Below are 60,948 nucleotides of genomic sequence, written 5' to 3'. Positions count from 1 at the left end.
TTATAAAGGCTGGTGCATGTCCACTGTCCTTTGAAGAAGTGGCAAACTTATTAATGAGCTTGCACTGTCCAAAGGAATCTTGAGCAGTGTAAGATGGTGTATTTCTAGGGTGTAAGGCTGGGAGCTGGGAGGATTTGCGGGGGCCTCTCTCTGTATGATTCACGAATGGCCCAGGGAGTATTCATGCAATTTTGCTGGGTGTGTGGTTCCACATGTTGATGGCTGAGCGATCACAGCACCTAAAGGAGGGTTGCTGCTTGTCACTAGCATAGGTTTGTGAGAGTTGAGGGGACACAACAGTCCTGCAGTTCCAGGTTGTATCCCAGGGATCCCATCACAACTACCGTAAACAGTTCTTCTCCCTCCATCGGATGGATACCATGGAAGTGCTTATAGTCACTTCCGATGTACATAGGGTGACCAGATAGCAAATGTGAAAAATCGGGATGAGGGGTTGGGGGGTAATAGGCACCTATATAAGACAAAGCCCCAAAAATAGGGACTGTCCCTATAAAATCCGGACATCTGGTCACCCTAGATGTACTAAAGGATTTGTCATTTAGGCAAGCTGTACATGTTGTTTTAATCATTTTTTAATGTGAAAGGTCAAATATAAAGGAGTATACAAAAGATGCAGGACTCCAACATCCTATTTCATTCTGCTTCTGTCTTTTATTAAATGGTTGTTGTTCCTGCTCAGATGCAACAGCAATCATTACTAGTGACTTTGGAGTACATTTCAGCACATCTACTTGTCCATAGATACTATTATCCATCTCTTCTCAGTGGGGAAGTTATGGGATAATGATTTGCAGTATCCTCTAAGAAAAATGATTACTGCTAATCTCTGAAACAAACAAAAAAGCAGTTTAAATAAACAAGCACCAAAACAATAGAACAAATATGTATAGCAAAGTAAGGTAAAGTTGTATTTCCTCCTGTCCTCATCTTTTGTTGTTGTTGTTTTGTTTTTTAAAGCAGACATTAAATGTATTGTCCTCTTTCTTAGCCTCCACACTCTGCCCAAAGTTTCACAAGATAAAAACTAATCTACAGGCCAAGATCTCAAAACTGTTTTTTAGGGGGCCTGTAGCAGGGTGGACTCCTGCTCTGGCCCTGAAGGGGTTAAAAACAGCCCTGGGAAGAGGCCAAGGCTGTAGAAAGCAGCTTTTAGGCTGGGCTGATTGGAAAGTGGCTGCAGCTGGGGCCACGCCCCAAACTGAGCCACAAGGCCTTATAAAAAGGCCAGGGAAGCTAGAGGCAAGACAGTCTTCCTCTGCCTGAAGAGGAAGAAGGGCCTGGCTGCAGGGGCTATAGGCAAGGTACCGAGGGTGAAGCAGGGCTGGGGAAAGGCTGAGGAGCTCCAGCCTAGAAAGCCCCAGGCTGTGGCCTAGCGAAGGGCCAACTGGTACTGGGGGTTGCAGAGGGCAGCCCAGGGTTAGGCCAAGGCAGCAGGTCCAAACCCCTTTGCCTGTGATAAATAGGCTGATACTGCAGTCTGCCCCAGAGTGTGGGGCTAGACAATGACTGGTAGTAGCCAATACTGAGGCAAGGTGGGGATAGAGGGTGAGGGTTCCCTGAGGAGGGGAGACCCTAAGAGAAAGGGGTTACTGCTAGGGGGCAGCACCCCATGTAAAAGGGCACCAGGTCCAGGGAGGGACACGGGGGCCTGAGAACAGGTGGATCACCAGCCTGCAGAGGGTGCTCCAGCGCTGGACGGAGCTAATTCCCAGAGTCACCAGCAGGAGGCACCGCAGGGGTGAGTCTGACCCGTCTACAGGGCCTGAAAAGCTACTCTGTATTAAACAGTATGGTGGTGTAAGGATATTTAGGGAGCCCATCTGACCAGAAGACTTCGGGGAGCCTTACAGTATACCTCCCGCTGGGTCCCCCCTTAAGCCCATCTATCAGAGCTGGAATAAAAGAAGCCACCACATGGATATGAACTCACGACAACACTTTATTTACTAAAGGAGAAGGAAAGAAGGGGTGGGGGGATGGATTAAGGAGACTGGAGATTTGGAATATAAGCACACACACACTCAATAAAGCAAAGATGTTTTTCTACCTCCTCCAGGTACTGCCAGTGGTGAGGCCATAGAATCTGGACCGGTGAGATCAGCGATGGACACCAATGGTGGATCACAGGTGTCGAAGACAGGTAAGTAACCCTATCTCAGACCCACCCTATCCCTTTTTGCATTGTCTATGGGTAAGTGTCAGATCTAACTAACTAGATCTAGTCCAAGAGTGCACGTCTGCTTCCCAAAAGAAGATAACTAATAAACCCTAAAATGACAACTTCATTCAGCGAGTGGCTACTGCAGGCCAGTAACCAATGTGGAAGGTGTATCACACCACAGAGAGAGAGAGCTTTAGACTCTGAGCCCCAGAGATTCCAGCGCTAAGAGCTCCTGGCCCCGCCCTTCATTTGTTTATATAGAAACCAGCTACTTAGCAGCAACTGATTCCCACTTTCACTTTCCCACCTTTTGCCCAGAATAAGGGAACAAGAAACTGTCACAACATGGAGGTCACTTTGTTCTTATCCAGACCAAGATGGCCACCTAATAAACAATGCCCTAAAATCCAACTGGGTGTGTGCCTTCCCCAAGAATTTGGCAAGGCTGTAATTAACAGTGGCAGGGTGAAGGTTAAATAATTAATAATGTAGGTATCAGAGGGGTAGCCTTTTTAGTCTGGATCTGTAAAAAGCAACAAAGAGTCCTGTGGCACCTTAAAGACTAACAGATGTATTGGAGGATGAGGCCCTCTTCTAGCAGTTGAGATGTGAACACCAAGGGAGGATAAACTGCTTTTGTAGTTGGCTAGGCTGTGAATGGCTAGCCAACTACAAAAGCAGTTTCTCCTCCCTTGGTGTTCACAGCTCAACTGCTAGAAGAGGGCCTCACCCTCCCTGATTTGAACTAACCTTGTTATCTCCAGCCTGATTCTTGCCTGCATATTTATACCTTCCTCTGGAAATTTCCATTACATGCGTCTGACGAAGTGGGTATTCACCCACGAAAGCTTATGCTTCAATACATCTGTTAGTCTTTAAGGTGCCACAGGACTCTTTGTTGCTCTTTAATGATGTAGGGTTTCAGCACCTGGGCATCTAACAGTATTTTATTTCTTTCCACAAGAGATTCATAAATGAACAAGGACTGTCAGAGCAATGGATTTAGACAAATCAGACTTAACAAAGAGTTTTCTGGCAGACAGAGAAATCAGCCCCATGATGGCCTGAAGCCATTTAGCATAAAAAACAATCAAGCCGACCCGTTTCAATTTTTTACAGCTCTCCCACCAGTCTCGGATTGTTCAGCTGAGATTTATTTTCACAAATAGCCATCTTTACAGTATTATCCTCATCTAAAAACAAGAGACAATGGTTTCAAGTCAAGATATGGTAATACGCAAATTTGTTGCCCTTAATTCCAGCACTTCCATAGTATGTTATTGGTATCTTCTAGTAGTAGTAATAAAAATAATACTTACTATTTGCATAGTACTTTATATCTTCCAAAAACCAACCAAACAAAACCCAATAGCTTTACAAACATTAACAAGCTATGCCTGCTGAGCTGGATAAATTTTCTCCCTAAATTTATAGATGTATAAACTTGAGACAGAAGATGGTTAAGGGCCAAATTTTTACAAGCAGCCTGTAGTTGTAGTTTTCTCAGTTTTTGCCTGGCAAACCTTAGAAACTTTTAGGGCCTGATTTTTCAGAGGCTCAGAGCACAATTGCCTACGGCTGGCCTTCCCATGAGGGTTTCTACGCAGTCTGGCACTTGAGGCAGCTGCCTCAGTTCGCCTCATGGTCAGCCCTGAACTCATCTAGATATTTGCCTAGTTTTACAACAGGCTACATAAAAAACACTAGCATAGTCTGTACAAACTAAAATTTCATACAGACTATGACTTATTTATACTGCTCTGTATACTGTACACTGAAATGTAAGTACAATATTTATATTCCAATTGATTTATTTTATAATTATATGGTAAAAATAAGAAAGTCAGCAATTTTTCAGTAATTGTTTGCTGTATTTTGTATTTTTAAGTCAGATTTTGTAAGCAAGTAGTTTTTAAGTGAGGTGAGACTTGGGATATGGAAGACAAATCAGACTCCTGAAAGGGATACAGTAGTCTGAAAAGGTTGAAAGCCACTGTACTAGAGCAATGTATAAAACATTTAATTTGTGAATACCTGGAGGATGAAGGGGTAATCACTAGCAGACAGTATAGATTTACTAAGAACAAATCATACCAAACCAGCTTGATTTCCTTCTGTGACAGGCTAACTGATTTGGTGGATAGAGGGAATGCAGTGGACATAATATACCCGGACTTCAGCAAGGCTTTTGACACAGTCTCACATGACATTCTGATAAGTAAGCTGGAGAAATGTGGACTTGATCGAACTACCGTTATTGGTTAAACAACCACAAACAAAGAGTAATTATTAATGGAATGATGTCAGATTGGAGGAAGGTCTCAAGTGGGGTTCCACAGGGATCTGTTCTGGGTCCGGTGTTGTTTAACATCTTAATTAATGCCCTGGATGTAGAAATAGATAGCATACTGATTATGTTTGCAGATGAGACAAAGCTGGGGGTTGCCAATACTTTCGAGGATAGAGCTAAAATTCAGAGGGATCTTGATAAATTGGAGATCTGGGGCTATAGACAACAAAATGAAATTCAACAAAGACAAATTTATGGTGCTACATTAGTGAAGAAAAACCAAATGCACAAATACAGAATGGGGAGAAACTGGCTTGGCAGTAGCATTGCTGAGAAGTATCTGGGAGTCATGGTGGATCACAACCTCAGCATGAGTTAGCAATGTGATGCTGTTGCAAAAAAGCAAATGCAATTTTAGGTTGCATGAACAGAGGCATAGTTGGTAAGTTATGAGAGGTGATAATACCACTCCACTTGTCGCTGGTTAGGCCTCAGCTGCAGTACTTTGTCCAGTTTTGGTCACCAATGTATAGGAAGGATGTAGAGAAACTGGAAAGGATCCAGAGTTGAGTGACAAAGATGATCAAAGGGATGGAATGCAAGCCATATGAGCAAAGGCTGAAGGAACTGGGTATGTTTAGTTTGGGAAAGAGGCGATTTAAGGGGGGATATGATAATTGTCTTTAGATACTTGAAAAGTTGCCATTAAAAAGATGGAGAAAAGTTGTTCTCTCTTGCCACAGAGGGCAGAAGAAGAGACAGTGGATTCAAACTACAGCACAGCAGATTTATATTAAATCTCAAGAAAAACTTCCTAACTGTAAGAACAGTAGGACAATGGAACAGACTTCCTAGGGAGGTTGTGGAAGCTTCTTCACTGGAGGCTTTCAAAAGGAGGCTGGATCACCATATGTCTTGGATGGCTTAGACACAACAAATCCTGCATCTCTGCAAGGCGGTTAGACTAGATGACCCTTGTGGGACTTTCTAACCCTATGGTTCTATGATCCTTGTTCATTGTGCCTTTTCTTTGTGTTCATCATTCTTTCTGTGCACACTCTCTTCCTCGTTTTCCCTCTCATTTCTCCCCTCCCACTACCTCCTACTTACTTCCACAGTCCCTTCCCATAATTCCTTTCATTCGCTTACACCACAACAAGTGTCTCCAAAAAACTCTATAAAGTTAGTTTTTGTCTGGGAAATTTGTTTTATTTAAATTACAAAATGCTTATGTGAAGATGAAGTTAAGGAGGAGAGTACATATCACTCAGTTTTACCTGCTGCTTGTTCTCCATGTTCTCCTGTGTGCAAACACATACATCGGTTTCTCCCTCCCTCCTGTTCCTACATTACCCAGCATATGCACCTGTTTTTCTTGCCCTTCTGAATGGGTATAGAATCCCCTGCACAATCCTTTTCAGTGAATTTTCCCATCCTGCCCTCTCTAATGAGTAGATCTGGTGCAACAGATGTTTTTTAAAAAGAAATGTTTTCGAAAAATGGTCAATTTTTGTTGCTGTTATTCAGAGCTGAAAGTTTCTGTCAGAGGCTGTTTTGGAAAATCTTCCAAGAGAAACTTACGAAGATGGGCTAGCTTTCCAACAGCTGCCACCTCCCATTGCTCTCAATAGGAGTGAAGCCACACTGTTTTCAGAGTAAATGATGGAGAGGAACACTGTGAGGTAATTAATGGAAGCAGTGGCCATCTTTACTAAGGGCAGCTGATTGCTTCATTCCTTTGACATGTCTGCCATTTTGATTATCCTATTTTTCTCCAAATGTTGCCTGTGTATCAGATTTCAGCACTCTTTAGCTATTTGGAAAATTCTAAGAGTCTGTGTCCATTACTGAAACTATTCAGGATGAAAACAAAAAACTGACCCAGGATGCTAAATTTCGTAGACTCATTTTAAAATTAATTGTAATTAATAAATAACCAGTTTACTTGTAAAATCTTAATCATTTAGTGCTCAGAGAGTAAGTGCTCTAATTTTTGGGTAGAGTATGCTGTATTCTTCATATATAGTTCTGAGGTTTTCTGACCACAACTTTCTCTATAAGCTTAATCGGAAATGGAAGATTAGATACTAGGTGATAATTGGATGAATTGTTAAAAGCATTCATCTCAAGACCCTTAAAGGGTGGACCATCAAAACATGTCCCAAAGCCTGATAAGGTAAATGCATCCCCACCTTAAGGACACTGATTGATTCATGACAAAGGCAAAGTTTCTAAGTGCTAAACCTCCTGTCTGAGCCTACACACTAGATCAAGAGTATATACAGCTTTGTGAGCTGAACCATTAACTTCCAGGGGTGGTCCCATGGTTGAAATAAAATCCTGAAATGATTCAGAGGATTTAAAAACAACAGAAACCACTGGTGACAACAATAGTTTAGGACCAAAAGTGAAGAACACCTCCTTCATCTGAAACTCCATTTTGTCTACATAAAATTCACATTCTAATTACCCAAGTGTAATACAAATTGAACACTGAGGACTGGACTGTTTAGAACAGCTTATCTCATTTTACCGTGTCTTAGTATAATGGGGCCTTGCTACTTGAGAGATATTAATAGATTCTACTACAATACAGATAAATAATAATTGAGGCTAACAGTTCTTCCTCTTGTGAAAAGTACCATAAGCTTTTGAACAATCACAGATAGTTAGGATCTTGATTTCACATCCCATTCAAAAGCGGGCACATCCTCTGGCAAGGTATTTTCTTACCCCGTTCTGGGGAATTGGTACTGTACCAACCCAAAGAAAAGTCTACTATCATTAACACCACTTCCTACAACACCTAGATTTTCTTAAAAGGTCTCCTATCCTACTTAACAGACCCTCGAATCATATGAGATATGATGAGATCACAGCCTGAGGTGGCATGGATGGAAAATCAGAACCACTCAATAAAGAAAATGCTGAAATTTCATCCTCTGTAGGATTTCCAGTTTCATTAGCCTGATTGAAAGCAGCATTTCACTACATGTAAAACTGCAGCAAAGCTCAGCACAGATAGTGCATTTAATGTATGCTCTGGGCAATGAAGCTGAAACTATTTTCAAGTAATTTTCTTCAATGTTGGATTCAGCCATCCTATAAGTCTTAATAACATAGGACTTTTCTTTCTTTGAACAGCAACTGATGCCATTGCCAGTGCAGGCCTAAGTCCTCCATCACAAAGTTGTGCCATTATTTCATGTAGCATGATGTTACCTAGCATCATGTAGCAATATAATATCACAGTATGATGCTATCACATCCACCCCAAATATGTTTTTTTCAGTTCTATAGTTGTATGAAAGACTGTCAGTGCCTATCAGCGACTCTTAAGGGTATGCCTACTCTTGGAGCTGGAGCTGGCGGTGTGATTCCCAGCTTGAGGGGATATACTTGCACTAGCTCTGATTTGAGGTAGCATGCTAAAAAATAGAGTATAGCTGCAGCAGCATGGGCTGCTGGATGGGCTAGTTACCCTGAGTATTTACCCATCTGTGACCATTTGGCATTTACTTGGATGGTTAGCTAGTTGTGCCACCGCAGCTGTGCTGTTTTTAGCATGGTAGCCAGGGGTGAAAGTAACTTACAGGACTTACCGGTACTGCCAGAGTCCTGAGGGGGGCATGGCCTCATCCGGAAGAGGTGTGGCCTCTCAAGATTTAAAGGCCCTGGGGAATCAGCTATGGCTGGGAGATCCAGAGCCTTTAAATCAACCAGGGGCTCCCAGCTGCAGAGGTGGCTGGGAGCCCCCTGGGGCTCAGGGGCAAATTAAAGGGCCCGGGGCTCTGGCCACCAGGGGGAACCCCGAGCTTTGCGGGGCTGGTGCAGGGATTTAAAGGGCCCAGAGCTCTATCAATCCCGGCCCCAGCCCGGCCGCCAGAGCCGTGGCCGGGATTCAAAGGGCTCTGGGCTGCCCACAGTGGCGGGGAGCTCTGAGCCCTTTAAATCTCAGCCGCGGGCCGGGATTTAAAGGGCTCTGGGCTGCTATGGGCAGCCCAGAGCCCTTTCAATCCCCACCGTGGAAGTCAATGCGGTCCAGCACGGCGTACTGGCTCTTGCCAGTACACTGTACCGGACCGGCCCGGCTTACTTTCACCTCTGACTGTATGTATGTGTATTAATGTGTCACAAACAATGCAGCTGCAGCCTGCCACCGACCAGCAGCGACCCCAGCAACTGGCCCCTGTGGGCGGCTGCCTGCAGAGAGCCAGCAGGTGCCGCTGGGCTGGGTCTGCCAAGGAGTAAGTAACCAAGGCAAAAACCACAGCCAACCAGTCATGGAGGGAGCGGGGCGGGGAGAGGGGAAGTCAGGGGTGAATGAAGGAGAACTGGAATAGCCTTCATGAAATATACAAGATATTTAGAGAAAGTTTTGTCAATTTCAGCCTCTGCACTCTGCAGGCAGGACAAAACAAAAAGAGATCTGAGATTGCACCCGATGTCCTAAGGACATTTCAGGTGTTTAAATCAATATATAAAGAGGGTGGACTGGAATGAAAACTACTATTTCTTTCAAAGGAGGCACAATAATTTCCCTGAATATTCAGTTTTCCCCTCCAGTCCCTTTGTGGTTTTGTCTATGGAGGCTATTTGCTTTCCCTGTGAATCTTTAGTTGCTTTAGCAAAATTGCTTTGCCCAAAATAAACCCTAATCATCATGACACATCTTTCCACCATGTTCTTTGTGTGTGTGATTTTTTTTTAAACAGTAACATTTCAAAGAGGATCTGCAAGCAGTTTGGACATCACAACCATGATCCTCTGCTGGGGAGGGAATGGGATAGATTTGAACTTGGAAATGGTTCCTGATTTTGCTTGTGTTTAGGAGATCCCCTCATCCCAGGGGCAGAAAAGAACTGCCCCTTCCATAGTCACATACACCCAACAACAACTGGGAGTGAAATTAACAAGGATGCCAGAAATGGCTCCTAATTCTGGGCACTGAACTGCACAGGGAACAGCTGAGTTTAAACTGTTCTTTTGCAGGCAGCAGCAGCAGGCATCTCAGCCAGTCTCCCTACTGCAAGCTAGAGCCTAGAGGAAAACCTCTGCTGGGGTGGGGGGAAGAATGGGGAGGAATGCAGAGCTTTGTCTGCAGCCTGACTGGGGGAGCGAGGAGATGAGAAACCAACGTGACAATGAGTTTTCCCCTTCCACCTGCTTTTATTAGCTCTGGATTTAAGCTGTGCAGCCAAATGCTTGTATTTGTTGTGTATATTAGTATTGGAGAGATCCCCTCATCCTCAGGGGCAGAAAAGGACTGCCCCTGCCATGGTCAAACACACCCTCCCCTCAACCCCCTCCCCCCAGCTACTCTGAGTGAAATTAACAAGAATGCCAGAAACCTAGCCCTGGGGGCTGAACCATCAGGGAACAGCTGAGTTTAAACTATTCTTATGCAGGGAGCAGGCTTCTCTCTCCCTCCCTCAGTCAGTCTCCTTTTCTTACTGGTCCTCTGTACTGGCCCATACCCGCTTACTTTCACCTCTGATGGTAGCTTAATCAGAGCTAGCATGAATGTGTCTCCTTGAGTCCTCCCCACCCCCCACAGATCCAAGAGTAGACATGCAGTATGTCTACACTGCATTCAGAGGTGTGACTACAGCATGTGTAAACATATTCAAACTAGTTTTGATCTGGCTATCTCCAATAACAATAGCAGTGAAGTTGCAGCAGAATGTGAAGTGGCTGGGGCTAGCCATTCAAATACAGACTGGGGGGGCGGGGGGAGCCTGTATAGCCTATGCTGCCGCTCATGTTGCCACAGTTTCATGGCTATTGTTGGCATTAGCTAGATCAAAGATAGTGCATGTATGCCTACAAGTGTTGCAATCATACCTCTCATTGCAGTATAGACATATCCTAATTTTTTATCCATTTTCATCCTAACTATGCTCTAGTTAAGGACAGAATTATATTTAAGGTCAACAAATACAGAAATATTCTGCTCAGAAAGGGGAAGATGTGGGTGTTGTGTCTTTATATGTGGAGACAGACGTATGCAAAAGACAAAAAGTGAAAGTGGGAGATGCTGAAAAGAGCTTTGACAAAATTTTACCTGTTTTTATCTCTAACCGTAGAAGCATGATGCTGTGTTACACTGTGTCATTGACACTGAGCAGCACCTTTTACCTCAGTTTTGGTATGTCAGTGTTTCCAATTTTCTACCCATTTTACATGGTCCCTGTGGTAGTCTGCAGCCAGGCTTAATCACATAATACACTTCACTTTTTGTCTATTTGCCGTCATGATGTGCAGTTGATATTTAAAACCTTAAACACGATGGACCTGATTCTCCACTGCCTAGCATCTTGTATTGTCATTTACACCTGTGCCAGTGGGTGTAAAATGCTGCCATTCTGACTGGGTAGCACTTACATCCATTTTCCACTCACTTTGTGCAGGTGTAACTGATTACACAACGTGCAAGGTAGTGTAAAATCAGGCCTGGTGGGATTAAATTCCCTATGAAAACAAACAAGTTTTGCTCATTGTTGATATGTTATATTTAATGTGAAAACATAAAGGGTGACAAAAACTTTGTGTCATGGAACTTTATTTCCCCAAGTATTTTCTAACACAGGAGTTCTCAGCCTGGGGATTGAAAACCCTCAAGATAGTCATGTCAGGATATTGCAACCACTCTGCCTTTCCCACATTGCTAAATGGGAAGAGGGTCAGGGCAGTGTGGGGTCCCATTATGGAAAGGCTGAACCCCCCTGATCTGTTATATGTGGTTTCCTTTCTAAGATGCAATGGGGCTTTCACATACATTCTGTGGCTAGGAGTAAGAGTCCTAGAAATGAATCTGCTTTTTAGCATTGTAGGTCTTCAAACAGCAAAATTATCACTAGCTTTTCAACTGGTTTGCTGATACAAAGGATATGGTAACCAATGAATTCAATTATACTAGAAGGTCTGGCATAAAAAATATAATCATAAGACCCTTTTGGGAGCCTATCGTCAAACCAGGCATCAGATGATACAAGTGAGCATTGAATAATAACTTCCTTTCTCATAAACTCTGGATACTTATGGTTTACAGAAAATCTGCTCCAAATTAGCAGCCAAACTTTTCCATGTTTACAATGATGGCTAATTTGGGAGGAGTGAAATTCTAACAGGGTGGAATCTGACCCCAGGGATCTCAGAGTGCTAACTAACAGAGAGTAGATCTTTTGGGATGACAGATGTAATCACTGTTTCCATGAGGTTTAATTGTTGAGGAGTGTGGTTGCTCACTGCTGGGGTTGATTTGGATTTGTAAATTATTAAAGCTGTAGATTTAGTGGATGAAACAGAATTTCTCAGATAATTGCTAGAGTTGAGTCAATGCAGTGTCTTGTATAAACTCCATATGGTGGATTATAGATTCTGTTAGCAAGGGATACAAAGCTAAGGTGCTCCTTAAAGTTCAGAACAGGAACTTGGCTTTTGATATAGCGAATAGCACAGCAGATAATTTTTCTTGAGTTCTTGGACCTCTTTGCAGAGAGTAATGTCCCAAGGGAAAGGAACAAAGATCTGGATCCACAATAGGGACTTAGGCATTGTGATGCTGAGCGTTGCAGAACCTAACTTTTAGGCATCTAGAAAATCACAGGAACAACACTGCGATCCACAAAACCTGAGTTAGTAGTCTAAGCCAGGGGTTCTCAACCTTTTTCTTTCTGAGGCTCCTCCAACATGCTACACTAACTCTTCACTTAACGTCGTAGTTATGTTCCTGAAAAATGCGACTTTATGTGAAATGATGTTAAGTGAATCCAATTTCCCTATACAATTAATGTAAATAAATAGGGGGCAGCAAGGTTCCAGGGAATTTTTTTTGCACCAGACAAGACATTTTATATATATATATATATTCAGTATAAGTTATAAACAATTTTAAACAAACAGTTTAATATTATATACAGCAATGAATGATTGTGAGGCTTGGCTGAGGTAGTGGAGTAAGAGGGTGGAATATTTCCCAGGGAATGCCTTGCTGCTAAATGATGAACTAGCACTTGGCTGAGCCCTCAAGGGTTAATGCGTTGTTGTTAATGTAGCCTCACTCTACAAGCAGCATGGACTGAGGCAGGAGGGAAGAAACACAATAGATGCAGGGCAGTAGCTGCAAACACTTCCCTGCAAAAACTGAACATGATGATGAGCCCACGCTATCCAGCTGGGTGCACCACTCCCTCCTCCTGACAATACATGCACGGCTGCACAGGTGCAGACTTTCCAAAGTGCTGGGTGGGGGGGTGCATGCATGAGTGAGAGCAGGGCTGGTGCAACCATTTAGGCGACCTAGGCGGTTGCCTAGGGCACTGAGATTTGGGGGGGCGCCATTTTCTTTGGCAGTGACCGCGGCAGCCGGATCTTCGGGCACCCTAGATGCTGCCGGCATTTAGGCAGAGGGAGCTGGGGCAGGGGAGCGCGGGGAGGGCCGCCTGCAGAAAGTAAGGAGGGGCGGCACGCAGGGGAACTCCCCGCCCCACCTCACTCCTGTCCTGCCTCCTCCCTGAGCATGCCAGGGTCAGGGGTGAGCTGCTTCACTTCTCCCGCCTCCCAGGCTTGCGGCACCAGTCAGCTTAGGCTCCACAAGCCTGGGAGGCGGGAGAAGTGAAGCAGCAATGGCGTGCTCGGGGTGCTCGTGCATGGAGCAGGGGTGAGCTGGGGCAGGAGGGGGGGGCCTCAGGGTGGAGCTGCCACAAGGGGGGGTGCCTCAGGGTGGAGGGGGGGAGCTGCCGTGGGGGGAGTGCTCAGGGTGGGGGTGCAGGGGGGCGCAAGGTGGAAGTTTTGCCTAGGACGCAAAACATCCTTGCACCGGCCCTGAGAGAGAGACGTGCATTGCCCCTGTAAATACGCTGACCGCTCTTCAAGTACGTTGCCCTTTTAAGCAGATCAGCCAGTTCAGACAGGAAGCAACAGCTTCCAGCAAGCTCCCTCCTTTCTGTTCCTGAGCCCTGTCCCCTGCCTCCGCTTTGTGAAGAGGGGGTACAGAGCATGGGGCAGGAGCAGGGGGACATCCTGATATCAGCACCCCTCCCCCAGCAAGCAGGAAGCTCCCAGGAGTGGCTCCAAGGCAGAGGGCAGGGCAGGAGCAGCACGGCAGTGGGGGGAGGGACAGCTGAACTGTGGCTGGGCAGCTGCCGAGCCACATACCTTACAGGGAATTTAAGGGAGCTGATGGAGGTAGGGGGAGGGCTGCTGGCTCCCCCACTCCTAATCCCCACAAGGAGGGGCTGCTCTTCCAGAGAATCTGCAAGCAGTGGACAAAGCAAGCAGCTGCCAAACGATGTTATAAAGGAGCATTGCACAACTTTAAACGAGCTTGTTCCCTAATAGATCAGCAACGTAACAATGAAACAACATTAACCGAGACAACGTTAAGTGAGGAGTTACTGTATTTGTGGGTATACAAATCCCACAGCTCACCTGTGCCACAATAACTCTTTTTCTTTATATCCAGTAGATTAAAAGCCAGGGCCAGTGTTATGGGGTAGCAAATAGTCAGGGCTGGATTAACTCTCCTGTGGGCCCAGGGCTATTAGATTTTGTGGAGCCCCAGTTACAAGTCTTTTTCCTAATTTAAAACAAAATGATCACACTTATGGCATCGAGGCTATTAATGCTGTACTAAACTTGCCTTTTAATGAACATAAAGCCATTCTGCTGTTACATTTCAGTCTTAAAACATGTAGAATGTAGGTAAGTTAATTCAAAACAGCTGAAACAGATTTTATATTAGTTTATTTCTGGGAGCGAGTTTGGGTGCAGGAGGGAGCTCCAGGCTGGAGCAGAGTGTTGGGGTGCAGGAGAGCGTGAGGGGTGCTGGCTCTGGGAGGAAGTTTGGGTGCAGGAAGAGATTCTGACCTGGGGAGGGGGCGAGGTGTAGGCTCTGGTCGGGAGGCACTTACCACAGGTGGCTCCTGACCGGTGGCACAGCAGGGCTCAAGCAGGCGGCCTGGTTGCATGCTGTGGCCCCAGGCCACTCTCGCACTCTCGGAAGCGGCTGGTTGTTGGCACGGCTCTGCGCGCCCCTGTGGGGAGGGAGACAGTGTATCTCCGTGTGCTGCCTGCCCCCGCAGCACTAATGGGAGCTGCGGGGACGGTGCTGGGATGGGAGCAGTGCGCGGAGCTGCCTCCCCCATGCTGCCAGGGGCTGCAGAGACGTGTCAGCAGCTGGCCGCTTCCAGAAGAGGCATGGGGCCATAGCATGCAGGCAGCCTGCCTGAGCCCTGCTGTACTCGGGCCCCCCAAAGCCCAGGGCCCTAGGCTGCATCCCCTAAAGCCCCATGCATTAATCCGGCCCTGCAAGCAGGGCAATTGCTCAGGGCCCAACACCACAAGGGACCCATGAAGCTAAGTTGCTCAGGCTTCAGCTTTCAGCCCCAGGCAGCCTGGCTTGGGCTTGGGCTTTCAGCCCTGGGCAGCAGGACTTGAGCTTTGGCTTTCAGCCCTGGGCCTCAGTAAGTCTAATGCTGGCCCTGCTCTCTGGTTATTTGGGCAGACCACCTGAAACCTGCTTGCGGCCCCCAGAGTGTCCCAGACTCCTGGTTAAGAACTGCTGGCCTAAGCTACTATACGGTGAATGGGGAGAGATAGGCACCGTAGAATGTAGTCAACAAAGCCAGCATGCTAGGTGGAGAGCTGCTTAAGCTAGCCAATGGGAGATGCCAAGAAAAGGGTGTGTCCTAAGCCCTGCCCATCTCATATAGGTGCTTAAGTCTGGGTTGCAGGGAGGCACCTATCTCTGCTAGAGATCAGTCAACTTGGGGGGGAAGATAAGTGCTCCTTTGTCTAAGCTGCAATGGGGCCAAATCTGGTAGGTGTGCTCAGAGGCCATCCAACTCCACATGGATCAATTAGGGGATGGGAAGGAGGCAGCCCTTCTTTGTAACCTTTAGCCCAGTGATTAGAGTACTCATCCAAGAAGTGGGAGATCCCCAGTCCAAGTCCCCCTCTGCCTGATGAGGAGAAGAGATATGAACAGGGGTCTACCACCTTTCAGGTGAGTGCCCCAACCACTGGGCTCTAGAGTCATTCTCACATTTTCTCTGTTGCAATTAATATTTAATTATTCTATTATTTAATTGAAGTGGAAAAACTTCAATAGGAGAGATTGAGGGAGACCCATATCTGAATATCCCAGTAGTAAGAGCACTCACCTGAGAGATGGGAGACCCTGTTCAGAAACTTTTCATCAGGCCTATGGGGGGACATAAACATAGGGTCTTCCCTATCTTGGGTGAATGCTATAAGAGCTAAGGTTATAAGGCTGATTGGCATGCAATAGGTGGCCTCTGAACACCCCTACTGGATTGGGTCCCACATGCAATTTAGGTGTGGGAGTGTGTATTTTCTCCCCTGTTGATGGATTGCTCTTGGGCTTAGGTGGGAGATAGGCATCTGGATGCCTAGAGTGGGGCAGTATTATGTATGCCCACAGACAAAAAACTTAAGGAACTTTTACTGCAAAAATGTAGGTGCTGAGTTACTTTAAGCCCCTCCAGGGTTAGCTAGCAGCTGATTGGGGTTTTTGTGGATCACAGGGGCACTTAAAAATGAGGCTTAGGTGCCTAAGTACCTTTGTGGATCCAGATTAATCTGTTTAGTTCTTAACCTGTTCTATATGTAGATCCTCCTCACTTCTAGCTGGGATCTAGCCAAAAGCCCCTCAATATCTGTAGTCATGACCCTCTGATACCAAGGCTGAGAAATCATGGGTGAAAGAATTACCTTCCGCCTACCCAAATTTCCTTGATGTTTCAGTTGAATTCTTCTTTACTTCCTATCCTAGAAAAATGTAGTGTACTGTTGCTGTTCTCTGTGAAACAGCTGCCACATTCCATGCCAGGTGGGACTGCATTTCAGTGTGGTGAAGCAAGCCTTATAATATTGTTATGACTCTACAGAAAGTGTTTTGAGATCCATGAATGAAAGGCACTATAGAAATGCAAAATGTAAGTATTGTTACTTAAGGCACTTTGAGATCTAAGCACTATATAACAGCTAGATTAAAAACAAAATGAGTGCTCTTTTTAAAATTCTGTCATGTAATACACTTTGACTTGGCTGTGTTTGTCAATAATGGGGGCTGATACATTAATAGAACAAGAATAGAATAGAACAAGTTAAAAACTACTTGGACAAATTAGATGTGTTCAAGTCACCAGGGCCTGATGAAATGCGTCCTAGAGTACTCAAGGAGCTGACTGAGGAGATATCTGAGTCATTAGCAATTATCTTTGAGAAGTCATGGAAGACAGGAGAAATTCCAGAAGACAGAAAAAGGGCAAATATAGTGCCCATCTATAAAAAGGGAAATAAGGACAGCCCAGGAAATTACAGACCAGTTAGCTTAACTTCTGTACCTGGAAAGATAATGGAGCAAATAATTAAGCAATCAATTTGCAAACATCTAGAAGATAATAAGGTGATAAGTAACCATCAGCATGGATTTGTCAAAAATAAATCATGTCAAACCAACCGGATAGCTTGCTTTGACAGGGTAACAAGCCTTGTGGATGTGGGGGAGCAGTAGAGGTGGTATATCTTGACTTTAGTAAAGCTTTTGATATTGTCTTGCATGACCTTCTCATAAACAAACTAGGGAAATGCAACCTAGATTGAGCTATTATAAGGTGAGTGCATAATTGGTTGGAAAACCATTCCAGAGAGTAATCAGTGGTTCACAGTCATGCTGGAATGGCATAATAAGCAGGGTCCCGCAGGGATCAATTCTGGTCCAGTTCTGTTCAAAATCTTCATCAATGATTTAGATAATGGCATACAGAGTACACTTATAAAGCTTGCGGATGATACCGAGATGGGAGGGGTTGCAAGTGCTTTGGAGGATAGGATTAAAATTCAAAATGATCTGGACAAACTGGAGAAATGGTCTGAAGTAAATAGGATGAAATTCAACAATGACAAATGCAAAGTACTCCATTTATGGAGGAACAAGCATTTGCACACATACAAAATGGGAAATGACTGCCTAGAAAGGAGCACTGCGGAAAGGGATCTGGGGGTCATAGTGGACCACAAGCTAAATATGAGTCAACAGTGTAACACTGTTGCAAAAAAAGTGAACATCATTCTGGGATATATTAGCAGGAGTGTTGTAAGCAACAGGGCCAGCTCCAGCTTTTTTGCAGCCCCAAGCGGCAAAGTGGCGGGGGAAGAAAAAAAAAAAGCTGCGATTGGCGGCACTTCGGCAGCAGCTCTACCACACCACTTCATTCTTCGGCAGCAATTCAGAGGGAGTGAGGGACCCACCGCCGAATTGCCTCCGAAGACCCGGATGTGCTGCCCCTTTCCATTGGCCACCCAAGCACCTACTTCTTTTGCTGGTGCCTGGAGCCAGCCCTGGTAAATAAGATATGAGAAGTAATTCTTCTGCTCTACTCCACTCCGATTAGGCCTCAATTGGAGTATTGTGTCCAGTTCTGGGTGCCACATTTCAGGAAGGATGTGGACAAATTGGAGAGTCCAGAGAAGAGCAACAAAAATGATTAAAGGTCTAGAAAACATGACCTATGAGAGAAGATTAAAAAAATTGGGTTTGTTTAGTCTGGAAAAGAGAAGACTGAGAGGGGACATAACAGTTTTCAAGTATGTAAAAGATTGTTACAAGGAGGAGGAAGAAAAATTGTTTTTCTTAACCTCTAATGATAGGACAAGAAGCAATGGGCTTAAATTGCAGCAAGGGAGGTTTAGGTTGGACATTAGGAAAAAGTTCCTAACTGTCAGGGTGGTTAAGAACTGGAATAAATTGCCTAGGGAGGTGGTGGAATCTCCATCATTGGAGATTTTTAAGAGCAGGTTAGACAAACACCTGTCAGGAATGGTCTAGATAATTAGTCCTATCATGAGTGCAGGGAACTGGACTAGAAGACCTCTTGAGGTCCCTTCCAGTTCTATGATTCTATGTTCTTTCTTAGGTATTAGATTTAAATAGTGTTTTCTATCTTTTCCCCATACCTGGAGTTGACTGTAAATTAATACATTTTCTTCTTGTAATTGATGGCATTTTCCATTATTATTGTCTAGTGTCAGAACATGTCTATTATACACCATGATGCTGATAATATTGTGGCACCTTATTCCATTGCTATTTTCAAACAGATACCCCCTGTTTGCTGTGCTAAGAATATAGAAGGACTTTAACTTAGTGTGTCTCATAGGTTAAATGTTGACAAGAATAATTTTATTTCAAAGGCTTTTTTTTTGTTAAGCTTGCTCACATTCTGACTAAAACATTTGTATTGTAAAAAAAATCTGGGGATGATAATTGAGGGAATTCTGTATTAGTATCTTGGCTACATAAAATTATTTCTAGAATGCAGACAAGAAACAGAAAATGAGATTGGTGATGATTTGAAAAAAGATCTTCCCTGGTCTGGAACGTTAGCAGTACTGATTTCTTTGCCTCTATGTGTTGATCCTCTGTCTAAGAGGTCTCCTGTAGTGGAGATGTTACTCAAATGGGCAGTGAGCCTTTCAAGATGCCTGACCATCTCCAAAGATAACAGAGCAGGGCGCAGAGTAGGGGACAGCGCAAATCATAGTACAGTGTGGGTAACTCCAACATATGCAGAGAGTTCGGACAAACATGCAGTAGAAACCTTTTTGGAGCTTATGTGCAGGGAAAGCAACATTTTTTATTTTTGATATTATTGTTTGAATTACCGTAGCGCCCAGAGGTCCCAATATGTTGGATGATGTACAAACACATATTAGAAGATAGTCTCTGCCTCAAAGAGCATACAGGGCCTGCTCCTGCCATCAGCTCCACATAGGCAGACCTCTGTGCCCACGTGGAGCTCGTTGAAGGATCAGGGCCAAAATGAAAAGAGACAGCTGGAGGGTATGAGGAAGGGAGTGTGAAGGTAACAGTGATTGAAACATGGTTACGTATACTGGCTATGGAACAATTAGCTAGTTTCAAGGCAAAATACTTCTTAAAATATAAAGAAATCTGAAGTATTAATAAGAATTAATAATCTCAGTAAGTCCTACTGGCCACTCATCTCAGCATTATCAATTGACTATTTACTGCAGGCATCATGGCACAAGCGCACAAAAACAACCATACCAGCTTAATTGTCCTCATTCGTTTCTTAAGCATCTTGATTTCTTGGGTCTTTAATTTCTTCTGACATCCTGTTTTAGCTGCTCTGTTCTGTGATGTTATGGTTCTGTACTTTTTGCTCTTGCCCTTTTGTTTGGTCTAGCAGTGCTCAGCAAAACCCTCGCCCTTGTGTTACTGTTTATGTTAGACATTGACTTCTAAAAGCCCCATATGTTAAAAACCACTCAGTATATTCCAAATGAGCCCAACTCATTTATAATTTAGAAATCAATTTCCTGATATTACTATGAACATTACAGAAAAATAAGCTATATCTGTAGACTTGATGGATGTCAACATCAATGGGAAATGAATTACTCTTCATAGAATATATGGATGTTGGTAATAATTACAGAGCAAGCCAAACTTAAAACAAGTCATGATCCATCACTCATGACAAAATCATCATATTCAGATGGCACAGCAATGTTCTGAACAGTTGTCTTGGTTTTTTTAAAGATAGAATACAATTTTTTTGTTCTAATTGTATGAACAGGAAAACATCCTCATAAGCATAGTGTTAAATGACCAAATTCTCACTGGATTTAATTCTGCAGTTTGTTATTTTCTGACTGTTTCTTTAAAGGTGAGTGGGGAGACATTTTTCTCCCTCTTCTTGCTCCACAGCCTGCGAAGAGCCAAATACAGTAGAAACATGATATTTCTTCTGTGCAGATGGGACAGGCCACTGAGAATCTGCAAAAGTGAATTTGTAGCAATCCTCATGCCACCGAACTAAGCTCTCTGGTGGTCCATCTGTGGAGATGAGTAATGCAGGAGAGTGAGGTGGGAGTTTATGGGTTAGGTAAGAGAATAGCCAGTAGGTTCATTAACTGTACATTTCCACTGTCCTCAAACACTGTAAATTAGGGTTGGAGTAGAGGGGTATGGCTGCTACTAAAACCTATGGGCTGGGATAGCAGCTGCAGGCTAACTGTGTTGGTGCCTCATGCCTTGTGTATTTGGGTTTTGGGAAGGTTCTCCGACATAGTTCCCCCATGCAAACTATGGGAGTTCTTCATAGGGGCTGAGAACTTCACCCAGGTAAAACTATGTAGCATTCCAGAATGTGGTATAAGTAGAGCTGTCCTGAAAATAGCTGATTACTGTTTTTTTAAAGAAAGGCAGAGTATGCCTCAAAGCTTTAAACTCTTTATTCAGTGTCCTAGTTGATTCTTGCAAACTGAAATCTCTTAAATTTTACCATTTAGGGAATTTATTTGGTTGGTTGCTATTAGATTTCCTTTGCTGAGATGGCTGACATTTATGTACTTCCTGGGTATTAATGCGTAAAATAAATCTAACATCTTTAAACTACCCAGAAGTGAGAGAGGTGGATCCAAAGTTAAGTTAAAAGGAACACACATTCTATCCTCCAAACTATATACAAATTGTTGTATTTCAGCTATGCAGCTTTCTTTTTAGTAAGTATCTCTTTAATTGGATGAACTATTTTGTGCAGGGGAACTCATCTTGCAGAAGACACTGAGACATCAATAATTAACTTTACAAGAATGTTTTCTTGGAGCTTAAAAGCCTTTACAATGTGTCTATGATTGGTACCTGTGCAATGTGTATTTCCAGTGACCGTTGTCTGACAAACTACAAAAACACTAACCCGGAACCTATCCTCGCAACAAAGCCCATTGCTAACTGTCCACATATCTATTCAGGGGACACCATCATAGGACCTAATTACATCAGCCACACCATCAGAGGCTCGTTCACCTGCACATCTACCAATGTGATATATGCCATTATGTGCCAGCAATGCCCCTCTGCCATGTACATTGGCCAAACCGGACAGTCTCTACACAAAAGAATAAATGGACACAAATCAGACATCAAGAATTATAACATTCAGAAACCAGTCGGAGAACACTTCAATCTCCCTGGTCACTCAATTACAGACCTCAAAGTCACAATACTCCAACAAAAAGACTTCAAAAACAGACTCCAATGAGAAACTGCAGAATTGGAATTAATTTGCAAACTGGACACCATTAAATCAGGCTTGAATAAAGACTGGGAGTGGATGGGTCATTACACAAAGTAAAAACTATTTCCTCATGCTAATTTTTCCCCCTACTGTTACTCACCTCTTCTTGTCAACTGTTTGAAATGAGCCATCCTGATTATCACTACAAACATTTTTTTCTCCTTCTGGTAATAGTCCACCTTAATTGATTAGTCTTGTTATAGCTCCTATGGCAACACCCATTTTTTCATGTTCTCTGTGTATATATATCTTCCTACTGTATTTTCCACTGCATGCATCTGATGAAGTGGGTTTTAGCTCACAAAAGCTTATGCTCAAATACATTTGTTAGTCTCTAAGGTGCAACAAGTACTCCTCATTCTTTTTACTATCATTAATGTTCTTCAGAAAAACACTGAGGAAAGTATTTTCCAGTAATCATTCTTGTTTCAGAGTCTAAGAGTAGTTTTATGGAAATGGCTGTTCTGGCTGCTTCTAGCCAATAAATTAAAGTTCCAGAAAAATCCTGGAAAATAGGAACTGCAAGATGGAAGTTGTACTTAGTTATCTTTTCTTGTGACTTCAGGTAATCTGAGTGGATTTCAGTTCATAGGCATATAGGCAATGAGATTAATGAAAGGTCTGTTCTTGGAAGCTGTTATTCATCAATCAATTAGCGCAGGAAATGTTTTACAATTTTAATCTTCCTGTTTCAGCTATATTGAATTAAAATGTGACACTCAAGCAGTTAAAATTTCACCCTGAAATAGATACTATGATATAGTATGTGAACATCCATCTGCTTTCTGAGGTGAGCAGCTGTGGCCACTTTTACTGCAGTGTAAAATAAGGAAACATATTGTACCTTCTTTCTATAGAAAACTGAAATATGCCAGTTATATATGTATTCATTTTTTTAAAGTAGGCTTTAGCACATTTGTCTGAATGAAAAATATCTGAAATAAAGAAGGTGAGAGAGATTTTGTTAAAGTGGGGTAATCTTTATTTTGTAGTTAGTCATACTCTTGGATTTATAGATATTTAATCATTTTTAAATATCAAAACAATGTTACATCAAAAAATACAGGACCTTTAGAATGAAGGTTGAAATATCATTCTTTTCCCTCTCCAGGTTTGCCTCATTTATTAGAAGATATGTGTAAATTAATATAAAAGATTTGTTTTTAAAACTTATTAGCGAACATATTTTCAGCTAACATTTTAAAATCCTGATATAGTCAGGACAAGGTGAAGTCTGTAGGACAGCATAGGGTTCATCTCTTCCAGCTAAAATACAATTTGCCCTGTTTGTGCTAGAGTTTTAAAATGTTAGTTAAAATATTGTAAAACAGACCTTTCATTCTGATTTAGACAGGCCCATTGGGGTCTTTGATCATAGGGGAATTTGCATCTACTAGGAGTTTCTCTGTGTGGGAACAACATAGTAGATTATTAGCCTCAGATCTTTCTGGGGTGAAATTTGGCTTCTAATATGGTTGACATATTCTGACTGAGCTGAGAAGTATAAGACTATTTTAGAGTGCAAGAAAAGGTAATTATGTACTCAACCCTGCTAATTACATTTGTATTTACCTGTTTTGTATGTGCAGTGGAGGCCGGAAGTTTTGAAAATTTGGCCCTTATTTCTAAAGATGGGAGGAGTCAAAATTTAAGACTCCGTTTTGATAAGATTTTTTTTTTAAACATAGATTGAGTTGTGTTTAAAAGGATACCCATATATAAAACCAAGCTGGAGAAAACAGATTTATTGAAAAAGCAGCTGCAACTAAAACTGATAAGCACTCAACAGCTGACTTCTCCAGCTGCTTCTAAATCAGATACGATTCTCTGGTCTTGAAACATAAATAAGGATAACTCGATAAGAAAACTTTTGAAAAAGATCAGTCAGAAATGGAAAATTTAGAAACCTCTAAGAATTTCTTGAAGAAGTTTGAGACTCTCATGCTGAACAATTTGGAGGGACAGGTATAAGGTGCCAATATGGGACTGATCAGGGGAGGATGATAATACAGGGCTTTATTTAATCTGATTTCTACTAGAGTGTCTATCCCAAGGTATTTTCCAGGTCCATGCTAAAATTGGGATTATTTAATATATTAGTGAGCTGGAAGATGAGGCATCAAAATTTGTGAATGATGCAAAATATTAAGTCCTCATGTTTTAGAGAAGAATATTAGTGGTTTCAGAAGGACCAAAGAAAACTATACAAATGAGAAATGTGATGGCAGATAAAATACAATTCAGCTAAATGCAAAATAATGCAGATTGGTTCCAGTAATTTCATCCATTCATACACATTAAGGTACATCTACACTTTGAACTGGGGCTGTAATTTTGAGCTCAAGGAGATATCTATGCTAACTCTGATTGTGCGAGAAAAAGAGTGTAGCTATGGGGGGGGGGGAAGCGGTGGGAGGGGCTAGCTGCTCAAGTATATACCTAGCATCTCAGAGGGGCTGGTACAGGAGTGGGCTGGCTTCTTATGGGAGAAGAAAGCCATAAAAACAACCCATAACTCAAGTCAACACTGGCTGAACACTCAGCTGTTGAAGTGACGGGAGAATCCAACAACTACAAGAAAGGGATTGAGCATGTACTGAAAATATTATGAATCTATTGTATGAATTGATGGTATCCCTTCATCTTGAATACTATGTTAATTTCTAGGCATGCTATCTCAGTTAGGATATTGATGAAACGGAAAAGTCCAGAGAATGGCAATGAAAATGATTAGAGGCTTGGAAAGACTTCTATATGTGGAGAGATTAAAAAGACTAGGGTATTTATGGAGATTCAGAGATGAATAAGAGGTGAAGTGAATGGTTTAGAGGAGGTCAGAAAGGTGCTCTGATTTAATTGTTTCTCAGAATATGAGAACAAGGGCACATACAATTAAATCAATATCTCAGTTTAAAACTGATAACAGGAAATGCCTTTTTACAGAATGTGGCACTCACTATTTCAAGACATTATTGAGGCAAAGAGTTTACAGGATTAAAAAGGCTAGACATTTCTATCTAAGGTAATTATTTATGGCCCCCATTACCAGAGGATCTGAATACCATTAATGTATTTATCCTCACAACACTCTTGTGAGGTAGGAAATTACTATTATTTCCATTTTACAGATGGAGAACTGAGGCACAGAGAGCTAAGATTATGTCTACAGATTTTTAGTGATCCTCTCACCCTGGGTCAACAGACTAAGGGTAGCAGGGCCCATGCTAGTGCTCTAAAAAGAGCAGTATACACAGCACTTTGAAGGTACAACCTGGGCTGGAGCTCTGGTTCTGAAGGCTAGGGTGGGGAGCCATGAATCCTTGCATGAGAACTTTCTAAAGATTATTTCCATTTCTATGCCCTAATGTGACCAAAGCACATAAGTTTGCATCTGTTGATTTATGATAACAGAGTCTGCTTCTCTCCAATAATGCTTCTAACATAAGGATTCATTTTCTTTTCCATCCAGGAGATATGCAAAAGTCTTTGCCAGCAAGCCATCTCAAAGGTGTCAATTTTCTTCTTGTCAGCAGCATTAAAAATCCCATGATTTGCATCCATCGGTCACACATGATAAAACAAAGCTTTCAGCGAGTCAAACCTCTGTACATTTTGAGATGCCACAGTTGTCATGGGGGTGGGGTTCAATCCAAACCAGTAAGGGGTTGTGTCACCATTTTCCCTGCAAGCCTGGGTGCCTTAAATTGTTTTACTGCTTTAGTTCCCAGCCTGGGGTGTTCACAGCCAGCCTACCAGCATGCAGGTCACACCTTTAGTGTCTATGTGCTAGAGAACCCTGGTTCAGTAGCTCTGATCCCAGCAGCCAGTCTACAGCACCACTCTGGCTTCAGCCAACCTGGGTTACTACTTGCAGGGTCACCCCAACATACCCCCAGTCCCAAATTTTCTACAAACCCTGTGCTCTACACTGTCCAGCCTTCTACTGAACAGTTCAGAGAAATAATAAGGTTGGTTTGTTCCTTTAAAGAGACAAAAACCACATCACAGTTTATTAACTGGGGTAAATAAACCTTTCTGTCCAAAGACAGCACTGAGTTGGTTTAGATTAAAAAAGCCCATCTACAAATTTATTAACAATAGTACATAGGTTAAGTGATGCCATGCAAAAGAAATTAAGTTCAAAATGGTTACAAGCAAATAAAAGTGAAAACATTCACCTAAGCTGAGGGGAGGTTGCCAACACTTTGGAGGATAGAGCTAAAATTCACAGGGATCTTGATAAATTGGATAACTGGGCTAAAGACAACAAAATGAAATTCAACAAAGGCAAATGGAAGGTGATACACTTAGAGAAGAAAAACCAAATGTACAAATATAGAATGTGAAATAACTGGCTTGGCAGCAGCATTGCTGAGAGGGATCTGGGAGTTGTGATGGATCACAACCTCAACATGAGTCAGCAACATGATGCTGTTGCAAAAAAAGCAAATGCAATTTTAGGTTGCATTAATAGCGGCATAGCATTCAAGTCATTGGAGGTGATAGTACCGCTCTACATGGTGCTGGTTAGACCTCACCTGGAGTACTGTGTCCAATTTTGGTCACCAATGTATAGAAAGGATGTAGAGAAACTGGAAAGGATCCAGACAGAAATGATGATCAAAGGGATGGAATTCAAGCCATATGAGTAAAGGTGAAGGAACTGGGTATGTTTGGAAAAGAGGAGACTAAGGGGGATATGATAAGTAATAAGAGGGACAGTAGACCAGATGTGGAAGATCCATCCGGCAGTAAGGGGCTTCTTGGCCCACCCTTTCTTTCTTCTTTCTTCTCCTGGCCTAAATTTTATAAAGCCAGAAGTTTCCTCAGTGAGTACCAGTCCAAGTTTATCCTGGTGTTACTACTGAAGATAAATGTGTCTTCTACCATGGTGGTCAAGAACTTGACCTTTCTAATTGGGAAAATGTCTTACTTCAAAGAATGGCCTCCTCACTATACAGCCCCTTCACAGGCAGCCAAGTCTAGGCAGCAATAATCTCAGTCCACTCCTTCAGGCATGAAAACTAGCAAGGTCATCAGGCCAACATGCATAAATAAACAACAGAAAATTGTCATCTGGCACAGTACATGCCCCTGCATACATTCACAAGCAATGCCAACATGGGTGGACAGGATATTGAATGATTAATTGGCACTCCAAGTTTGTAGTTCATTGAATTCCATGCTCTTCAGAAAGATTTTCTATTTAGTCTTAATTAGGGTGGCCAGATGTCCTGATTTTATAGGGACACTCCCGATTTTTGGGTCTTTTTCTTATATAGGCTCCTATTACCCCCCACCCCCGTCCCGATTTTTCACACTTGCTCTCTGGTCACCCTAGTCTTAATGTTTAATTTTCTTTAATGAGCTAAATAACTTAGCTTTTTCTAGGCTATGAGAGTGTCTCAACTGGAGGTTTCTTAGAGGTGGAACCAGACCTCCCTAACAGTTGTGCTGGTGTTTTCCCCAGCTTCATTTTCATAATAGTACACACCACTTCTCTTCCAGGACTGATGGCTCTGGCTCCGTACTGTCCTTTCTGTCATTCTGTATTGTGAGTGGCTCTAATGAGGCATACAGAGTGACACAGTAATCTCTCCACCAGTGTCTGCTATCATCACCTTCAATGAGGATTTTGCCATCATGATCTTTTATGATGTTCAATTGCAGGGAAAATTTTCTGGTAACAAGTCTAACCACTGTGAATATAGATTTTGTATTATTGCTCTTTCTAGCTTTCAAGTTCTCACATTTTGCTCTGATGTATTTACTCTTATCTTGTCTAATTTGCCTTTGGATCTGTCTTCTAAGCTCCTTATACTCTCTCCTACATTCCTGAGTCTCCAAGCCATTCTTTTTCACTCTTTGTAATAAAATTAAAAGTTCCATGCTCAAAGCTGCCAAAGTATACATTTCAAAATATCTACTGAAACCCATTCTGTACAGAAGTCGCATAGCTTTTGTTGATTCTGGACAGATCCAAACACAGTGGACCTGCCAAATGTCTTATTTTTTTTAATTTTATGTTTGAGGCTATCAGTTGATGGTCTGACCCTCTAACGGGGGTGGCACCCACCTCTCGTGAGCACCCCCTTGGCTGAATGCGTGTGCCTGCATTATCACTCTAATTGCAGTAGGTCTTCCATGACTGAGCCCTCCAGCTGAGTCTCACACAGTCTGAACATGAAATACAACCCCCTTCCAGGGTATATAGTCCAACAGGGGCCTATTCCAGGACTCAATTGGCCTCTTCCTGTAGCCTTCTCTGGGCTCTGTCTTTAAGCCGTCCCAGCCCTGGTATCGAGACATTCCTCCCTGGAGGCAATGTCTTTGCCCCTCTGGACTTTTCTGGTACAGCCCTCCAGCTGGGACACTAAACAGTTCAGGTCCCCTTTTGGGAGAGTATTACAGTTCAGTATTCAAGCCACTTCCCCAATGGCTAATCGGGGGGACCTGGGCCCACCCACTTTTCCGGGTCCTAGTCCAGGGACCTTATGAATAGCAGCATCCCTTTAACTAACCTGTGTTGCTGCTACAATTCCCTAGGCCACTTTCCCTCAGCCCCAACACCTTTATGAACACTTCACCCTCACCGTAGGGCTGAAGTCTTTGACCTTCTCTGCTCCTTTGGTCCCTGCTGGTAACTGCTTTGTTCATAGCCATGTTGCTTCCTCAGCCAGCCAGGAACACCATCCACACTCCTCCAGCAGCAGGCAACAACTGTTCTCTGCTCTGCACTGCAGCTCTTTTTATTTAGGTCCGTTGGGCACAGATTCAACTAAATGTCTTCCTCTCTCATTGTATAAATCCAGACCATTGTTTCCCATTACTTCTTTATGAGAGCTTACGCTTCCAACTTTCCCATTCAACTCCTCAGTTACAAGGGAGATATCTTTGCTTGATGTTTTAATGATTGTCTCCTCAAGCTGTTCAAAGAACTCATCAGTCCCATAATTGTCAGCTGCAGTTGTAGGACTGTAAACCTGTATGATTGACATGTTGATTGGCTTGACTTGAAGATGAATTGTAAAGATTCTATCACTGATTGGGTTATATCCAAGCCCACATTTTGAGGTCTCCTTGGATAAGACAAATGTGACTCCATTTTCACTCATTTTCTCAGATCCTTAGTAGCACTCCATCCATATACATCCATTGTCATGAAATGGCCCCTGACATTTCATCATAGCTCAGAGATTCCGCAGCTGTCTATCTTTTATCTTTCCAATTCTTTGGTCACAATGGTGGGCTTCCCTTCCTATGTACTCCTCAGACTCCATCTTCCTACTCTGCTAATTCATTTAAGAAGGTTCAGATCACACTTTTCTTTGAAGCAAACATCTGTACTTTCTGACAGATTTCATACGGCACCATCATAACCACAACCAGTACTTTTATTCACCAGAACCTCCTCGCAAGTATAGTTTGTTGCACCTTCTAATATGGGAGGGTCTCTGTCCACCACACCGCATGTGGATTAAAGATTTGCCTTTGTTCTGCCATGAAAAATCTCATGGGAGAAATTACAGAGAGTTGTTTCCCATTGTCGTTCCTCTGGTTTGTGGCTGCCATTAGTTAATTCATTGATTTAATTCTTCCATCTTTTGATGGTACCTCTTCCATTGGGGTTCCCACTAATCCTTCCCAGGCACTCATCCCACTGAAACTGTTGGCATTTTCCTGAGGTTTGCTAAGTTACTTGAATGCTGCTCAGCACTTGGTTTCAGCCAGTTGCCATGTAGACTGCTTTTCATCTGGTCCTTCCCCTTTGTCCTGTCTGGCTTGACTGGCCTTACCAGGAGCTAACGCTCCTACCAGCACAGCTCTCAGGGTCATTGGAACACACAAGCCTTCCCACCATGTCAAGATGCAGTCCCCAGTTACACTAGCTAAGATAAAAATGTTTAACAGATATCTATTCTCATGCTTCTGGACATAAGACATTCTAACTTCCTGAAGTTAAGAAGAAGCTCTGCACATAAGCACGTTGTTGCATAATTGTCTATTAGGGAGGTGAGTTTACATCTTTCCCTATAATATAAGGTCATGACTACTGTAGGAGACAGGATACTAGTTTGGATGGACTGTTGGTTTGATATGGTATGAGAATTCTTAGGTGAGAAATAAGGCTGTAAAGAATTTATCAATGAGGAGTTGGAGGCATCAATGAACTTAGGTTTTAAACTTTGATCCTTGTGTTCAGACTATTTTTGATTATATTGGTTTTAAAATAATGTTTTATTGAATGTACACGGCTTGCCTTAATGGTCAGAAATGTGAATTTCTTATTTATCTTGCATTTTTCTTTTTGCTTAAACCTTGAAATTGTAGAATGTGGGGCTGTAAAACATCTTGGAAGGTATTACATTTCTGTACTACATCAGTGTAAAAGAATCTTACTTTATGGGGTTATATTATGATGTGGTGATGGATAATTACTTTGCAGGAAAACAATAAATATACTGCTATGCGCTTGAGTTACTGTTTCTTTCTTTGGGGTATAATACACTTTTCTAGACTGGCATGAATGATAAACTATGCATGAACATTTGTTCTTGTTTCCTCATTTAATTTTTCTTCTGAGTATCTCTGCATAATCTTGGATCTGCATAAAGTTGTAAATATGATTCTAATACTTTGCTGAGGAACCTGTTAAAATTTCAGAGCTATTTGGACTCTCCTTTTTTCTTTCTTCTACTTCACAGGTGGCCAAATGTGGCCCACAGTTTGTGGAGGAGAGGCATATGGAGATCCCAGAAGGAAGTGTTCCATACCAATTTGAACAGAAGGCTGTTTGGATCAAGATATAGCATTGCATGTCAGGATCTTTAGTTGCCTAAGAACACACATCTATATTAAAGATGGTTGCAGTCTACTCCTTTTAAGTAGATTAGCTTGGCCCTGGGGATCTGGGCAAATTGCTAATGTAGCTCTCAGCTGGTCAAAATCTGGGCACCTAGTTCATGGCAAAAGAACTATTAAAAAAAAGTAAATTTACATAAAGTGAGAACTTCATTTCCTGGATTTTTTCAGTTTATTCTGGATTCATAAATTTACTTTTTGGGTGTCAATTTAATTTCTCTAATGATTTGATCAGTGCAGGACTCTCACTCTTGTGTTTCATCCTCCAGTGCAAATCAGCTCGTGAAACTCCCTGGTTCTTGAGATTTGTGATCCTCTAAGGATCTGCAGGCTGACTTGAGGGCTTTTTGTCCTACTAAGCATGCTCTAATCTCAGGTATTGCAGGCCCAAGAACACTTCAGACAGCAACTTTTCAGCTGTGATCAGTGAGGAAGCTTACCCCAGGAGCTGCTGCCAATGGTTCTCACACAGCTCTAGCTCTTGTTGCTGCTGTCCCTGCTTTTTGTCATTATTTCCTTAATTCCCAGTCAGCCTCATTAATCTGAGGCTTCCTCTTTCCTTCAGCTCTTGGTATCACTTGCACTGAAATATTAATGTAGTCTTTCTAAGGCTTGCCCGAGGTACCAGCTGTTTAGCAAGTGGGCTTTCTTCTTTGTGGCTACTGCCTAAGGCTTGGATGTTAGCTATTCCCATAGCTAGCACTCCTGGGAGCTTGTCTTGCTACCAGCTCCTGTCTCTGAATCAAAGTTTCCCCATGCTATTTTCAGTTATTCAGCATATTTTCAGTTAATCAGTGGCTGCTGATAATTTTTGTGTTGTGTTTTTCTGTTTTATTTCTCTTCTATTGGTTCTCTGATGGCTGAACTTGATGTGTTGATAACAGCTGCTTCTTGCACTGTGACAGTGACTTAGCTGTGAGGCTCTGCTGGGCCAAGACCAGCTTATCAGGGTGCATTTTTGCCTTGATGAACCGGATCTAGTGTTTGGAGCACCAATGTCCCTGTTGGAACATAGGTGCTCCGTTGCCTCATCCCTTCAATGCAACCATGCACCTCCCCTCTTGGTGCCTTGAATAACTCTGTGCACAAATGCCTTGGCTCACTGGCACCTTGTGAGATGTGATGTACCCACACCTCCATTTTCTTGACATGCCTCCTCAACCTCCACACACAAACACCCCTGCTCTAGCGGACAGACAACTCAGCTAACAAGCACCTTAAGTACTTCATGCACCAGCACCTTCATTGCCCTGGGACACCAATGCCACCTCTACCTCAGCATCTAGGTGCCTTAGCTCAACGGTACCTTGAGTAACTTGGGTGCACGAGCACCTCACCAGTCCCCACATACTTGCATCTTTACTGCCTCAGAGTGCAGGCTCCTTGCTGACCCCAGTGATGCACAGGCAATATCACTGGCTAATACAGTGCTACATAGGCAGCTGGACTGTTTCATCAGCCTCCACTGCCTTGGGTCTCTCACTCTCCTCTGTAGAACTGTGAGAATAACTGATTTTTTGGAATTGTAAAATTTTAGAAAAAATTGTTTTGGGTCACCCAAAAGGAATTTTATTTTTTGTTCTGGTGAACTGAATATGTTAAATATTTTTTGTTTCTGGTCAAATGAAACATTTGTTTAGTTTCACTTTGGAGTTTTTCTTTATTTTTTTTTAATAATTAAATAAAATTGAAGGATAATTCAAAAAGAAAAGTCATTTTGAATCTAGAAGTCAAACATTTAGTTTTGAAAATGTCAAAAGAAAACATTTCAACTTTTTTTTGGTGAGGGGTGGGGTGGAGTGGCAGGGTTTCTACTGAAACAATTTGTTGAATTCAGCGTGAGTTCGCTAAATGTTTCAGTTGATCTGAATCTGCATTTTTCATCAAAAAGAAGCATCCTCCCAAAATGTTCACCCTGCTCTACTCCTCTGGAATCATCAGTGCCTCAAGAGTTATGGCACTTGAACCCTCACAGTGCTTCAGCACGTCTTCTGGCATATTGGTACCTCACATGATACAACAGGTCTATCAATGCACTGGCACCACCAGGGGATGTCAGGGTCCTCAGCTGCCAATTCCTGCTTCTGTAAGGACAAGGATGTAGTATGTAGACTGTAAGCTGTTTGGTCTTTATTATACATGCATACAGTGCCCAGTGTATTGGGGACCCATTCCCTGACTAGGACATCTAAGTGCTATCTACATACAAATATTAAATAATAATAATAATGATAATTGGAGAATCATGTTTCCCTGAATTGATAATTAATTCCTGCTGTTTTATGATGCACTAGTGCCTTCATAGAAAAGATCAGACCTGAAATGCCTACATACATTTATAACATTTTTTAAAAGTCCATTATTTGCCAACTAAAGTCAATATTAAGACACTTTTTAAAAACAAAAACTTAATGTGGATCTGACTGACGGACTTATCCGGATGGACTTTTGCCTTGGTGAACCTGATGTCATGCTTGGATCCCAATGACCCAGGAGCTCTGCTGTCTCAGCCCTTCAATGCAACCAGCACCTCCATTTTGGAGTTTGCTTTGTGTTTTCAGTAAATGCGTACCTTGAAAAGTATCCTTAAACTCAGCATCTCAAGTAAAATTCATAGTAAAATCCATCAGAATATTTTCTAAAAAGTACTGGCTGCAGCACACAAGCAAAGATAAACATCTGTGCCACATTTCAGAGATCTCTTTTAAAATAGCCAATACCCTCACACCACAGTAATGACTAATCACTTGATACATTTCCTGTTTTTTACACTGAAAACAATTTGGTGTTTACGTTTCATTTCAGAAGACCTTATACTTTGTTTTATATGTGGAGGGGAAAAAAGAAAGACATTTGCCTTCAAGCTAAATCTTAATTTGTAAATGTTATCCTCAAATTAGGGTGCAGTCCTGGATCCTTAACTGAAGTGATTAATTAATGGGGGTACTTGTGTGAATAAGGATTCCTCACATGAGTAAGTGGTGCAAGATTAAGGCATTACATTGTAAAGCTGAATGATAAACCTTGGAAACTGGGAATTTCTAATAGTAACGATGACAGATTTTTAACTACAACACTGCTACCAGCTACCACATAGCTACCACAGAAATAGATGGTAATATCAACATGTATTTATGTATGATGACTTAATATAATATATTATGGAAGAGGTGTTTGAGTCCAATTTTCAAGTTTAAAATTTTGACTTAAGATTGCATCAAGAGATCAGCCAAGGCAGGATAAACTCTAAAATTTTCTAAAAAATGTATTCAGTGTGACTGATCTTCGTAAGATATACTCCTAATGAAAACACACACTCCAGAATAAGAGTATATTGTGCAGGAATTGAGAGCCATGACTTTCAGTGACAAATTAGTAGCATAACTTTTTGGACAGTGAATATATTTTTTAATCTAGCTTACTTATAAATTTATTAGTATCCTACTGAGAGACAACACAAGAATGGATTGGGAGTCTTAGGAGCTGCTGTTCCATACAGAGTCGGATTTTTGATGGGAATTTTATTATTGGCTAGACCAATGTTGAGAGCTTTTGAAAAGCTTACTCTTTACATTATAATAAGGATTACTGAAACTCAATATTTTTATTAGCGAGTATTCTAACATTAAAAAACTGTGACATTAAATTAGTGACCTTGGATTCCTTTTGTAACTTGCTCAAGATCAGACCATCCCTAAGGTAACTGAAAATGCATTGATTTCTGTGAGATTTTAGGAAGTAAAACACCTGGTTAGTTCTTGTATTAGAGATCTCCCGTTTTAGTTCCCTCTCTGATAGAAAAACTGTTTCCTATTTCCCTTTTTCTCATTTGACATTATTTTAGTTAAGTCATTGTGTTTTTCAAGCCCCAGAAAATGTAAATTATTTTCCATTTGCAGTGACTGACAACTTTATGGAATATAGTATCTCTGCTTCAACATTGTAGGCTGATAAAAAGGAAGACTGTGAAATCATGTTGCATCTTATATTTAAATCAACTCAGAAGATGGAAGAGACTGTCAAAAATGATGAACAATCTTTTGGACTCTTTTTAATAAATTGGAATTATGTGGGCAAACAATGCAGAAAATTACTGCTGCCTTGTGCAAATTCAGATTACTGAAATTACAGAGGTCTTGTTGAGGTACATGAGAAAAACTTTTTGTTGTTATGAACAGAGGTTTGATATGGTTGTCCTTGATAATATTCAATTGAGAAGGAAAAATGAGAATTCAGAACTGTGTTAAAAATATCATATTCTGAGAATCCTTAGTTTCTCTAAATACACTAGGAAACAGCTTCAATTTACTATACTTTAAAAAACCATCTAATCGATATTGAGTTTCTCAGATGGAAATTTCCTCCTTTTATGCAGACATATTTTTTGAGAGATAAATGTAAGCAGTACTGCCTATAGCCTTATTGGAAGATATTAAGGAAGCCTTTCCATTTGCAAACTTTGGGTATGCTACTAAAGTTTTTTGTTTTGCAACTTTAGGAATTATGTATTAAAATTATTTCATCCATTTCATAATGAAATTGTCAGGTGGTACGAAAAATGTTGCCTCTGGATTTGGTGCGATCCATACAAGCTCAAGTGCAGTGTGGAGCCCTGATTCAGTGGGTGCTGTAGGCACAAGATGATAAATACATAATAAAATAATACACGGATTCTTTTGTACTCCATTTTCTGATTAATGCGGGTGCAGCGTGTGTGTGTGTGGGGGGGAGGGAAGTGTTGGAAGTCCTTATGTTCCACTGAAGTACTCTGGCCATTGCTCCTTTTGGTCCAGCTACTCAGGCCAAAGCTGGGCACTGGATCTGAATCCAGTGGAATTTACATATTAATACAGACCTAGAAAACCATCCCTGGCTACAAGTAAGGAACTGAGTAGTGTTCCTCTCAGGAACACTATTCAGGGGAAAACCATTCTGAAGGTTATCAAATCTGAACTCTGGCAAATCAAAGTGGGATGTAAGTTTCAGAGGCATGGACCCCTCAGTTTTGGATTGTAATTTTTGCAAAAATTTTAATTACAAAATCAAAACAAAAATAACTTGAAGCATCCTCAGTGGAGTCATTCTGATATTATTTATTTGGCTATAATTGCAGTGCCAGATAAATAGAGGAAGAAAGAACTATGTGTCGATTGTGAGTGATGGGGCATAATGCCTTCTCATCACTGAATGTGGACTGTTCTGGGACTGTTCAATCTCTAGTTTCTCCCAGGCTTCTCATATCTTTTCTCATTATCGTGTAATGTGATTGGAGAAGTGGTGCAATTACGTGAAATTAGTATTCTTCCTCTTAGTTACTTAAAAATTACTTTTAAAAATCTTGGAAATATTGGGATTGTAAATTAATGATACTTAAATGCAACTTTAACCTGAATAGCACTTCTTCAGCAATAGATCACTCCAACTCAGGCACCATGATAGGCTTAAAGGTCATATTTAAATGAGCTAAGAATTCTCCAACTGCTAAATTCTGTGGGCACAAACTGGATTTTAATCAACATTAGGCATGCATCTCCCCATATCACCTGTTTTAGAGCTAGAAATTCCCTTGTGTCCCTTTTGCATCATCTCAGGATAATGCTAGAGTACTGCATTCGTTATTCTCCCCTTTCCTCTCCACCCCCCCCCACGCGCTGCTGTTTAGAGGGGTCAGTCCCCTGTAAGACTCCAATGTTGATGAGCATGTGGTAATATTTCCCTGCAGTATATGTAGCCACAGTTTTTGCGTGGGATGTGGATGGGGGATAGAATCTGATGAGTATTACATATCAAGTGATGAATATCGTGTATTCTCTCCCACACTGCACAAATGGGTGCATGTAACAGTGTGTTTTCTTTCATCCACTTCATTATTAGTCACATTTCCCATCACTTTAATTTCTTTACATTCAGGTAATTCTATTTTATGTTTCGTCTAATAATTTAATCTTTCCACACAGCCTTATTCCCATTTGTCTGTAATAATAGCTTGCAGAAAAGTGACCAAACACTGCTGGACCTTTGCTTTTCATTTTCACCATGTTGTACATTTGATCCTGATATTTAACTAGCATATTGGCTGTGCCAGATTTTTAATTTCTTTTTGTCTGCCAGATTAAGGCATACAGTGTGTTCTTTTATTATGCTTCTGTTCAAAATAAGATCTAGGAAGTATGAACATGTCTTTAAAAAACTCCCTATTTCATTTTTATGACAGAGGGAAAGGATGGACCTGTGGCTAAGCATAGGAGTTCTGCATTCTCTTCTTGGATCTCCTGTGATCACCTGGGTGACCTTGGAGAAATTAGTTATTTTTTCTTTAGGCCTCAGTTTCCTCATCTCTAAAATGAGGCTGATCCTGTTTTCTACTATGACGTTGCACCCAATATGCTTTATGAAAATATGTTTGGAATGTGAATATAATGTAACTGGAATATGCTTTATGCAAAAGGTCTCTTGTAAGGTATCATTACAAAGCTTATAATCTACTGAGTGTGTTCATCCTATTTGTATGTATCATTCTTGTATCTAAAACTAGAAATAAGAAGTTAACACTGTGGTCCTATTGTAATTATGCAAAGTGTGGGCCATTAATGGTGGTTTAGAATCTTGATGGCACCCATTGACTAGGACAATTGGCTGTAGATGGTTTATTTACCTGCAACCCTTCTTGTGGGTGTAGGGGCCCGCCTGTGGGTAATGAAGAATGAGGTCTTACAGTGACATGTGACCATGTCACCTGATACTGGAACCCATCTTAAATCTGGTGCTTTTCCATTTAGAAGGAAGTGTGGGAACCCAGAGAGACAAAGGATTCCCACCTTGGGTCAAAGCTATAAAAGGGAGTGGAACTGAACAAAGGGGGACAGTTATGAGAAATCCCCTAGTTACCACCTGAGTTGGAACTAACAAGAACTGTACCAGGGGAAAGGATTGGGCCCAGACTAAGAAGGAGTCTAGTGTGTGAAAGAAGCTTATTGGAACATCTCTGAGGGTGAGATTTACTTGTATTCAGTTTCTTAAATGTATTAGGCTTTGACTTGTATGTTTTGTTTTATTTTGCTTGGTAACTTACTTTGTTCTGTCTGTTATTACTTAAAACCAATTAAATTATACTTTTTATTCTTAATAAAATAATTTTTGTTTATTATTAAACCCAGAGTAAGTGATTAATACCTGGGGGAGGAAACAGCTGTGCATATCTCTTTATCAGTGTTATAGAGGACGGACAATTTATGACTTTACCCGGTATAAGTTTTATACAGAATAAAATGGATTTATTTGGGGTTTGGATCCCATTGGGAGCTGAGTGTCTGGGTGCTGGAGACAGGAGTACCTGCTGAGTCGTTTTCAGTTAAAGCCTGCAGCTCTGGGGATGTGGTTCAGACTCTGGGTCTGTGTTGCAGCAGGCTTGCATGTCTGGCTCAACAAGACAGGGTTCCGGAGTCCCAAGCTGATAGGGAAAATGGGCTCAGAGGTAATTTCAGCACATCAGGTGACAATCCCAAGGGATTTCTGTGACCAAACCCATCACGTCTACTTTCCAGAGAAAATGTGAATCTTAACTCAGTAATATAGGTACAGTTCTCCACAGTCTGTGGATAGAAGTTCACAGAAAAGTTCAAAGTATTATTACTAGTTTATTTTAATATTCCACCTCTTAACTGTATAACAATATTAATATCTACCCTTTGTAAAGTAGTTTTTACTTGGAGAAGATTTCATAATGGTCTCCTGTGACACTGCTGGTCTGGGAATTAGAATATTTAAGGTATTTTTTTCTAAGAAGGTATTTTAAAGTGCTTTTAGAAGGACTATTAAATGAGTGAGTTAGCAACATCATTTCAATATTTGAATTAGATGTTCCTTTTAAACAGAAAAATTGTACCAAGGGAAACTGGCTAAATATTTTGTAATGTTTTAGCTGCATTACTCCCATTTATCTGTATGGTTCCCATTGGCTTTAATTTTAGCCATTTTTTTAAGCCTTGCAAGCTGCTCTGGAAACAGAGGGGTTATTTTTTAGTTCCAGTATTACAGTATCAGAAAATGGAAAAATATTCAGACTGCTTGTCAAACAATTTTATTTAATCAGTGCATATTATAGGTGGGGTTACCAGCCCCACCTATTACTTAAATTGCTCAATAATTCCCATCATAAAACCTAGTTTTCCATTGCCTATAATTTTGCTACTTTTAAAAATCTTTTCATACCAGTTGTTTGCCTCCAGCTGAATTTTTTTTCTTTTTTTTTTTTGGAGAATTTCAGCCCAAACAGTCCAGCTATTTCTGAGAACAAATCTAAGGAACAATACATTGGTTTGCTTAAATTCTTGAGACTTCTTTGAAATGCTCTAGCCTTGGAGCAAGGATTTGAAAATTGTCAGGAGAGTGGCCTCTGTGTCAGGGATGTGCCTGGGGCGAGGGATGGCTCAGTGGTTTGAGCATTAGCCTGCTAAACCCAGCAGTGTGAGTTCAACCCTTGAGGGGACCATTTGGGGATTTAGTTGGGGATCGGTCCTGTGTTGAGTAGGGGGTTGGACTGGATGAGGTTCCTTCCAACCCTGATAGTCTATGATTTAACTTGATGGTAGTGCAAAGATATAAGCAACATATCCATGTTGTGACTCTCCCTCCCCAATCAGGCAGATGATACTCCATCTCCTGGTTTGATTACTGCAGCCTCTTTGACATCTATATTGTTCCCCTTCAGTCCATCCTAAACATGGCCACTAAAATTCATCATCTTCACCTACTGATCTGATCACATCACCTCTCCCCTTTAAGTTTTCCACCAGCTCATTTTCCACTGCATCAATTTAAACTCCTTGTCTTTAAAGCCCTACATAACTCTGCTCTGGACTACATCTCTGCCTTCATGCTGGAGGTGTAAATTTCATCTTAAGGAGACATACGTGCTAAAAATAGAACATAGCTGTGGTGTGGCAAGCAGCAGAGGTGCTAGTCACCCTAAGTAAGTACCCTCCAAGTCAGTAGGTACATACTTGGTGTGGTTAGCTCCACCCACCGCTTGCACCACCAGGCCTACACTCTATTTTAGTCTCTTATTATGTCACTATCCTCCTTTCTCCATTCTGCTAATGATCCCAGTCTTCATTTGTTTTTTCTATCTCCTTTGGTTTTTGTCAACACTTCCCCTGTGTGTGGGACACCCTGGCTATTCCGATCACCAACCTACTACTCTCTATTCATTCAGGTCCATCCTAGAGACTTCCTTCTTTCAGAATGCCCACAAGACGTTAATCAGCAAAAATATTAATATGGAATTAAAATAAAAGAATTTTAGTCATTCATTCCTCTGGGCTTCCCAGTACATGCTGTCTATATTATGGGGCAGATCCCAAGCTGATGTAAATCAATGGAGTTATATCATTTTACACATTGGAAGATCTGACTCCCAAGTCTTGTTTAGATTGCATGCTTTCAAGGCATCAAGCATGTTAGCAAGTTAGCAAATAATAATGATAAATTAAAACAAAACTGGGAAAAGTGTGGTTTCTGACAAACCTAAAGATACGAGGTTTAAAATATGCATTTAGGCTCAAAATGTCTTGAGGCAGTATTTTATTTTACTTCATTTTACCATTCTACTCAGGGGTACATTTTCAGCATTGTATCGGATGTTTCAGCAGCAAAAGTTTCCATTAATATACATGGGAATAATGCTGCCAAATCTCAAGTGTCACGGCATAAATTTAGTTCTATATATTATATAGCAAGTATAATAAAAATGTTTCCCAACAATTTATGAGGTAAGTATCAGAGTCTGATGCGTTCTTGCATATACTATGAGAATTCCACTATATAAACATTTTTGTAGAGAAGATGATAACAGAAATGTGAAAATAATTGAAAACTGAAATACAAATGGCAAATACAAAACTGGTATAATTGGACCTTTATGGCCTTTTAAGATATTATGCTGAACTGTGACAAGACTGCAGTTATTAAGAAATGGACCACAGTGGAAATACTTCTGTAAGAAGAATGGACTAGACTTACAAGAAATATGAAATGAGAATCTCTAATGATGGGAATAGAATGAATTTGTAAAAGAACATTTGGACACTTCTAATATCTGAGCACAGTTAAGCATAAATCTGTGGTTAATACTAGTAGCAGCATTTTCAAATTATTACGAAAGTAGAGCACAAAAAAAATCTAACATTGCTGATAACAGAATTTATTCCTAAGTACTCTTTGATGTATAATTAGGTAGATACAGTTATATTTTTTCCTTTGAAGGTTCTTAAGATATGTTATCTTGCACTCCAACTGACTTCATAATGATTATTATATTTAATGGAATTATGTAGCACGGAAAGGTTCTTACTGTGCTAAAACTGTGTTCTAAACTAAGCTCCATGCCATTCACAATTTTAAACTGACCAATTCATACAAAAAAAGTGAGTGAAATGTAAGAAAAAGAAGTTAATGTTCTTGAAAGATGCCAAATTGAAGTATTGGAAACTGAAATCCTCTATCTAGTCTCAGAAGGAGAAGTTACAGCACAATCTTCCCCTGAAATGGGCAACAGCTATTACCTGGCAAGAGCACTGCTAGGGTTGAGAGAATAAATCAGTCTTTGTGCCCTTTGTCTCTGGTGCTGACTGTGGCATGGGGTCTGTTCACTAGGAAGATGCACCCACTACAGGACAGGCCCAACAAAGAAAGTAACAGAATGCCACTAGCCATCACCTTCAGCCCCCAACTAAAACCTCTCCAGCGCATCATCATCAAGGATCTACAACCTATCCTGAAGGACGATCCCTCACTCTCACAGATCTTGGGAGACAGGCCAGTCCTCGCTTACAGACAGCCCCCCAACCTGAAGCAAATACTCACCAGCAACCACATACCACACAACAAAAACACTAACCCAGGAACCTATCCTTGCAACAAAGCCAGTTGCCAACTCTGTCCACATATCTATTCAGGGGACACCAATATAGGACCTAATCACATCAGCCACACTATCAGAGGCTTGCTCACCTGCACGTCTACCAATGAGATATATGCCTGCATGTGCCAGCAATGCCCCGCTGCCATGTACATTGGCCAAACTGGACAGTCTCTACGCAAAAGAATAAATGGACACAAATCAGACATTCAGAATTACAACATTCAAAAACCAGTCGGAGAACACTTCAACCTCCCTGGTCACTCAATTACAGACCTCAAAGTCACAATACTCCAACAAAAAAACTTCAAAAACTGACTCCAATAAGAAACTGCAGAATTGGAATTAATTTGCAAACTGGACACCATTAAATTAGGCTTGAATAAAGGCTTCCTCACTTGATATGTAATTAGGCTTGAATAAAGACTGGGAATGGATGGGTCATTACACAAAGTAAAAGCTATTTCCCCATGGTATTTTTTTTCTCCTACTGTTACTCACACCTTCTTGTCAACTGTTGGAAATGGGCCATCCTGATTATCACTACAAAAGTTTTTTTTCCTTCTGCTAATAATAGGCCACCTTCATTGATTAATCTTGTTATAGTTGGTATGACAACACTCATTTTTTCATGTTCTCTGTGTATATATATCTTCCTACAGTATTTTCCACTGCATGCATCCGATGAAGTGGGTTTTAGCCCACGAAAGCTCATGCTCAAATAAATGTGTTAGTCTCGAAGGAGCCACAAGTACTCCTCATTCTTTTTGCTGATACAGACTAACACTGCTACCACTCTGAAACCTGTCACCACGGGAACTGACTCATTTCTCACAGGTATCGGTTGGTACCAGCTTTCCAACCCTGGTTTGATTAGAAGCAGTGACCTAGAGATGAACAGCTTACCAGTCACTTCTCTTAGGAGCTTTTTCTGATTTTTAATGTAAGTAACATGCAGTGAATTCCTTGTGTGTGCTGCTGAATGTGTATCTATCATGACTAATATGTGGAGGTGATATCTATGTAACACATTGGAAATTCATGGGATACATTCTATTTTCCACATACCTTTAATTGACTCACCAGCCCTCTACTCACTAATCCATCTCCCCTGGGACTTATTCTAACATTCAAATTTGGTGAACTCCAGCAGCTCTCATTGACTTTAGTGGAAGCTGTTCAGTGCTCAGCAGTTTTGAAAATCAGGCCATTTGTTTCACTGTCTAAATATGGATTTAGGAGGCTAACTCTAGACATAATTTTTTTTTTAAATCCTGGCCAATTTTTTCTAAGATCAGCACATTTAAGAAAATTAGAGTAAAGCAGCTCCCTGAGTACCCAGGTTCATATTCTCTAAAACCTTTTAAAAAGTAAAAAAAAAAAAGAAGAGACAGTCACCATAGGCTTGGTTTGCTCTTCTGTACAGCTTGTTCAGAGTGATTAAAGATGTGAGTTTTATCTTGGTATAAATTCCTGTCATAAAGTGTTCGTGTGGATGACAGGCAACGTTTGATGTTCTCTTATGAATGGATTTGGATCAGTTTCAGTGGCAGAAATTGTAATATTTATAATTGCCTTGGACAGTGTACTGTATGGAACTAAATGTCCTAAGACATGAAAGTAAATCAAGTCAGCCTAGGGTTCACATTCACTGCAACTTTTGCTGCTTTGATTTTGGTAGGCATTGTACTGTAAGCTCTTATTTTGTTTTGTTTTTGGTTTGACATTCACCGGCTTCTTTCTCCTTTCCTCCTCTCCCTCCCCTTTATTTTCCTTCCCACTCACTGACTGAATTTTCTTGATTTTTAGAATTCAGTGAAATAGGGGGATGAAGGCAGAAATGGCTGACAGCGGGAAAAAAAAGTGTTTGCCAACAGCCCCCACACCACAGAACCAGAACGTGAAACTATACAGAGACAAACCATTCTAGTTTCACAGTGCCACTGAAGTGAAATGCCAAAGGCAGGCAAACAGTCTAGCAACAGTTTCAGTGTCTGAGATTAGTAACACAATGACTCAGCAACACTAACAGTATTATTTAATCCGTTTATTACAGTAGTGCCTCGGGGCCAGCCAAGAGCAAGGCCCGATTGCAGCAGACACAGTAGAGACAGATAGTAGATGGTCCCCACTCAAGAGCATACAGTCTATATAGAGCAAAAAGACAAAGGCTGGGGGAAGGGGGTTGAACACAAAGGCAAAGCGAACATTGTGATAGCGACACTGTTCATTCCATTACATTTTTGGGGGAAGATGGGTGGGTTTAGTGAGGAGGGAATCAGCTAAATGGAAAGAAAAAGGAAGGGGAGGGGAATAGGGCAGGGAAGATGAGGGCAAGCTGGGCAGGTGTGGACTGAGGCTGCGGTGAAGAGACAGGGAGGGAGGGGGACATGGAGCTGGAGGGTATCAACATTTGACATCAATCACTGATAGCACTGCTAGTGTCATTATGCGTTAGAACCTGTGCCAGCATTTAACATCAATTATCCTCCACAACAGCCAAGAAGAGCCTCTCTAGCACCACCAACCAGTGCCACTAAATGAAACCACTACACCATCTACAACCCCATCGAGGTGGAGAAGGGGCCAGGAAGGTGAGTTGGTAAGATCTTGACAAAAAATTGAGATTTGGAGGGAGCTGGCTGTGGAGGAAAAGAGCAGTGGGCAAGCTAGCCTACTGCAGAGTGGGGAGACAAAGAAAAGCCTCTCGGCCCCTCCTAAGAACCTGCCAGCAATTTAAAAACATTTAGGTAATATATTAAGCAGTCTCTATTTATTAGTAACACAGGTTAGGGCTTTTTTTTAAACATGATTTTTAATCTGCCAGTGTCCCTTTTTAATAAAATAGTTATTTTTGAATGACCATCCTTGTATTTTACAAGGATATATGGTATTAAAATTTAATAGCAGGAACAGGTAGAATAGAAAATAAAAAGGACATGCAGGTGTTTTTGGTGCAGCAGGAAGAATCACAGTTGACCTTGTTCTGTTAAAACTCCCTTCATATTTTGGCCCTGACTTTGCAAATGGCTCCATGTGAACATGTGTCCACATGGAGGCCCATTTACCTCATCTGGGCTCCATAGAGAGAAGCTTTAAGGGGCAGAGCCTTTATCTGTGGCCTTTGCCCTGTCCACTCAATCAGCTGCTACACTGTCACTTTGGAACCAGTGGGTCAAGCCATCTGGCTTCTAGTAAGGGATGAATCTCAAAATATTTGGATTCTTATCTAAACTTCTTTGGTGCAGAAATCAGGTGGGACATCTTGTGAGAACATGGGCTTCTTGAAAGATTTACAGTACTTCCCAGTTAGTAACAGCCTGCCAGACTGAGCGTTTTGGCACTTCCAAACCAAAAGGAGGAAACCCCTTTTTCAGATATCGGTGCCTCTGCAACATCTCCAACAAGTACCTCAAATGTAGTTGGGGGTTAAGGTGTAACTATAAAGACATGTAAACCCCCTCATACAGGGTTTTGTTATTCCATTAGTTTGCAGATTCATAGAGAACTGACTGATTTGCAGGGCCAGCTCCAGGCACCAGCGAAGAAAGCAAGTGTTTGGGGCGGCCAATGGAAAGGGGTGGCACATCCGGGTCTTCTGCGGCAATTCAGTGGCGGGTCCCTCAGTCCCTCTCTTCCTCTTTGAGCTGCTGCCGAAGTGCTGCCGAAGAGGAAGAGAGGGAGCGATGGACCCACTGCTGAATTGCTGCCGAAGAATGGAGCAGAACAATTGAGGTGCTGCCGAAGTGCCGCCGATCGGCTTAATCCTTTTTTTCCCCCCCTTGGTTTGCCGCTTGGGGTGGCAAAAAAGCTTGAGCCGACCCTGCTGACTTGAGTCACTTTTCCTTTCTGTTTGTTCTGCTTATTGTTCTGAGTCAAACTAAACTAGTTTAACCCTACTTCAGCCTGGTGCAGCATGTCTATACAGTAACTCCTCGTTTAACGTTGTAGTTATGTTCTTGAAAAATGCTTCTTTAAGCAAAACGATGTTAAATGAATCCAATTTTCCCATAAGAATTAATGTAAATAGAGGGGTTAGGGTCAAGGGAAATTTTGTTTGCCAGACAAAAGACATTATATACATAGTATAAGAGGGGTAGCCGTGTTAGTCTGGATCTGTAAAAGCAGCAAAGAGTCCTGTGGCACCTTATAGACTAACAGACGTATTGGAGCATGAGCTTTCGTGGGTGAATACCCACTCCGTCGGATGCATGGCATCCTAGTGTAGTGTAGTGAGAGCTTAGACTTGTTCCTTCTGATCCTTATTTATGCTCTAGCTCTGCCTGCAAGGCTGCTAGTAATAATTAAATCATAATGAATACTTGTTAGATTAAAGCCAACTCTGCCATCATACTTCAATGCTTGACTGGTATGCTCTTGTGCTATTCCACCACAGTTGAGGTTAACAACTCACTGCCATTATTAAAGTGGATCCTGAGACACATCGCTGAGCATTTAAGTAAATATCATGGTTCTCATGTTGTTTTCTTTCCTTCGGTACTTCCAAATATAAAACTCAGTCCTGAATGCTACAGATATGAAGACATGATGTTGGTTTCTCTAGCAGGCAGCCATACCAAGGCTAGAGTTGGACAAATAGCAGTGATGAGCAGTTGTTTGTTTGATCAGAACTGAGATATACCATAAACCAGGGGTTCTCACAACAAATTGTTTGGTGTCCTCAGAGTGCGGCCACCAACTCTTGCTGGTGGCCACTCTGTTAAATTGTCCTAAAATACTTAATTAACTTTAGGAAAAACAAATAAATATACACATATACATGTCCAGATCGTTGTAATTTATTCATGTAGGTTTTTGTGGTTTTTTTGCAGACTGAATAATAAAAATAATGTATGGTTGTATTTTGGTGCTGCTGGCCCCCGCTGCCTCCTCTCACCCATCACCTCTGGCCTCTGCTGCCTCCTCCAGCTACTCACTTACCCCCCTCCAGGCCCCGCTACCCTATATACAGAGAGATAAACAGTTACAGGTTAAAGTGAGTGATAGCAGTTCTTGTTTGGCAGAGGGAAGGGGAGATGGCAATTTATTGTAAAACATTTTTTTTTCTCTGAAATTGCAAAAGACCATTAGTTAATTTGATATCCTGAGGTGCATAAATAAAGTTCCATTTATTCCAAAAGCACCTCTTAGCATGTGATGAGGATTATTGTTCAGGCAGGTATAGAAAGTACTTTATGCCCAAGGGAACGCTGCAATTTTACCTGTTTTTTAATAATAATGATTCCATAGCAAAAGATAACCTTGTTAGACTGATCCTGCAACTTGTCCTGTGTGTGGGTGGAGATCTGTTAACTTCAGCACAGCCCTATCCTGGCACAGGGTTTTCCTATGTGGAATAAGCTGCAAATCGGAGCTTTTTAAGTGATCCTTGCATTTGAAGCTGTTTGCCCTGCTGGTGATTCACTGTTCATTATAAAAAAGAAAAACCAAGACATGAATAGCTTGATTTTTTCAGAGGTGTTGATCATCTGCTGTGGGAATGGCAGGTGCTCAGCACCTCTGAAAATCAGGCCTTGAATTGTTGGATCATACAAAAGTTTCACCCCTTGCTTGGGAGTTAGTGTAGATATATGTATAGGGCCCAGGATTGGGGCTCAAGAGTGCTAGAATTTATTCCCAGCTCCACCACTGGCCTGCTGGGTGCTGTTGGGCAAGTCACATCAATGCTCTGTGACTCAGTTTCCCCACCTGTGAAATGGGGCTAATGATACTTACCTCTGTTCTCTGCTTTAAGAGCTACTGATAAAAAACACTATATAAGACCTATGGGGAATTCTTTCCTCACAAAAGGCCTGATTCTGTCAGGTAATGAGTATTTCATGAAAGGCATTGAGCCTCCTTGACTCTCAATGGCTTCAACAGGATTTCACTCTGTGCTCACCCACTGGTAGGATTAGGTCCAAATGCAGTATTCTCCAGAACAGGGTGTGTCCCCCCATTATGTAAGTGTATTGCATTTTCTATTTCCCTATTACGTGGGGATTGTATCTTGGGAGTCTTCAGACAGAATAACAATAGGGCATTTTGGATTAGCTCTGCACTGAGCTCTAAAGAATTAGTGTGTAGCTGAGCCAGTTACTAATGTTAAATTGCGTATGCCTTCGTATTGTTTTGGGGCTAAATTATCCTGAGTCCCGTGCATAATAGTTAATTCTGACTGCAGCGGCACTCACTAATGGGTGTGGAGCTGATGCACAGCAGGATTCCTTTCAGCTGCACTCTGCCAACAAGTGCTCATAGTTTCAGCAGCTGCTGTTTCTGCTGCTCAGGCCATGGGGAATTTTATAGGCCAGTTTTCCCTTCACTTGCAGAAACAATCCAACAGAGCTAAGAACTCAGAACTCTGAGTCAAAGTGCTGACCCATCAGCAGGTGTTCAAGAGCCAAGCAAAGCAACTCATCAGTTTGCTGAGAGGACAGATATTAACATTTTACAGTCTCTAACACTCTCTCACAAACACACCAAAATCTGAGTATACATGTGCAGTATAGCACTGTTATTTTAAGACTTGCTATGTGATTAACATTACCCATAATATAAGGCTACTGCTACAATAACCTTGCATTCCACTTACGCAAATCACATACACTCTTTCACCACATGAAATACTTTAATGAGCAATGCAACTAATTACTCAGTGACAACTCAGGTACTCAGCCAACAGTTTCTCAGGTAACTAAGGTAATTTGCTAATTATAGTATATAGAAGGTTGTTTCATTCCCTTGTATCCTAAGGTACCGAACACAGTTCATGCACAGAATTGTTTTATTAGTTACACACAAAAATTGTTAGCTTGCTTTTTTTAAAGTGAGGCAAACTGACAAAATGTAAGAAATCCAGAGTACTCCTCCATAAACACACATTGTATAGTTGGGGAAGGGACAGCTGATTGAGAAAGGCAGCAATCTGATTAGCTAGCAGTGTTATAATCTGTACTGATATACGTCAGCAGTTGTGGAGAGAATCACAAAAGCCTGCTCTCTTTTGCTTTCTTTTGTCTTTTGCTGCAGAAGATTTCATTAGTCACTTGGGCCTTTTTCCAAGGATTCTTGGGAATTTAACTTAAATGATTATTTTGTATGGTTTCTTCAAGGGGGAGAGTGAGTTGTTCTAGGTGTGCCAATTATATTTGCATAATGGTCCCTCTACTTGACAGTCCAAATGCCTAAAGCCATCAATTCAAGAATCATTGCTGCCTGATGAAGCTGCATCCTCAGTTTTAGGGGGTTCTAATTTTATACACAAAGCAAGAGAGTTATTTCAGAAGGTTTCCAGAATGATTTCTCTAGGCAACAAATTAATGTCCAAATGTCATGGGAGTCTGCAGCAAGCAACAGAGGCAATCAGCAGGGCTGCACAGAGGTTTGTGGGGCTCCAGGGCAAAATCTGAAACTGAGGCCCATCCAACCTCCCTCTCCCCCCACAAAAAAAACCCAAACCAAACCCACCATGGAGACAAAAGAGACCCTGGAAACAGGGGGCGGGAAGGGGGCGTCGGAGAGCAAGCCTGACCCTCACTCACCCTGCAGAGGCAGCTCCTGTCCCACTGGTCTGGGCTTAGCTCTCCACTCCAGTTGTTATGGCCTGGCGCAGGGAGTTGCAGCACCAGTCAAGTTTGGCCCGGCCACCCCTCTGTCATGACAGAGTGGGGAGCATGGCCCGTTCAAATTTGAGAGAGTGGCATTGTGACTCTGTGTGCCAGGTCACAGCACCACTCAGTTCAATTCCACTGGTTTGGGGATCCATTCAAATGGGGGGGGCATGAAGCAAACTGCCCCCCCCCACTCAACCCTTCCTGGCAATCAGAGCAAACACGGAGCAATCTGAAATGAGTTAATGACATGGTAGTAGCCCTGGAGATGATATGACTCTTGACTCCTATATCCAGATTTCATGTTTACAACAAATCGTACAATACAAAAAAAATGTATACAGCAATGTATGTTTGTAAACAAACAACATAAAGTGGTAGCTTGAAACAATTCTACTTTTAATTAGGTGCCCATAGCAGGAGATGTGTACTCCGTCGCATACAACGTATGTTCTGCTCCCTTAAATTTGATTACTGAGAACTTAAACCACTTCATTACGTATGTATACACCTACTATAAATTATTCCCAAGAGTGATAATTCCTGATAATGTCTTGGAAACTATTTTAAATAACCTCACCCCATAGCTCAGATCATTAAGGCAAAGAGGAACCATGATATTATATTGTCTGGAGTTGGCGTGTGGAGGCATTGCTTTAGAGGATGTATCCCATCCTCCTTTTGGTTTTATGCAGGTTTAACCTTAGTTTGATTTGTGATTCCCTGTCAGTTTTTGCTTGTGATGACTCTGAGCAAGAGGGAAAGTTTGCATAGAGGCAAGTTCCTCTTGTAGCAGTGATTCTAGGACAGAGACTGTTACCAAGAAACCTCGTCCACACAAGGACATTTTAAATTTCCCTTTGTTGCTAATATTGGGTCCCCGGAAGTTTTCGTAGCAATGCCAGAGCCCTGGTGTGTTCAGGGCTTTGGCTACGGACGCTATTTCAGCACTGTGTTAATTAGACTTTCTGCCACCAGAGGTTAGATGACTGCCGAAAACTATGTCTGCAGCTGGCAGGCTGTCTACACGACAGCTCCTAAGAATTCTGAGAAAATTTTCAAATATTTCCCTGTTACAGACAAGGCCAAAGCTACTAATACAGCTCTGGGGTTTGGCTTTGGTAATTTTAGCAATGACAGCTGACCAATTTTAGTGCATGCCAGCAGGAGCTACATGGGCCAGTTAGCGTGTGACACACTAGTGTGAACTAAAACACTTTGTAGACAAGCCCTAAATCTCTGTGTATTGCCTGTGGTGACTAAATTGACCCAAGCGTGATGAGGGCTGTGAGAGTGTTTGCGTTTAGGCATTTGTTGTTTTGGATAGATCTGCAACTTTCCTGTCTAAGAATAAAATGTGTGTGTTTAAGAAATTCCTTTGCAAAGCCTGTGTTCCTTATTGTAACTGCTCTGTGGTCGCCGAGGGGTTAAACTGCAAACCACAGGTAGGTGGGACTCTCTGGGAGAATATGCAAAGCAGTTGAAGAGGCGTGGGAGGTCTTAACACGGATCTTGGGGCCTAGGGCAATTGGACTGTGGGATCCCACATCTCAAGGAAGGGTTTCAGACAGGAAGTTGTCATGTGGGAGTGCCCGCTAGAGGCCCAGTGCAAGAAACAGTGTCTGGACTCTGCCCAGCTGGCTGGGAAGCACATGGGATCCAAAAGGTGGCTCTAACTACAGAACACTGAAGACCGCTCACTAGGGGGCTCAGCCAGGACTGTGACTAATTATTGTTTTTCATGAAAAAGTTCCAGAAACTTTAATTGAAAAACATCTTCAGTGAAAATGTTTCATTTTTCAATGAAAAACTGAAGCCAAAAATTAAAACATTTCAGGTTTCATAAAAACAAAACCAATTTAGTTTGTGTGTGTTCTGCCTTTCTGTCCCCTTTCCTCAACTCCCCTTTTTTATAATTGCAAAAAAGAAGAAATGGCGGGGGGGGGGGGGGAACAAAATCTGAAAAATGCTTCAAACTAGAAATGTCAACCAACTCTATCTTCTCCTATCTTTTTTCATGCATTCTTTCTCCTATAGCCCAGTACAGCACCTTACCCATGAACATGAGCTTCACCGTTTATAAGTCAGTTCATTCCCAGCTACAGGTTTTTTTCACTGAGCACACAGCATTGTAAGTTAGCCCTTAATGTGTGCTAGGAGCTAGTATTTGTGTAAGGGGGATCTATTCAATGGAGATGCTGGTAAGCCTGGTAAAGGAAGATTGTATTGTGGGTTTTTAAAGACTAGGCTCTTTATATGTGCTTATTCTGCATTTCCCCACCATTTCCTATTTAAGTTTTCCGTTTCACCTTGTTAGTTTAAATAAAGCCACTCTGAGTGGCTTGCCCACCTTCTGTGATTAGTTTGTGTTTTTGACTCCTTGCTCATATTAGTTTCAGTGGGCCACTTGTTTTCCCTATACAAATTTCCTGCTGTGGGTACCCAAATGGAAGCACTGTTTCTTCTAAAATCTGGTAGTGGACTTCTCTTCCTAGAGAAAACATCACTGGAATTACTAAATACTGTAGACGACAATTTCCTAACTCAAAAAGTATTGCATCCAACACTGGAGAATTCTATATTAGACCTTGTATTGACAGATAAAAAGGAATTGATCACAGAACTAAAAATTAGTGGCAGCTTTGGTATAAGTGGTCATGAGTTAGTCACATTTGATATGTGCAAACAGAATAAAGTCCAAACCAGTAAGATACAGATGATGCTTGAAAAGTCCAGTTTCACAAAACAATTATAAGTAAATCAGTTGGGAGAAAGAATTTAAACAGAAAAATGTGAATGCCAATTGGGAATTATTTAAGAACTTTTGACTAGATGACCCTAAAACCATCTAGACTTCTGTAAGGCATTTAATATGGTACTGCATAACATTTTGATTGAAAACTAGAATACAAAATTAGCATGGCACACATTAAATAGATTAAAAACTGGCTAACTGACAGGTCTCAAAATGTAATTGAAAATGGGGATCATCATTGTCGAGTGGGTATGTTTCTAATGAGGACCTGTAGGGATCAGTTCTTGGCCTTACACAACTTAACATTTTTATCAGTGACCTGGATAAAAACATAAAATCATCACTGAGAAAGTTTTCAGATGTGGGAATGGAAAATAAGGAAGAGTACAGATCACTGATACAGAATTATCTGGATTGCTTGATAAGCTGGGTGCAAACAAATCATATATGTTTTAATACCACCAAATGTAAAGTTATACACCTAGGCACAAAGAATATAGGCCCTACTTACATGATAGGGGACTCTATCTGGGGAAGCAGTAACTTCCAAAAAACTTGGGGGTCTTGGTGGATAATCAGCTGAACATGAGTTCCCAATGTGAATCAGCGGCCAAAAGGGCTAATGTGAGCCTTGGATGTATAGACAAGGGAATTAGAGTAAGAGTTGGGACCTCTGTGTTTGACAGTGGTGCAACTGCTGCTGGAATACTGTGTCTGGTTCTGGTGCCCACAGTTCAAGAAGGATGTTGCTAAATTGGAGAGGGTTCAGAGAAGAGGCATAAAAATGATCGAAGGATTAGAAAACCTGCCTCCTAGTGATAGACTCAAGGAGCTCAGTCTATTCAGCTTAAGGGGTGACTTGATCACAGTCTATAAGTACCTGCCTGGGGAACAAATATTTGATGAGGGACTCTTCAATCTATCAGACAAAGGTATAACATGATCCAATGGCTGTAAATTGAAGCTAGCCAAATTCAGACTGGAAATAGGGCGTACATTTTTAACTCTCAGGGCAATTAAGCATTGGAATAATTTACCAAGGGTCATGGTGAATTCTCCATCACTGGCAATTTTTAAATCAAGCTGGGATTTTTTTGTTTTTGTTTAAAGATGCTCTAATTCAAACTGGAATTCATTCAGTAAGGTTCTCTGGCCTGTGTTATCCAGGAGGTCAGTCTATGTGATCAAAGTGATCCTTCCTAGCCTTATAATCTGTGAAAGCTCCAGTAAACTCAGGTCACCTGCTTAAAGCCTGTGGACTGCTGCCTATAAGATGGTGCCCTTGCCCAGTGCCAGTGAGTGGAGTTCCTATGAGGGAGGCATTAAAATATGGCACTTTATTGAATACGATGCACTCTACCATATTCAGAGTCTTCTATAATGAATATGACCAAAGTAGTAATATCTTGTACTAGTGATAAGTAACTATTGGGATCAGGGTTCTGTTATATGTTGTTAACTATTTGCTATTGTTAAGTAAACCTGATTCCTAAAGCTTTCTTTCTCTTTAGGGCTCTGACCCTAGACATCAGCCTCTTCGTACTGTCTGATGTACAGCAAAAAGAATTAGTTGTAAAATACATACTGAACAAGCAATAGGAAGGAAAAATATATATATATTTAATATTTTTAACCCAACACACCTTTGAGTTTCTCTGCATGTCTTATGTGTGCCAATCTTTTTTATTGTAGCCTTCTTGGGGCAGGGCATCTTTCAGTGTGTTCTGTACGGCACCATACACATCACTCATGTATAATATTTTTGGATTCTAATTCGCATCTGCAGTGTAACGTCTATCTTTAGAAGCTAATTTATATGTTGTAACAGTGCTGCTGGTAAAAGTTGGTCCCTGAGCTCCTATAGTATTTTCAAGGCTTGTTTCTTTCTTTGCTTTTGTTTAATACTGATGACACATCCCTTAAGGATAAAGGCATTTTAATAAACCTCTTCGAGCAGCAAGGAATTTTGGCACCTGCTTCAATGTTGATAGCAGAGAGCATCTGTACCATTTGCTGTGATCGTGTAGAGAGAGAGTTGACTTCATTTCTACAGTAAAGTTATGACTATAATTTCCCTTGATTGCAGTCTAGGTTCATTTAATTTGTGCTCAAGGGCCCTTCAAGTAAAGTGATTTTTACTGGATGAAAGATCTTGCTACAGCCGAGAGGCCAAAATGTAACTTACTCTAGTGGTTCTAATGAATACCACATATCTGCTATATCCAGGATGTGCTAAGGAATCCATTTTGGATAGTAAAAAAAAGGCGAGAACTGGATAGCAACTTGAAAATGTATTTATGGAAATCTTCCCATCAGGCATAAGAGGTCTCCTAGTACTTAGAACATGCAAACTCAAAGATTTTCCTTGTTATTTTCGAAGTCCTCCTTTGAATAAAAATTCTTTTATTAGATTATGATCACCTGCAGATGTAAATGCCCTGGTAGCCCTACTGAAGGACTGTAGTGTCTTGTTATAGATTGGGGAAAGATTAAGGCTGAAAAATAGCCCTATAGAAGGGAAAGGTATTTGCTGGCTCTTACACAAATGCAACTTTCTCAGCAGGAGATAGGTAAAAATAAACTCAAGGAAGAAAAGAAAAATTCACCAGCACCGACCCAAAAGATACAGAGCAGGAGAACAAGTACAAAGACTATTAACTCCTCTACCTCCTTCCTCAGTTTCCAGGGGCAATTTGAACATCTGTAGATTCTCTATACACACACTCAAAGGGCACCCACTCCCATATCATAATTTTTTTCTCTCCTCCTAGCCCTTTGTTTACTGCTTCTAATTAAAACTAGACTGTGTATGTATTTATAAAATAAATAAAATGACTCTGAATGCAAGGACAGGCTGTATGTAGGAAGTGGCATGCTTCTTGATGGGGAGGTAAGAGTATGTTATAACTGTATACTTAAATTGTTCTCGGAGACAGCTTGACATCTGTTATATATACTTCATGGGAGCTAGAGGCACCGTGTGGAGAAACACTGCTGGTCAATGACCTTGGATACAGAGAGTAGCTGGCACCATGAATAAGGTTAATGCCTCTCCTACTGAAGGTTCCAGACCCACTGAAATGCTGTCTAATGCCACCTAGTGAAACAGAGGCTATGCCTTTTCCCCTGAGTTAGTTTACTAAACTTAATAGGGATTCAATCATTATTGCTGTGTGTTAGTTTGATAAAGAACATATGTATATGTTCAATGTAACGTACATGACTTGAAAAGAAAATCTACCTACAAACAGACTGAGACAGATTTGCCCTCATGGTAAGCCAGTGCAACACCGCTGATTTCAGAAGAGTAGCATAGGGAGGTAGGAACTGCTATACCACATCAGACCTGAGGTCTATCTAGTCCAGTATCATGTTTCTTGATAGTGGCCAGCACTGGTTGTTTTAGAGGAAGGTACAAGAACCCTACCATAGATGGAGATGGGATAATCTATGCCCCATATTAAATCCCTTCCTGGTTTTTAAGTATGTCTACACAGTATTTTGGAGTGAGCCTCCCAGCCTGGGTTGACAGACTTTGGCTAGCAGAGCTCACGCTAGTGCTCTAAAAATAGTTGTATAAACAGCACTTGGAAGTTGTTGCTCAGGCTCTGAAGGCTAGGGAGTGGGGTGGGCTTCAGAGCCCGAGCTCTAGCCCGAGGCAAACTTCAAAGTGCTATCAGTAGAGGTATTTTTAGAGCACTGGCATGAGCCCAGGTCTGTTGATGTGGGTTGGGAGCTTGCTCCAAATTGCTGTGTGTAGACATACCCTAACAGGTATTGGCTTAAGCCTGAAGCATGCGGTTTAATAGCACTTCCAAAATTTTGTTATTATACTAATTATAATAACTCTGGATATTCTTATCATCCATAGAAGTATCCTTTTTGAATATATATTTTGTGTATATCCTTGCACAAGATTGACTTGTAAGCCTTTTGGGAAGCCCATTATCATCAGCTTTGATATCAATAGGTCTCTTACTGTTTCCAAACTCCTTTCATCTCTGGCAAGGAAATAAGGCTCTATATCTAAACAAGCCAGACTTCTAACACCAACCCTGTGATGAAATTAGGAGAGAATGTGGGTGACTCTTGGAGCTGTTATAATCCAGCATCTGGTATGTGGGGTGTAGAGTTTGCATTTATTTATTTAATGTTTTATAATAGGATGGATAAAAATCCACTTCTAGCATTTATGAAACTTTAATCAGTTGTCAAGCTTATTTTCATGTTTATCTGCATTCATAAGAATTCACCTAGAATATTAAGTTTCAAAATGCATTTCCTTTTCTCTCTCACATTTCCAAAACAGGAAAAATAGAATGATTGAAAAATTACCAACATGTACAAAATGCAGTTCTCAACCAGTGGTATGTGTACCCCTGGGGGTATGCAGAGGTCTTCCAGGGGGGTACATCAACTAGTGTAGATATTTGCCTAGTTTTGCAACAGGTTACATGAAAAGCACTAGTGAAGTCAGAACAAACTAAAATTTAATACAGACAATGACTTGTTTATACTGCTCTATATGCTATATCAGTGTTTCTCAACCTGGAGGTCATGATTTATTTTATAATTATAGGGTAAAAATGAGAAAGTAAGCAATTGTTCAGTATTAGTGTGCTGTGACACTTTTGTATTTTTATATCTGATTTAGTAAGCAAGTAGTTTTTAAGTGAGGTGAAAAGACAAATCAGATTCCTGACAGGGGTATAGTAGTCTGGAAAGGTTGAGAACCCACTGTGCTATATTAATTTTTTTAAGTTTTCAGAGATGATCAGCTAGAGCAGCAAAACCATTTTTTCCCTTCTCTTAATTTGGCATGTCAAGTAATAACAAGCTGTGTGTTTTTACAAAGTTTAAATTGCTCTTGTGAGGACTGTAGGCTGGCTTCTAACGCCAGCTGAGTTCTGAGGTTGATGTGACATCACTAATAATACTGTGTGCTGCCAGTGCTGAGGCTTCATTCAGAGCAAACCCAGGCTTCCACTGCAGGATTTGATGTCACAGAACATAGGACCTGATCTAAGATCCATGGAAGTTAGTGGAAAGACTCACATTGACTTCACTGGCTTTGGGTCAGGACCCTACTGGGACAAGAGGTTATTTACAGATTCCTATAATGCTTATCACTGGGGCTGCTAATAACAGTTTTAGTTATTAATGTCCTGATTGCCTTTTATTAGAAATGTTTTTAACAGTAGCAATAACAGGAAAGCCAAGCCTGATGTTCACTCGTTTGCTGGAGGACTGGTTGGGGCCTGTAGCCATCCCTGTTTACCAGCATGGCTCTGCTGAGGCCTGCCTCAGTTTCCCCTTCACTTAGGTCCCCTTAAAAAGTCCTCACTGTCCAGATAGTAAAAACATTCCCCCTTCTGGGGGCCAATTTCAGTTCTGCACAAACTATTTCAAAATAAAACTCCAGCTGCCCCTCCTCCCTGAGGGTCTGTCTTCCCCTCAGAGTTCAAACACTCTTCTGTTCCAGTTCCAAGCTGGGCCTAGGCTTTCCTCCCTGAGGGTCTGTCTGGCTACGTCTTCACTACCCGCCATATCGGCGGGTAGCAATCGATTTCTCGGGGATCGATATATCGCATCTCATCTAGACGCGATATATTGATCCCCAAATGAGCTCCTGTCGACTCCGGAACTCCACCAACCCGAACGGCGGTAGCGGAGTCGACATGGGGAGCCGCGGACGTCGATCCCGCGCCGTGAGGACGGTAGGTAATTCAATCTAAGATACTTCGACTTCAGCTACGTTATTCACGTAGCTGATGTTGCGTATCTTAGATCGATTTCCCCCCGTAGTGTAGACCAGCCCTCTTACAGCTTTCCTAGAACCTGTTGCCTGGACTGTGGCCTTCTCCACAGGCCTTTCCTGCTGGTGTCTCCTCTCTGCCAACTCGGGGCCTTGCAGGAGCTTTCGTACTCCCTGCAATGTCTGCAGACATCTGACAATACCCTCACTCTGTCACCCCCATTATAAGGCCCAGGTACCTTCCCTTAAGCCCTACAGGGCAGGATGTAATCAGTCCAGGTGCACTGGACCCTGCTTCCTCTTAGTGGGGCCAATCACTCTGTGACAGGACCTCAGAAGCTGTGTATTGTTAGGACTTGTCTAAACACAAAGTTACGTAGATGTTTCCAGAGATCTAATTTTAAAATTGATTTAGTTAAACCAGTGCAGAAGGCTGCATGGAAACTTAAATGGAGATAAACCTGGCGTATATTGCTATGGCTTCAAATAATTAGGAACAGATTTGAACTAAACCAATATAAGCTGTTCTCAAACAAAAATAAGTGTTGAAAGAGGCTTTGTTCCAGTTTAACTAAATTGGTTAGCTCTTGTACCTGACTTGAGGAAATAAGGGTGTTTTTACAAAGACATAATTTCTCCAATGAACCAAAATATTAATTTGACTGAAGTTGAAGAGATGTAAACAAAAACAAAGAGTTTTAAATAACTTGCTTAGAAGTCTCATCTACTTTCAGTTTCACCAAGTTCACTCTGTAAGTGGATACAATTTCCATGACAGTCAAAGAGAGTTGCACTTGCTTATTCTAAGGCTAAATTTTATCTCAATGGACCAAAATTAACCAGGAGTAAACATAACCTATTCCAGTTGGAGTCTATGGAGATATAAAATAAAGTTAGTTGCTTTTCCTTGTACTCTTTCCTTTCTTTCCCCCTACTTCTTGTCCCATTGGCATATAATTGACTCATTTTCTATATCTATAGAAAGACCAAAAGATGCTAGTTATAGTACTTTACCATTTACACTTGTTTTCTGACACCAGACACAATGTACATCACTGCTGAATTTGGAAGCTAGGAATAGTTTTTCCATACAGTTATACCCTTACATTTCCTACCAACTCAGTGGGATTGTATGGGTGAAACTGAGTATAGAATTTGGCCCAAGGCTACTGTATGTTAATTTTTTTATAAGGCCATTAACTCCGCCCCACCCCAAATTTCCATTAAAAGAAAAAGCAGTTAACAAAAAGTGGCAGAAAACTCCCACAAGCTTGTGCCCTGGGACAACTTGGGCTAGATTGTCTAACCTCATCATATTCGTTGACAATGCAAAGGATTGAAAAAAAATCACAAATGGATGCTGGGAAGTGCAAGTTTTAGAGGCTCCTGGCCTGAGTATATGTGTGATGGATAACCATTCAGCCATGGGAGCTGGGTCACTAACTTCCAGACTTCAAGTGTTACATTGGCAGTGTCAGGCTGCCATCCAAGGTATGCAGTCCAAGAAAAGGAAAAGTGAGCCATTCCACATTATAGAGCAAAGAATAACATCCAGTGGGCGGAAGGCTTGCTTTTGTAGCCACTGAGAACTGGCTTTAGAACACAGGAGGCCTGCCCAAAAGTAAAAGATTTTAAAGTGGCACTTAAATAGGAAACTCTTAGATTTAGGGTGCATGTGTCAGAGAGTGGTGGGATAGGGGAATACCACCACCTATGAGTGGTTAGTGCATTTGTTTCCTTTAAGTCTCTTCTTTAGTATAGAGTTCCCCTGCTGGTAGGGGAAGACAGGCCTACTGCATGTTGATGAAAATCAGCAGTTTAAAAAATAAAAGCCCATGCTGGGGTTGGCATAAGAGAATCAAGTTTAGTCAGTTGATATACAGATGAATGACCCGTCATGTGAAATCACAATCTGGAAAAGGCCTATACTCCTTGGGGCATTCTGCACCAAAAAAATAAAAATAAAAATTCTGCACACAATATTTTAAAATTCTGCAAATTTTATTTGTCAAAGTAACACTACATAATCATGCCAGTTTTGATTATTTTGGTAATTTATTTCAAAATACCTGTTAGCACGTATGTCTGTAACAATCAGACACAGAAAATTTTCCCCAGGAGTAGAGAGTTAAAGAAACCCCTATGACAACCCAGTTCCTGTTTCTCTGCCCCTCTCACCCTGAGCCCAGCCAGGGGGCCACCCTGGCCCTGATACCCACACCCCTTCCCCCACTAGAACCCAGCCATGGCCCTGCCAGCCCAGACACCTGCTCCCTTCCCTGCACCCCAGAACCCAGGGATTCAGAGGGAGAAACAGCCTGATGCTCAGTCCCAGGCTTGCACGGCATGCCGCCCTCTCCTTCCCTCAGGGCATGCTGGGAACTACAGCTACCAGGAACCCTCTAGCTGCCTCTCCCTCCTCCCAGGAGTGTTTTCTATATGAGAGCTGGGCTCTGGTGGGTCCAGTGGCCCCTAGTGGCAGCTAGCAGCACTGCAGCCCATTTCTGTGGGGGGAAAGGAAATTCTGCATGCATGTTAATTTCTGCAAAATTCTCCATTGCGCAGTGGTGCAGAATTCCCCCCACAAGTATACACATTCTGTTTTGCCTGAGAGGACAGAGCCTGTCCCACTCCTACCTCCTTAGACACACCCAGAAGCCCTGTCCCTCCTCACCAAGCGTGCCGCAATAGCGAGCAACAGGGGCCAAGTGTCATTCTCTCACACACACATGACTGCCCATCCCCTCCCCCCTGGAAGTGATTTACATTTCTACTGACCTGCCTCCGCTGCCAGAGAGGAGCATGTGACTGCTCTTGCTGCTTCCCTTTGCTTCCCCGTCAGAAGTCATTTTTCTGCAGGGAAGCAAAGAAATCTGTGGGGGACATAAATTTTGTGCATGTGCAGTGACATGGAATTCCCTCATGAGCAAGCCTAGCAGCACAGGAAATCTGATACTTGAGTACACTGAAGACCTGAGTAGCCAAAGTCTTTGAAGGAAGAAACCTCATGATAACGCACAAATAATGAAAAATGGTGTTGAACTTTATCCACGGGCTAACTGGCTGGGAGCCCTATCTCCAGCTAAGATGAGATGTGCCAAATTGAAGTTGGTCACAGAAATGAGCCTACCGCTGGAAAGCAGCCAGGAAGCAGATGGTCAGGCGGGAGCTGACTTGATATCTCATCTGACATTTCAGCACCATAGGGTGAAGCATTAAGAGACAACTAACCAAATAAAAAAAAAGTTTCACCAGTATGCAGAAATGAGAGAGGAAATGTACTACTGAATTAGGTGCACCAGCACCATTAGCAGATTGGAGTCATAGCTTCAATTATGTCAATAGGGTTATATAGAAATGTAGTGCTCATTTCCCAAAAAATACAATACTGCCTGCAAATACTTATATATATTTTTTACTGTTTGGATTTGAGGTCTGTGG

At 41.6% G+C, this 60,948-nt stretch overlaps 1 long non-coding RNA gene across 2 annotated transcripts; it reads left to right on the top strand.

Annotated features, from left to right (window-relative positions):
* Nucleotides 1-1,285: 1,285 nt before the first annotated feature.
* On the top strand, nucleotides 1,286-34,533 carry LOC120397825. Of its 2 annotated transcripts, XR_005594023.1 has the most exons (4): nucleotides 1,286-1,322; nucleotides 2,078-2,161; nucleotides 30,310-30,422; nucleotides 34,366-34,533. It is a non-coding gene; the product is annotated as an uncharacterized LOC120397825 (long non-coding RNA). The 2 variants fall into 2 exon arrangements; XR_005594022.1 differs by lacking the exon at nucleotides 34,366-34,533 and having other exon boundaries at nucleotides 30,310-30,551.
* Nucleotides 34,534-60,948: the final 26,415 nt, after the last annotated feature.

This window comes from Mauremys reevesii, linkage group 2, assembly GCF_016161935.1.
Source record: "Mauremys reevesii isolate NIE-2019 linkage group 2, ASM1616193v1, whole genome shotgun sequence".
In the NCBI taxonomy this organism is placed as follows: domain Eukaryota; kingdom Metazoa; phylum Chordata; order Testudines; family Geoemydidae; genus Mauremys; species Mauremys reevesii.
The sequence above is the reverse complement of the archived record's forward strand: the minus strand, read 5'-3'. Positions and strand labels throughout refer to the sequence as shown.